General features: G+C 37.9%; 2 protein-coding genes across 4 annotated transcripts; one reads left to right on the top strand and one right to left on the bottom strand.

The window, feature by feature from the left end:
- Positions 1–16,222: 16,222 nt before the first annotated feature.
- atf6b (activating transcription factor 6 beta) lies at positions 16,223–39,571 on the bottom strand. 3 transcript variants are annotated; one of them, XM_049472941.1, is made up of 17 exons: positions 38,683–39,569; positions 32,624–32,703; positions 31,784–31,865; positions 30,126–30,185; positions 29,892–29,974; positions 28,983–29,124; positions 28,700–28,873; positions 28,432–28,604; positions 27,146–27,325; positions 26,036–26,118; positions 25,482–25,697; positions 25,288–25,395; positions 23,992–24,097; positions 22,497–22,567; positions 22,306–22,405; positions 21,252–21,336; positions 16,223–19,074 (listed from the first exon to the last, which is right to left on the bottom strand). In XM_049472941.1, the coding sequence occupies exons 1-17, from the start codon at positions 38,753–38,755 to the stop codon at positions 18,818–18,820; spliced, it is 2,073 nt and encodes a 690-aa protein (XP_049328898.1). In that variant the 5' UTR covers positions 38,756–39,569; the 3' UTR covers positions 16,223–18,817. The 3 variants fall into 3 exon arrangements, with proteins under 3 accessions (XP_049328898.1, XP_049328899.1, XP_049328900.1); XM_049472942.1 differs by having other exon boundaries at positions 22,497–22,564; positions 38,683–39,568; XM_049472943.1 differs by lacking the exon at positions 30,126–30,185 and having other exon boundaries at positions 38,683–39,571.
- Positions 39,572–40,472: 901 nt separating this feature from the next.
- On the top strand, positions 40,473–67,627 carry LOC125788977 (uncharacterized). The gene is made up of 9 exons (XM_049472954.1): positions 40,473–40,557; positions 42,671–42,690; positions 48,767–49,033; positions 49,373–49,420; positions 62,826–62,918; positions 64,230–64,301; positions 64,418–64,489; positions 64,594–64,656; positions 67,383–67,627. The coding sequence occupies exons 1-9, from the start codon at positions 40,490–40,492 to the stop codon at positions 67,466–67,468; spliced, it is 789 nt and encodes a 262-aa protein (XP_049328911.1). The 5' UTR covers positions 40,473–40,489; the 3' UTR covers positions 67,469–67,627.
- Positions 67,628–72,089: the final 4,462 nt, after the last annotated feature.

Below are 72,089 nucleotides of genomic sequence, written 5' to 3'. Positions count from 1 at the left end.
GTCAGGGTTGACCCAGGCAGAGAGACGAGGAGGCGGACGTATTCACAGGTAGGGCGAATTTATTAAATAAATATAAACAAATAAACAAAGAACAGCGAAACAAACCAAAACAAACTAGGGAGACTAGAGAACAAGAAACTAAACAAACGCTGGAAAATAAACTAGGAATAAACAAGAGAGAGAGACTAATGATAAATAAACAAATAAACAAGTAAACAAGAAACAAAGAAATAAACAAGAAACGGAGGCAAGATAAAACTAAAACAAATAGGGAGGCTACTAAACCAGAAACTAAACAGAGCAAGGATAATAACAAGGATTAAACTAAGATAGACACGGAGAGAAACACGGAGAGAAACACGGAGAGAAACACAGAGAGAAAATCTGGGAACACGGGAAGACAAACGACAGGAGACAGTGCAAAGACCGACCGAGGACAAGTGACAGGCAGACGGAGACTGGACGGGGAACTGGACAGGTGACAGAGACTGGACGGGAAACTGGACAGGTGACGGAGACTGGACATGAGACGGAGACTGGACATGAGACGGAGACTGGACGGGGAAATGGACAGGAGACTGAGACTGGACGGGACCGGACATGGGAACAGGGACGAGAACATTGACGGGGACGGACACAAACACGGTGACTGGGACAGGAACAGTAAAACCACAGGGGACAGGAACAGGAACGAACACAGATACAGGGACCAGGACAGGGAGAGACAGGGGGACCAAAAACATAGGTGGGTGCCCAGGACTGGCAAAAGTCTGTGGGGACAGCCTGGGCACATAACTGGGGGCAAAGTCAGGAGGCCTTGGAGCAGGCCTGGAAATACGGGGCCTGGGCCCAAACATAGTTCTGGGAGCTGCAGGTGCTTGGGCTGGGGCCGGAGCAGCTGGAACTGCTGGTGCTTGAGCTGGAGCCAGAGCAGCTGGAACTGCTGGTGCTTGAGCTGGAGCCGGAACAGCTGGAACTGCTGGTGCTTGAGCTGGAGCAGCTGGGACTGCTGGTGCTTGAGCTGGAGCTGGAGCAGCTGGGACTGCTGGTGCTTGGGCTGGAGCTGGAGCAGCTGGGACTGCTGGTGCTTGAGCTGGAGCTGGAGCAGCTGGGACTGCTGGTGCTTGAGCTGGAGCTGGAGCAGCTGGGACTGCTGGTGCTTGGGCTGGAGCTGGAGCAGCTGGGACTGCTGGTGCTTGAGCTGGAGCAGCTGGGACTGCTGGTGCTTGAGCTGGAGCAGCTGGGACTGCTGGTGCTTGGGTGAACGGCGCGGCCGCCGCTGAAATCTCGGAGAGCGGCGCTGCCGCCGCTGCAGTCTGGGAGAGCGGCGCGGCCGCCGCTGAAGTCTCGGAGAGCGGCGCTGCCGCCGCTGCAGTCGGTGAGCACGGCGTGGCCGGCGCTGTAGTCTGGGAGAGCGGCGCTGCCGCCGCTGAAGTTTGGTAGCCATTTTTATTTTATATACAACTATGGCATAATAATCAGAATATAGCAAAGAAACAAATCTGAAACTAAACTGTTTAAAAAAAACCTGCACTTTAGAGTGAGTTTTTTTTCATCAGGGTTACCAGCCTCAGAAACCACAAGTTAACAAACAGCTCCCCAGATAAGAGTATTTAGATTTGTTTAACACTGCTTTTAAGTTACTACATGATTCCTTATGTGTTCCTTCATAATCTGATAGATCACTTTACTATTCATTTACCTACAGCACTTAAAAATGATGAGTTTCTTTGATTTTACCAAATTGAAAACCTCTGGAATATAATCAAGAGGAAGCTGGATGATCACAAACCATCAAACCACCAAACTGAACTACTTGATTTTTTTGCACCAGGAGTAAAGCAGCATAAAGTTATCCAAAAGCAGTGTGTAAGACTGGTGGAGGAGGAGAACATGATGCCAAGATGCATGTGTCAGGGTTGACCCAGGCAGAGAGACGAGGAGGCGGACGTATTCACAGGTAGGGCGAATTTATTAAATAAATATAAACAAATAAACAAAGAACAGCGAAACAAACCAAAACAAACTAGGGAGACTAGAGAACAAGAAACTAAACAAACGCTGGAAAATAAACTAGGAATAAACAAGAGAGAGAGACTAATGATAAATAAACAAATAAACAAGTAAACAAGAAACAAAGAAATAAACAAGAAACGGAGGCAAGATAAAACTAAAACAAATAGGGAGGCTACTAAACCAGAAACTAAACAGAGCAAGGATAATAACAAGGATTAAACTAAGATAGACACGGAGAGAAACACGGAGAGAAACACGGAGAGAAACACAGAGAGAAAATCTGGGAACACGGGAAGACAAACGACAGGAGACAGTGCAAAGACCGACCGAGGACAAGTGACAGGCAGACGGAGACTGGACGGGGAACTGGACAGGTGACAGAGACTGGACGGGAAACTGGACAGGTGACGGAGACTGGACATGAGACGGAGACTGGACATGAGACGGAGACTGGACGGGGAACTGGACATGAGACGGAGACTGGACGGGGAAATGGACAGGAGACTGAGACTGGACGGGACCGGACATGGGAACAGGGACGAGAACATTGACGGGGACGGACACAAACACGGTGACTGGGACAGGAACAGTAAAACCACAGGGGACAGGAACAGGAACGAACACAGATACAGGGACCAGGACAGGGAGAGACAGGGGGACCAAAAACATAGGTGGGTGCCCAGGACTGGCAAAAGTCTGTGGGGACAGCCTGGGCACATAACTGGGGGCAAAGTCAGGAGGCCTTGGAGCAGGCCTGGAAATACGGGGCCTGGGCCCAAACATAGTTCTGGGAGCTGCAGGTGCTTGGGCTGGGGCCGGAGCAGCTGGAACTGCTGGTGCTTGAGCTGGAGCCAGAGCAGCTGGAACTGCTGGTGCTTGAGCTGGAGCCGGAACAGCTGGAACTGCTGGTGCTTGAGCTGGAGCAGCTGGGACTGCTGGTGCTTGAGCTGGAGCTGGAGCAGCTGGAACTGCTGGTGCTTGAGCTGGAGCAGCTGGGACTGCTGGTGCTTGAGCTGGAGCTGGAGCAGCTGGGACTGCTGGTGCTTGAGCTGGAGCTGGAGCAGCTGGGACTGCTGGTGCTTGGGCTGGAGCTGGAGCAGCTGGGACTGCTGGTGCTTGAGCTGGAGCTGGAGCAGCTGGGACTGCTGGTGCTTGAGCTGGAGCAGCTGGGACTGCTGGTGCTTGAGCTGGAGCTGGAGCAGCTGGGACTGCTGGTGCTTGGGCTGGAGCTGGAGCAGCTGGGACTGCTGGTGCTTGAGCTGGAGCAGCTGGGACTGCTGGTGCTTGAGCTGGAGCAGCTGGGACTGCTGGTGCTTGGGTGAACGGCGCGGCTGCCGCTGAAATCTCGGAGAGCGGCGCGGCCGCCGCTGAAGTCTCGGAGAGCGGCGCTGCCGCCGCTGCAGTCGGTGAGCACGGCGTGGCCGGCGCTGTAGTCTGGGAGAGCGGCGCTGCCGCCGCTGAAGTTTGGTAGCCATTTTTATTTTATATACAACTATGGCATAATAATCAGAATATAGCAAAGAAACAAATCTGAAACTAAACTGTTTAAAAAAAACCTGCACTTTAGAGTGAGTTTTTTTTCATCAGGGTTACCAGCCTCAGAAACCACAAGTTAACAAACAGCTCCCCAGATAAGAGTATTTAGATTTGTTTAACACTGCTTTTAAGTTACTACATGATTCCTTATGTGTTCCTTCATAATCTGATAGATCACTTTACTATTCATTTACCTACAGCACTTAAAAATGATGAGTTTCTTTGATTTTACCAAATTAAAAACCTCTGGAATATAATCAAGAGGAAGCTGGATGATCACAAACCATCAAACCACCAAACTGAACTACTTGATTTTTTTGCACCAGGAGTAAAGCAGCATAAAGTTATCCAAAAGCAGTGTGTAAGACTGGTGGAGGAGGAGAACATGATGCCAAGATGCATGTGTCAGGGTTGACCCAGGCAGAGAGACGAGGAGGCGGACGTATTCACAGGTAGGGCGAATTTATTAAATAAATATAAACAAATAAACAAAGAACAGCGAAACAAACCAAAACAAACTAGGGAGACTAGAGAACAAGAAACTAAACAAACGCTGGAAAATAAACTAGGAATAAACAAGAGAGAGAGACTAATGATAAATAAACAAATAAACAAGTAAACAAGAAACAAAGAAATAAACAAGAAACGGAGGCAAGATAAAACTAAAACAAATAGGGAGGCTACTAAACCAGAAACTAAACAGAGCAAGGATAATAACAAGGATTAAACTAAGATAGACACGGAGAGAAACACGGAGAGAAACACGGAGAGAAACACAGAGAGAAAATCTGGGAACACGGGAAGACAAACGACAGGAGACAGTGCAAAGACCGACCGAGGACAAGTGACAGGCAGACGGAGACTGGACGGGGAACTGGACAGGTGACAGAGACTGGACGGGAAACTGGACAGGTGACGGAGACTGGACATGAGACGGAGACTGGACATGAGACGGAGACTGGACGGGGAACTGGACATGAGACAGAGACTGGACGGGGAAATGGACAGGAGACTGAGACTGGACGGGACCGGACATGGGAACAGGGACGAGAACATTGACGGGGACGGACACAAACACGGTGACTGGGACAGGAACAGTAAAACCACAGGGGACAGGAACAGGAACGAACACAGATACAGGGACCAGGACAGGGAGAGACAGGGGGACCAAAAACATAGGTGGGTGCCCAGGACTGGCAAAAGTCTGTGGGGACAGCCTGGGCACATAACTGGGGGCAAAGTCAGGAGGCCTTGGAGCAGGCCTGGAAATACGGGGCCTGGGCCCAAACATAGTTCTGGGAGCTGCAGGTGCTTGGGCTGGGGCCGGAGCAGCTGGAACTGCTGGTGCTTGAGCTGGAGCTGGAGCAGCTGGGACTGCTGGTGCTTGAGCTGGAGCAGCTGGGACTGCTGGTGCTTGAGCTGGAGCTGGAGCAGCTGGAACTGCTGGTGCTTGGGCTGGAGCTGGAGCAGCTGGGACTGCTGGTGCTTGAGCTGGAGCAAAACACAGAGAACAGAGAAACGCAGAGGGACAGACAACGGGGGACAGTGCAAAGACCGACCGAGGACAAGTGACAGAGGAAGTCTATTTAACTAAACAGGAAACACACTGGGAGTGGAAACACCTGGGGAAGGGGTGGAGCTACAAATGAGACATGAGGTAATGGAAAATCACAGGCAGAACACAGGGGCACGGGTCACGTGGGACAACACAGGCACGAGGACAGACAGGAAACAGGGCCAGGCGTGACAGCATGAAAAAAAAACTGTGATTAAAAACCATCAGGGTTATTCCACCAAATATTGATTATTTCTGAACTCTTAAAACTTTATGAATATGAACTTGTTTTCTTTTTGCATTATTTGAGGTCTGAAAGCTCTGCATCTTTTTTGTTATTTCAGTCATTTCTCATTTTCTGTAAATAAATGCTCTAAATGAGAATATTTTTGAGAATGTACATTTTACTCAAATATAAACCTATAAATACCAAAATCAAAGAAACTGATTCAGAAACTGAAGTGCTCTCTTATTTTTTTCCAGAGCTGTGTACACACACACACACACACACACACAGTAATAAATGAGAGTCAGTCTCCCCTCAGGCAGAGCTGCTGTTAAACTGTAATTGGTGTTAGTAGTTGATAATTACACTCATAATTACCTTAATAACAACCGTTTATCACTGTCTACATACCTGCCTCACACACCCACCCACACACACACACACAATCAACAATCAGCCACTGTTACTGTTTTAACATGTGATGCTTCTTGTGGAGCACAGGAGCCGGAGATGTGTTTTCCTGTATGATGTGTTTATAAGTGTTTATAAGTGTTTATAAGTGTTTATAAGTGGGAAATGAGCTGAAATAATTGAGGCCATAAGACGACTTAAACTCACTTACACACACACACACACACACACACACACACACACACACACACACACACACGCACACAAAGTTCTCATATTCTACAATTTAGTTTTTTCCACTGACCTCCAATTATAAAGTTTATATGAGTTTAATGAACCAAATTTTATTTTTACGCAACTATTATCCATTTTTCAATTTACAGTGCCTTTAAGACAAATAAATTTAAATGACCTCTGTTCTGATTGGCTGCCCTGTTTTGGGCCTCATTCAAGATCCAGGGTGGGCTAAACTGCTGAAGGCTGAATGGTGGGAGTGTACATCTGCATAACAGAATAGCACAACAAGTACAACCAATCTGCATTACAAAAAAATGTTTTTAATGAAGAGAATCTTGTTAAACATATTCGAAACTTCAGAACACAAGTCCTTAATTCTAGAACTGGAACCCTTATTTTAGCTTATCTATAGGCGAGACATGAACCATGCACTGTGCAGCTTGATTTAGGGAGTGTCAGTGTGTCTTTGCTATTGTAACGTCAGGAAAAGTACACTTTGCGCAGCTCAAAACACAAAAAAGGCATGTACTAACTCTCTTAATTAATCATGGCTGTGTTTTGGGCGTGACGTGAAATAAATAGTGGTGTCAATCGATTAAATCACAACAATATTCTCTGATTAACTGCGATTAATCACACTTGTTATTTTTAAGACGCAAGATTTTAAAAAGGATATATGTACATGGAAGTATGAATGTAAGACATGTAAAATACAATTCTATTTATATTATGCTGAAAATATACAGTAGGCGACTGCAAGCAGTGAACACCGCACATACCGCTCTCTTAGAGTGTAAACAGCATGGAGCAGCAGGGACAGTGTATTTTTATAGCAGTATATTATTTGGCTAATATATCAGATTAAACTGAGTTTGTGTTGCCAAGATAGCGATGAACGTCTGACTGTTGGCGTCTGTCTAGGTTGTATTCAGTCAGTGGAGCTCCTGTGTTTTCTGTTACCAAGATAAACAAGATAAAACTCCAGAAATGTACCTGAACACACCTCATTTCCAGAACACCACGCCCATCAGTGTAGATATATTCAGAAGCTCTGCTGCTGTTTAAACCAGACAGGAGGAAAAGAGGAGTGAAAATAGACTGATGGTGGGGTGAAAGATAGTAATGAGCATCACACACCGGGGTGCGGGGTGTAAGATAGAGCCCCAGGATTGGTTGAGTATTCAAGATCCAGAGTTGAAGACTTTAGCGATAGAACCAGATATGTTACATTGAGTTCTCATGTTCTGCTGTAGTAGTTCCTGTTGTGTTATCTTCTGAGGATGCTCTTGACTGCTGTAAGCTGAGAATAGTGTCTGTTAATGTCTGTTATTGTCTCCTAGAGGACACTAAAAGGTTGTGGTAAAAACAAAGGATTGGAAAAGGGATCAGCCCTGATTCTCCTTTATTTAATTAGAAAGCCCTTAGTTTAAACAGTTTAACAGTAACAGTAATGCCAAGCTCAGACTACGTTACAAATTTGTTCACTATATCAGATTAAGCCAGGGGTGTCCAAACTTTTTTGTTGGGGGCCAGAAGGAGAAATATATTTGAAGTCACGGGCCACAGACTCTGTAATAAAACAAATAATGAAATATACCACTTTAAATAATACTTTTTTCCTGATTATTTAACTTACACACCATTTTACTTAACTTACTATCTTTATCTTTGACAGTGTTGTGTAAACAAATTGATATTTAATTTCATGATGTCTCCTAATATTAAACTCCTTAATTACGGCAACTTTTAGACTCTTTGACCCGTTTTTCTGCGCTAGAAATGCGCACTGTCTCTGCTTTTAGACTCTTTGGTCCGTTTTTCTGCGCTAGAACTGCTCACTCTCTCCGCTTTTAGACTCTTTGGCCCGTTTTTCTGCGCTACAACTGAACACTCTCTCCACTTTTAGACTCTTTGGTCCGTTTTTCTGCGCTAGAAATGCGCACTCTCTCCGCTTTTAGACTCTTTGGCCCGTTTTCTGCGCTAGAAATGCGCACCCTCTCCGCTTTTAGACTCTTTGGCCCGTTTTTCTGCACTAGAAATGCACACCCTCTCCGCTTTTAGACTCTTTTGCCGCGATTTTCTGCGCTAGAAATGCGCACTCTCTCCGCTTTTAGACTCTTTGGCCCGTTTTTCTGCGCTAGAAATGCGCACCCTCTCCGCTTTTAGACTCTTTGGCCCGTTTTTCTGCGCTAGAAATGCGCACTCTCTCCGCTTTTAGACTCTTTGGCCCGTTTTCTGCGCTAGAAATGCGCACCCTCTACGCTTTTAGACTCTTTGGCCCGTTTTTCTGCGCTAGAAATGCGCACCCTCTCCGCTTTTAGACTCTTTGGCCCGTTTTTCTGCGCTAGAAATGCGCACTCTCTCCGACTCTTTGGCCCGTTTCTGACACCTAGCGTTCAAACTTTGAATCTCACATTATAAAAACCTGCTTAACAGCGGGCCAACTTTCATTCTATTTCTAAAATACCTCGTAAACTCAAGAAACACCGCTCCTCTTGCGGGATCCAACCCGTGTCGTTAGCTTCCCTGTCCAATTCACTACCGCTAGTTTACCAGCTAGTAAATTGGGACATGGTCGGGAAAAAAACGCCTGTATAAGGACATAGGGAGCCCAAGAACGGGTGGAAAAACGAGAACGAGTGGAAACTAAAGTCACACCGAGCGCGAAAGAAAGAAAGAGACAGGGGAGGAACGTAAACAAAAGCTCACCAGAGAAACATTTTCTTTATTTATTTTTGTTCATTATCGTTCTTTATAGATAAACAACCTCATGGACCAGATGTTTCATGCTTGCTGGCTGCCTATTGCCGACCCCTGCTCTACACGCACCTTTGTCACGTGTGATGCTGAAATTCAGATTAAAAAAAAAATCGTGTCAAAATTGGGCTGAAGTCTGAATCAGGCGTGAGTAAGGAGTTGACGATGATTCAGAGGTTTCCATACTTTAATTATTCTCTCAGTTCAGGAACAGCCAAACGCTCTCAGACACCCTCACATTTATCTTTCATTATACCTGATGTAGGTTTTAGTGGACGTCTGCAGTTTCTCACTCCGCTCACTCTGCTCACTCCGCTCGAACAGGTCCGCTCGGCCCGCCGTCGTAAATCAGAGCGAGGTTTTATAATGGAGAATTTCCACAGCAGCCAGACGAAACAGTCCGCCTGCCCGGGATCCCAGCGCTGAGCCAGGGCCAGGGGAGCGTGGCACGGGTTTTACACAGCTAACGCTACAGAGAGACAGGCGGCGTTTAACATTATAAACCACTGTTCCGAGAATCAGAACAGACGGAGCGTTATACGCTAAAGCACGACCTGGAACAGCCCAGCACCTCAGACCAACTCACACCGACTCAGACCTACAGTCATATATACATACAGAGCCTGAGTGATGATACAACAGTACAGTGTACAGTGACGTGAAAAGTATACAAAAACCTGAGTAAATATAAAAAGCTCTTTTTAAATGGTAATTTCATTCATTAGGGGAAAATTAATATATTGTATTATTCTGCATGTTTATCTCCTAGTTTTATTGCTCTACATTTAGCCTGCTTGCATATCCTTTTATTTTGAATAATTTTATTTTTAATTAAATCTTACATTGTTTGCTTGTTTTTATAATTTAAACTTTATTTTTAATCCCTTTAATTTTATGTATGCTCGGCTACATTGAAAATGAGGGTTTCCCTTAATGTATTTACTGAGCGGAAATAAAGGTTGATTGATTGATTGAAAAAAGTAAAGCAAAACAGATGAGAAAACCAAGTCATTGACTCTTAATCTATCAGTCTGGAAAAGATTATAAATCATTTCTAAAGCGTTGGGACTCCAGAGAACCACAGTGATTCACTATTATTCACTAATGGAGAAAAAACATGGAACACTGGTGAACCTTCCCAGGAGTGACCGGCCCACTGAACAAAATTACTCCAAAAGGGCATGAAGAACTCATCCAGGAGATCCCAAAACAACCCAGAACAACATTTAAAGAACTGCAGGATCTCACTAAAGCCTCAGTTAAGATCAGTGTTAATGATTCAGTAATACAAAAGAGATAAAAAGATAAGATAAAAGAGAGTTATGCTGACCAAAAACAACACAACCACCCTTCTCACATTTACTAACCAACATCCTGATGATCTCCAGAACTTTGGGTAAAATTTCTTTACAGGACTGACGAGACAAAATTGGAGCTTTTTGGAAGGTGTGTGTCCATCGGTTACATCTGTCATAAAGTAACACATAATTTCAGTAAAAGATCATCATACTGAACGCAGTAAAACATGGGGGTGGTAGTGTGTGGGTTCTGCAGCAGGACAATGATAGGTGTGAAAGCACCCTACATTGTGAGGAGAGGTTGATTGAACACTTGTCAGTGTGCTCATACTAAGGCCAGTGAAATTATGGAAGTTGGAGTAAGGTGGTTCTTTTGGGATCTCCTGGATGAGTTCTTCATGCCCTTTTGGAGTAATTTTGTTTGATTGGCTGGTCACTCCTGGGAAGGTTCACCAGTGTTCCATGTTTTTTCTCCATTGGTAAATAATAGTGAATCACTGTGGTTCTCTGGAGTCCCAAAGCTTTAGATTGGGGGTTTGATAGTGGGTGCTTTGTGAACAGACAAGTTACTCTAGACTCTGGAAATCCAAGAAAAATATCAATTTTTAAAATCCCACAGGTAAGTGCATCCATGGGATATGGGCAAAAGTCACGGGACACAGTATTTTACAGTAAATCTGAGGCTTTAGCAGTGCAGAACTGCATGTGGAAGAAATGAATGTGTGTATGATGAAGGGTTTAAACGAGCAGAGCTGTTAAACAGAGAGTTGTGTGACGTGTATATGGTTTATATGGTTTATATGGGCTGCAGGTTCTGCCCGGTGCTGAATCAGACTAACAGAACCGACACCGCTCGGTTCCGCAGGTGCCAACCTCTTTACTTTCCTACATGGAAAACCAATCCACCACTTTCTGCTTCAATACAACCAAACACATCACCGTCAGAGCCAAGAGCCAGCCATTACGCAAGAGTACACACACACACACACACACACACACACATACACACACTTATACACACACACACACACACACACACACACTTATACACACACACACATCTGGAGGTAGAGTGTTAACGAGGCGGTGGTGTTGCGGGTGACTGCACTTTAGCAGAATCCTGATAATAAAGGTATTTGTGAGGAAGGCCACACATTTCAACCATATATATTCACACCTGCAAATATAAACACACACACACACACACACACACACACACTCTACACAACAACATACACACACACACACACTCTACACAACAACATACACACACACACAGCCTATACACAATAATACACACTGTATAGGAAACAGCATTGGGGCATCTGCTTATTATTTACTGTTTTCTCTTAAATTAAGGGTATTTTAAAAAAAGTTTTTTCCAGTTTTTGTTGGAGTGACTGTATCTCTACTGTTCAAAGAAGACTTTCTATTACATTTTTCTACTAGGATTTAATTGCATTCTGCCACAAAAGCAACAGTTAGTAAGCTATTGGGGTTTTAAAAACCTGTCTCCTTGCATTAGAAATGGTGGCACTAAAAAGTTCATGTTTAGTAATCTGTTTTTTACCCATTTTATAATAATTTATCTGGTCAATTGTCCCACCCATTCATTTGCTACTCAGATGTATATCCCCCATCACAGTGCTAACGCTGGGAGGAATGCGCAGCGACTCGGTTCTGATACATTAGCTCACAGACGCAGCCTTGTGCTGATCCACATCACCCTAGGAGTGATGAGGGGAAAGAGAGAGCGCCATCTACTGTACTGTACCCACCCAGAGAGAGAGCAAGACCAACTGTGCTCTCTCAGGACTCCGGCAGCTGATGGCAAGCTGCATGACCGGGATTCGAACTGGAATTTGAATCAGCTTCTAAATACTTCACCGAGTATTTTGGTTTGTTTAACACTGTTTTTAAGTTACTACATGATTCATTATGTGTTCCTTTATAATCTGATAGATCACTTTACTATTCATTTACTATGTAGGAAAAATATTCAAAAAAATTACAGGGGTTGTATATGAACATACAGACAGTTTCTGAATCAGTTTCTCTGATTTTGCTATTTATAGGTTTATGTTTGAGTAAAATGAACATTGTTGTTTTATTCTATAAACTACAGACAACATTTCTCCCAAATTCCAAATAAAAATATTCTCATTTAGAGCATTTATTTACAGAAAATGAGAAATGACTGAAATAACAAAAAAGATGCAGAGCTTTCAGACCTCAAATAATGCAAAGAAAACAAGTTCATATTCATAAAGTTTTAAGAGTTCAGAAATAATCAATATTTGGTGGAATAACCCTGGTTTTTAATCACAGTTTTATTTTCATGCATCTTGGCATCATGTTCTCCTCCACCAGTCTTACACACTGCTTTTGGATAACTTTATGCTGCTTTACTCCTGGTGCAAAAATTCAAGCAGTTCAGTTTGGTGGTTTGATGGCTTGTGATCATCCATCTTCCTCTTGATTATATTCCAGAGATTTTCAATTTGGTAAAATCAAAGAAACTCATCATTTTTAAGTGGTTTCTTAGTTTTTTACAGAGCTGTAAATATAATTTAAAGTATTTGGCGATGGAATGCACTCGGATAAAAAATTATTAGAAAGCATGTTTATAAACATTTGTATATATAGTAATAAAGTGTATATAGAGAAAACAATAAACATATAAAACAAAAAGAGAACAACTAAGTAGAATAAAAGAGATATACACACACACACATCTGTCATCAGTATTTGATTTAAAAGCTTTAAGCCAGTTTAGAAACAGCACATCAGTTCTGTACACACACACACACACACACTTTCTCACGCACACACTCTCTCACGCACGCACACACACACACACACACACACACAGTGACATCATCCCTCTCTCACACACAGCAGGAAAAGATCTCATGTTTTCTTCAGGGTCGTTAAAGAGAAACCTTAACGAGTTTTCATGAGTGCAGTAAAACCTCGTACAGCGCACTCTACAGGCTGATCATAACTCTACACCCCACTCTACAGGCTGATCATAACTCTACACCCCACTCTACAGGCTGAACATAACTCTACACCCCACTCTACAGGCTGATCATAACTCTACAGCACACTCTACAGGCTGAACATAACTCTACACCCCACTCTACAGGCTGATCATAACTCTACAGCGCACTCTACAGGCTGATCATAACTCTACACTGCACTCTACAGGCTGATCATAACTCTACACCCCACTCTACAGGCTGATCATAACTCTACACCCCACTCTACAGGCTGATCGTAACTCTAAACTGCACTCTACAGGCTGATCATAACTCTACAGCGCACTCTACAGGCTGATCATAACTCTACAGCGCACTCTACAGGCTGATCATAACTCTACAGCGCACTCTACAGGCTGATCATAACTCTACAGCGCACTCTACAGGCTGATCATAACTCTAAACTGCACTCTACAGGCTGATCATAACTCTACAGCGCACTCTACAGGCTGATCATAACTCTACAGCGCACTCTACAGGCTGATCATAACTCTACAGCGCACTCTACAGGCTGATCATAACTCTACACCGCACTCTACAGACTGATCATAACTCTACACTGCACTCTACAGGCTGATCATAACTCTACAGCGCACTCTACAGGCTGATCATAACTCTACACTGCACTCTACAGGCTGATCATAACTCTACAGCGCACTCTACAGACTGATCATAACTCTACACTGCACTCTACAGGCTGATCATAACTCTACAGCACACTCTACAGGCTGATCATAACTCTACACTGCACTCTACAGGCTGATCATAACTCTACAGCGCACTCTACAGGCTGATCATAACTCTACACTGCACTCTACAGGCTGATCATAACTCTACACTGCACTCTACAGGCTGATCATAACTCTACACCCCACTCTACAGGCTGATCATAACTCTACAGCACACTCTACAGGCTGATCATAACTCTACACTGCACTCTACAGGCTGATCATAACTCTACAGCGCACTCTACAGACTGATCATAACTCTACACCCCACTCTACAGGCTGATCACAACTCTACAGCGCACTCTACAGGCTGATCATAACTCTACAGTACACTCTACAGGCTGATCATAACTCTACAGGCTGATCATAACTCTACAGGCTGATCATAACTCTACAGCGCACTCTACAGACTGATCATAACTCTACAGCGCACTCTACAGGCTGATCATAACTCTACACCGCATTCTACAGGCTGATCATAACTCTACAGCACACTCTACAGGCTGATCATAACTCTACAGCGCAATCTACAGACTGATCATAACTCTACACCGCACTCTACAGGCTGATCATAACTCTACAGCACACTCTACAGGCTGATCATAACTCTACAACGCACTCTACAGGCTGATCATAACTACAGCGCACTCTACAGGCTGATCATAACTCTACAGGCTGATCATAACTCTACAGTTCTACAGTACACTCTACAGGCTGATCATAACTCTACAGTACACTCTACAGGCTGATCATAACTCTACAGGCTGATCATAACTCTACAGTTCTACAGTACACTCTACAGGCTGATCATAACTCTACAGCACACTCTACAGGCTGATCATAACTTTACAACACACTCTACAGGCTGATCATAACTCTACACTGCACTCTACATGCTGATCATAACTCTACAGCACACTCTACAGGCTGATCATAACTCTATAGCACACTTTACAGGCTGATCATAACTCTACAGCACACTCTACAGGCTGATCATAACTGTACAGTTCTACAGTACACTCTACAGGCTGATCATAACTCTACAGCGCACTCTACAGGCTGATCATAACTCTACAGCGCACTCTACAGGCTGATCATAACTCTACAGCACACTCTACAGGCTGATCATAACTCTACAGCGCACTCTACAGGCTGATCATAACTCTACAGCTCACTCTACAGGCTGATCATAACTCTACAACACACTCTACAGGCTGACCATAACTCTACAACGCACTCTACAGGCTGATCATAACTCTACAACGCACTCTACAGGCTGATCATAACTCTACAGCGCACTCTACAGGCTGATCATAACTCTACAGTACACTCTACAGGCTGATTATAACTCTACAGCTTTTAAATAATTGCATAACAAAGTAAGTCCTTTAAATAATTAGTCAGCCCATGTTAAAACCCCAGATTTATAGATTTATAAAACATCTGTAATATAACTTTAACTAAAATAACTGTGATATAGCTATTACTGTAATATATCTGTAATATAACTATAATATAACTATTACTGTGAAATATATGTAATAATAAATAAATATATAAAAATAAATAAATAAAATATCGAATATATTTGTAATATAATTGTAATATAACTATAATAACTGAAATATGGCTAATATATTTGTAAAAAAAATTGTAATATAACTGCAATTTAGCTGTGATATATCTGTAATATAACTACTACAACAGTGCTATATATGTAATACAACTAATATATCTGTAATATATCTGCAATATAACTAATATAATTGTAATATACCTGTAATATAACTATAATCTACTTGCAATATAACTAATGTGACTAATATAATTGCAATGTAACTATAATTTAGCTTTAATATATCTGACACACAACTAACATAACTTTAATAGAACTAATATATCTGTAATATATCTGTACTGTAACTGGGTGTAGTATGAGAGTTCTGTACTGGTGAGTAAAGCTGGTTCTGGTCTTGATGTTTTGGACTCCAGCGCCCCCTACCTGCTACCAGTGATAATCCCACAGTTACACACTTTACTAAAATATATTACTAAATATATAAACCTGGAGATCAGATTTACACTATCAGATCATTATTACAGATTTATAGATCATTTCTACTGCAGTGTGTGTAGTATTTCTGTTTGCAGTTTTCTTTCTCTAGTTTTGGTTAAATATATATGTAATTTTTGTGCGGTGTTTGTAGTTTTTGTGGTGTAGTTCTCTGTAATTTTTAAAGAAATCAGTTACTACTATAAATTATTTGGTGTCTTATTTGGTATCCACTATGTATTCTACTCTCAAATAAGTTCTTTGAATTAGTAACCACTTTAATTTGTATTTATCTTATGATTTATTTGGTATCCACTATGAATTCTACAGTGTCTAGTATAGAGTTTAACACACAGTGCAGACATTTCCTCAGATCATCTCTTTATTTATCAAATTCTCTTTTCTCCTCTACAAATAAAAAACAGACAGTGGTTCAGGAATCTCACGCAGCCGTGCGAGGAGACCAATCAGAACGAGTTCCTCAGTTAAATATAAAAAACAGCTTTTAAAAAGGCAAAAAGAATATTTAACATATTTACAGCATCAATCCCTCAACCAGCATTAACTCAACACATGCTTTCAGATTCATCACAACAAAACCAGGAGCTGCAGAAAAACATACAATATCAGAAGAATGAGCCCAGATTTAACTCAACTGAGTGATCAGGGTTTAATCTGTTATTAACTGTCTCAGACCATCTCCTGAAGTAGTTTAACAATCGGATTTAAATCTGGTTTAAATGTGTCTCAGACCACCTCCTGAAGTAGTTTGAGTGACTGTCTCAGACCACCTTCTAAAAAAGTAGTTTAAGCAACCAGATTTAAATCTGGTTTAAATGTGTCTCAGACCACCTCCTGAAGTAGTTTAAGCAATCGGATTTGAATCTGGTTTAAATGCGTCTCAGACCATCTGATGAAGTGGTTTGATATAATCCTGATACACAGGATATTTTAAGTGAGCAGGTGTAAACGGGGTCTTAGATCCCAAATATTAATAAAAAATATAACAAACAAAAAATAAAACAAAAGTATAAAAAAAATCAAATTTTCATTAATTATTTTAGTTTTATAATGACTGTATTATTATTATACATAAATGACATCCTTCTGATAAAGATATATTTACGGAATATATTAACTAGGACAGTAAACAAAACGTCTAAATCTAATCTGGACTGCAGGACTAGCGCGGATCAGACCGGTTCTGATCATTCGTCGATATTACAAATACAGCGACTCAAAACAGGCAATATTACAAATCAGTATTATATACAACACAAATTAACATATCGCAGTTATAGATTGTGCCCAGTTCATTCACACTCCTCTCTCTCACACACACACACACACACACACACTAATAATAAGAATGCTACCAGTATCTACTGAAGCAAAATGCTACAGAATATCTTCACTAGGTGGCGCTAGGTGTTTAGGTTTTAACTGATCAGTTTTTTTATAAATCATGATGCAGAGAAACGGCATGTTTAAGTTCATTTATAATTCTGTGGTAAACTGTACAGGACTGGGATAGTAGCATTAGCTTAGATTAATTTTTCATCGCATGTAAGTTTCACATGTGATTTAAGCAGCACTACTGAGGTAAATGCGAGATTAGAATAGCACTCCTGAAGTAAATGTACTGTGCTGTGTTGGCTTGTCGACTGGAAAGGCAACATGAAATGCCTTTAGACTATTTAATTAATTCAACTGTGAAGAAAGAGGCAAAATGTATGAAAATCTACCAAATGTTTCATTTTGTTCTGTTTTGAACAAATTTTTCTTTTTAGTGCATTTCTACAAAGAAACACTATTTTAAAGGAATGTAAACCTAAAGTCCAGCTCTAAAAGAAGAACATCTAAAGAACTTACTGGCTGAGAAACACCTGCCAAGTGAGAGCATTTTACGCAGTGTTTCTGTTATTCTGTCCATCCCTATAGTAATTCAGACTGTGTGTATGTATGTGTATATATACATATTACATATAAAAAAAACCAAACCTATATTTAACATTAGAATGATTAAAGTTTTCACACAGTAACTCTGATATTTACATCTAATTATCATCCTGACTTCATTAAATAACCGCAGTAGGACTCTGGATATAAAAAAACAAAAACAAACAAACAAACAAAATGCAAGAATGATGACTAGCATCAAACCTGTAACAAATTAAAACTAAAACAAGAAAAAAATCTGCGCTGTCTAAAACCAAAAAAACGTAACGAAAATAAACAAAAAAACATAAAAAACTAAACAAAAATAAAACACAAACCTGACAAAAACCAAGAAAATCCTAAACAAAAATAAACACAAAAGACAAACAGACAAAAAAACAAGAAAAGCTAAAAGAAAATAAACATAAAACAGATAAAAATGAGAAAAACTAAACATATTAAACAAAAATAAACAATAAAACCCACAAAAAACAAAAAAAACAAAAACATCAAAAACAAACAAAAGCAAAAATAGGGGATGATTAGCATCAACTAAAACCAACAAAAATGAAACCAACAGACAAAAACAAACAAAACTAAACAAAATATACAAAAAATAAAAGTTAAAGAAATAAAATTAAAGAAATAAAAAAAATATTATTACAAATATACAGAGAATACACACTCTCGCAGTGATCGTGTGTGTGTGTGGTGTGTGTCCAGCACTGCTCGTTAACACACACGCACACACGCGCGCGTGCAGTGTAAGAGCTCTGTCATGTGACTTTCCGATAAATTAAATATCGTTTAGATTTCTGAGCTTTTATGTTTAGGATATTTTTTGATGTTCTGAGAGTTTCTCTCTGTTCTTCCAATATTGGGTCCTAATCATTCCTCCACTCCTCCAGACCTCCATCCCATCATCCCTCACTTCCTCTCTTTCTGTCTCTTGTTCACTCTCTCTCTCTCTGTCGCCCTCTAGTGGTGTTTCTCTTTTCCCACTTCCTCTGCTTCTTGGACCTCAGTCTGACCCTGATTGGCTGATCAGAAACTCCGCCCCCCTCCTCCGCACAGGAAGCGGTTGGCGTGACGACGGCGTGGCGTGGTGTTGCCGTGTGTGGTTGGCATGGTGATGATGAGAGGGACGGGCCGGGGGCGGATCTCTGAGGGAGGGCGGGACCGCGGAGGATTTAATAGGGATGATTCTGGTGTCCATCACCTCACAATCCACCTGCATCATCAGCTCATACCCTCCCTGAGACGAGTTATACACCGACTCTATACACAGAGAGAGAGAGAGAGAGAGAGAGAGAGAGAGAGAGAGAGAGAGAGAGAGAGAGAGAGAGAGCGCAGGATATTAGCCATAACATTAAAGAACGTAAAAACGAGAACGGGTGGAAACTGAAGTTTCGTCGTGCGTGACAGAGAGAGAGGGGAGGCATATAAACAAAAGCTCTCCAGAGAAGCATTTTATTATTATTGTTCATTGTATTTCAAACAAGCTTAAAGGCCAGATATTTTATGCTTGTGGGCCGCCTATTGCCGACCCCTGTCATACTCTATTGATTTTCAAAAACACAGAATTGATTTTTAATTATTAGATTAGATGTAAAAGTTGGTGTCAGAAGTGGTTCATTTAGTGCTGTGTATAAACACTGCCCAGACGATAGCATTGTTGTACTATGCACTGCTGTTCTGACTGGATACAATAAAAGGTTTATTTTATATATTTAATTTATTAATATAATAGTGTGTTTTTTATACTTTTATACTGTGACATTCTGATTTATATATTACGATATACTTGTGTATGCCTGTATCATGATATCTATCATATTGATAAGTTCTATTCTATGCCCTATTGCCCTATTCCCCAGCCCTACTGTAAGGGGGCGGTATACGTTAGGCAGCGAGTGAACAGTCAGTCAGTTCTTGAAGTTGATGACTGGTGTTGAAGCAGGAAAAATGAAAAATGTTCTAAACAAAAACTGTGATGTTGGATTACAATCTGCATTAGTGTAATAGCTGTGGTAATTATTATCTGAGTAATAAATCAGGTTAAACTGCACCTGAACAGCCGAATAGCTTAAACATGAGAAGCATATTTAAGAGCCAGGTCGGGTCAGGACCGGATCAGGTTCTCAACACAAACAGAACCGCTTAAGAGTTCGTTTAGAACCAAGACCATTTCCTCTTGGGGGTCTCGGTCCGGTTGTTTAAATGAACCAAATATTGCTGGTGTGAACTGGAGGTTCTGTATTCTGTATTTTCTATGTTTAATGTTTTTCCTGAATCTCTGTCCTCAATCAAATTTCTGTAAAGCTGCTTTGTGAAACATCAGCTGTAAAAAGCGCTATAAAAATAAATATTTGATTTGATTTGAAAATGCCTTGGTACCAGAAAATCTGTATGTTTTTTTTCTTGTTTTACTTTGTTTTAATTTGTTACAGGTTTGATGCTAGTCATCATTCTTGCATTTCATTTTGTTTGTTTGTTTGTTTGTTTGTAAATATGCATCTGTTTTTGTTTTTGTATCAAAAGTCCTCTTGCGGTTATTTAATGACGTCAGGCTGAGAATAGATGTAAAAATATCAGAGTTGCATTAGTGTAATAGCTGTGGTAATTATTATCTGGGTAGTAAATCAGGTTAAACTGCACCTGAACAGCCGTTTAGCTCAAAAATGAGGAGTATATTTTAGAGCCGGGTTAGATCGAGACCGGATCACGTTCTCACCACAAAAAGAACTGCTTTAGGAGTTTTTTTTGGAACCGGATCGAGAATATTTCCTCTCGTGGGTCTTTGCTTGTACTCCAAGAGTACAGACAAACCAAATATTGCTTGTGTGAACTGATCACACCGCCTGTGATTATGTTTCTGTAAAGCTGCTTTGTGACAACATCAGTTGTAAAAAGTGCTATATAAATAAATATTAGATTTGATTTGAAAAAGTCTTGGTACCAGAAACCACAGAGCACCTTCAGAGATCTTGTAGAGTTCATACCTCACTGAGTCAGAACTGATTAAGGGGGTTTACGCCACATTTAACAAGTGGTTTTAATGTTATGTATCATTTGTTCAGCAGTAGCACTGATGTTCAGATAAATGGTTTTAAATTATATACTGGAAATTATTATTTTACTACTAGTTTATTAATGTTACTGTTTAAAACCTGATCTGCTGTTCATCTTTAATCATGTTAAAGGTCAAATATAATCAGAGAACAGAAACTAAAAGTGTTGAGTTAATCTTCAGTTACAGGACAGACTGGAACAGCCGGATCTGATCCGAACAAAGCAACAAGACTAAGTAAACTACAGCTTCACCACACTCTCACACTGATCTCTGTATAATACCGCATCCGCAGGATTGTCTAGTTACTGCTGTACTTTTGTGAATCAGGCAGTTTCTTTATAATAATAGGTCCTTAAATGCTCTTTCAGGTTGAATATCTTACCGTTGACGGCCATCGCTGGCATGACGAGGGACATCTTGGGCCGTGTGGTTTTATTGTGGCTTATAGCAGGAAGCAGCAGATGATCCTGTAAAAAAAAAAAAACATAAAACAAATAATTTATTAACCACAAAAATGTTTTTTTTATATCAGGGGTTTATGATCATAATTGAAACTTCTAGTCTGTTGTTCTTTTGAGAGTTGGTTGGTTGGATGTTGGGATTTTATTGCCACTTCAGCACATATTTGACTATTTGTGGCGTACACTTGTTTTTATACAGAGGGTTTAGACAATGAAACTGAAACACCTGGTTTTAGACCACAATAATTGATTGTGGTGACGGACAGTTCTGGTGGAAACAGGAGAGTTGAGGTGCACATTGAATTCTGCCGTGATTTGATCAGCCGTGGTTTTATGTTTTTTGGATACAATCCGGGTTAGCACCCGAACATCCCTTTCAGACAGCTTCCTCTTACAGCGTCCACAGTTAATCCTGTTGGATGTGGTTGGTTCTTCTTGGTGGTATGCTGGCTGACATTACCCTGGATACCGTGGCTCTTGATGCATCACAAAGACTTGCTGTCTTGGTCACAGATGCTCCAGCAAGACGTGCACCAACAATTTGTCCTCTTTTGAACTATGGTTTATCACCCATAATGTTGTGTGCATTGCAGTATTTAGAGCAGAACTGTGCTCTTACCCTGCTAATTGAACCTTCACACTCTGCTCTTACTGGTGCAATAATGTGCAATTAATGAAGATTGAACACCAGGCTGCTCCAATTTAGCCATGAAACCTAAAATCCCACTCTAAAATGATGACAGGTGTTTCAGTTTCATTGTCCAACCCCTGTATATACAGACAGATATCCATAGCATTTTTTATGGTCGATTCCAAAGCTTGAAGTCAGGATTTTGAGTCTGAGCAGATTAGGAAAACTTTTTGATGTATTCTAATGTCTCCATTGAGAGTAAATTCATTAAATGTGAAATATATTTTATTTATATAAAGTGCTCCTATGCTTACTGTAGTAAATATTACAGTGTAATATCGTACCCGTCTGAAGGACACCACGTAAAACGTGTCCTCTCTCCGGTCGATCGCGTCCAGGAAGTCGCTGTAGCTGACCTCCGGTCCGGGCAACAGCTGCAGCTGACTGATCACCAAAAAAAATAGAGATTAGAGATGTGTACGCTCTTATTAACCTATATTAGAGCAGAGGCTGATGGGAAATGTAGTGTTTCTACCTCTCGATGGAACGGTGAGCCTCGATGGGGAGATACCTGGAGAAGTTAGTCTTTTTGTGCTGTGCTTTCTGCTGGAGGAGAGAACCAGAACCATGTTTATACACCATATATATATATACAAAATATATATATATATTAAAGCCACCAATCAGTGCAACATCTCTAAGTTAGAATTGAACTAAGTAGAATCACAGTGCTTACGGAGGAAAGCAACAGATCCCTAGCACCTACTGTACTCTCTCTCTCTCTCTCTCAGACTCCGGCTGCTGATGGAGAAACAGCATAATCTACTGTACTCTCTCTCTCTCTCTCAGACTCCGGCTGCTGATGGAGAAACAGCATGATCTACTGTACTCTCTCTCTCTCTCTCTCTCTCTCTCTCTCAGACTCCGGCTGCTGATGCAGAAACAGCATGATCTACTGTACTCTCTCTCTCTCTCTCTCTCTCTCTCTCTCTCTCAGACTCTGGCTGCTGATGGAGAAACAGCATGACCTACTGTACTCTCTCTCTCTCTCAGACTCCAGCTGCTGATGCAGAAGCAGCATGATCTACTGTACTCTCTCTCTCTCTCTCTCTCTCTCTCTCAGACTCTGGCTGCTGATGGAGAAACAGCATGACCTACTGTACTCTCTCTCTCTCTCAGACTCCAGCTGCTGATGCAGAAGTAGCATGACCTACTGTACTCTCTCTCTCTCTCTCTCTCTCTCTCTCTCTCTCTCAGACTCCGGCTGCTGATAGAGAAACAGCATGATCTACTGTACTCTCTCTCTCTCTCTCTCTCTCTCTCTCTCAGACTCCGGCTGCTGATAGAGAAACAGCATAATCTACTGTACTCTCTCTCTCTCTCAGACTCTGGCTGCTGATGCAGAAACAGCATGACCTACTGTACTCTCTCTCTCTCTCTCTCTCAGACTCCGGCTGCTGATGCAGAAACAGCATGATCTACTGTACTCTCTCTCTCTCTCTCTCTCTCTCAGACTCCGGCTGCTGATGGAGAAGCAGCATGATCTACTGTACTCTCTCTCTCTCTGTCTCTCTCTCTCTCTCTCTCAGACTCCGGCTGCTGATGGAGAAACAGCATGATCTACTGTACTCTCTCTCTCTCTCTCTCTCTCTCTCTCTCTCAGACTCCGGCTGCTGATGCAGAAACAGCATGATCTACTGTACTCTCTCTCTCTCTCTCTCTCTCTCTCTCTCTCTCAGACTCCGGCTGCTGATGCAGAAACAGCATGATCTACTGTACTCTCTCTCGGATCATAGTATCAGTGTTTTAATCTTCTGTAGCTAGTCAGACTCTTTTAATAAAATAATTTTCCTTCTCAGTAATAGCCAGTACTCAGTTTTAAGTATGAATGTGATGCAGTTTAAATGCTGTAGTGTATATAGTAATATATTTAGTGGTGAAAAGGATCAGTGAGTGTGAACAGTCTGTAAGAGCTGAGTTTAGATCTGAAACTGTGTGTGTTTATGTGTGGTAGCTCTGCGGTTTCTCACCTGAGCTATTTTTGCTTTCTGAGCGATCTTCGCCTTCCCACCACCACCAGACTTCTTCCTGTCGATCTGATGACGATGCACCCAGCCACGTAGCTCATCAGCCAGCCTGAGAGAGAGAGACAGACAGAGACAGACAGAGCGAGAGAGAGAGAGAGAGAGAGAGAGAGAGATATTTAATCAAACTGATTTTTTTGGTAGTCGACTAATCTGATGATTATTTTTTCGATTAATCGATTAGTCAATGATTATTTCTGCCACGTTCACCATCTTTAAACTGTGTGAGTGCTCCATTAACCCTTTATTCTTTTACAAATTAACATTTAGTCGACAATTTAAATTTGTAGTCAACGTATTTAAATATTCGACATTGCCGATTATATCGACTAATCGTTGCATCCGTACTGTATTTTTATTATATATTTTTAATATTATTATTTTGCATGACTGGGCTTTGATATAGGGTTGTGACTTACTGTACTGTTAGGAGTACATAAAATATAAAACACACTAAGGCTTTAAATTAAAGCTTTGTTTAGTATTGGGTTTACTTTGATCCATATATATATACACAACATATGAAAAACTCAGACTTTATTATCAGAAAAACAGCTAAAAAACGAAAACAATAGACCTTAAAGAGAGATACGTCAACATATTGAACAAGGCTTCCTTTACAAACTACACATTTTAAACAGTTCCATGAACACTACGTATTTAAAAGATATATTTCTCTAAAGCTCTAACAAGATTAATATCAAATTACAATATGTTATTATTAAAGTCATTAGAGGCATTACAGTATTAAAATCAGCCACAGTTCCCTTCTTTCTCCGGTTAACAAATACATATCTAATAAGCTACAGTATTAATATATTTAAACAGAGCTATAGTATTTTCTATAAAAACACTCATACAGTAGAAGCAGAAGCATTTGACTCCACAGAGCTGCGTGTGCTTCTTTGGTGGTATTGTTCTACGTGGTGCTCTGCAGTGCCTCTAGTGTTATGGCATGGCAATGGTATGAGAGAAATACATACGGGTTCTAGTTTCCCTTCTGGTGTACTGTATGAACCAGTAACAACAAACTATATTGCCAAAAGTACATCCAGATCCTGAATCACTTCCACGGTTCCACAGGTGTTTAATAAAAGCAGCAGCTCAGCTCAGTGAACTGTCCAGTGGTGAAATTTCACTACTCACTACTAAATATTCCACAGCCAACTGTCAGTGATATTATAACACAGTGGAAGAGACTGGGAACAGTGCACAGAGTTCACCAACTTTCTCACTGCTCACCTGAGGGACTCTGAGCGGTTGAACTGTCTGCAGTCTGAGGAGGAGAAGAGCCGGTCGATGTCCTGCAGGACCAGATCTTTCACCTCACTGAACACACTGCTCACATTCCTGCAGAGAGACACCATGCTTAATCTACATACGTGTGGGTCATAAAACAGAACATTTTATGTCAGTGTTTACTGTTGTGAACTCACCTGAAGTGAAAGGTTTCTGCGCTCTCTCTCTCCATCTCTGCTCCCCTCCACCTCTCCTCTCCTCCCTCCTCCTCACTCTCTATCCTCTCCTCCATCACTCCCTCGCTCGCCCCGCCCCGCCCCGGCTCCGGACTCTTCTCATACACCAGCAGGTGTCTTCCTGTGTGAGGCCCCGCCCCTTCTTCCAGCACTGAGTCCAGCTTCCTGTCTGTGATGCTGGAGAGGGGAATTACAGCATCAGATTATTAATATGAATACACTAATATTAATGGTGTTAATGGGTTAATATTATTAATAAAGTTAAGCGTTAATGTTGGCATTAATATAGTTAATTACAGAGTATTATTAAAGTGCAGTAATACATTATAATCAATAATACAAATATTATTGAAGCTAATGTGTTTATTAGCATTAATACAATTAGAACATTATAATTAATCACATTATTTAATAATTAATAACATTAGTAATTTAAATTTGAATGTTCATGAGCAGTGGTGATGTCAGTGTAACGGTCCGCTGTGATTGGTTGAGAAGGGTGTAGGGGTGGGTACCTGACTGGAGCGAAGCTGAAGGTGATGAAGAGCAGGACCACCATCACACACACCGCTCTCTTATTATTACCAGATTCACCACCCTGTAACACACACACACACACACACACACACACACACACAGTTATTTATGCAACATTTATTACAGTTTAAATTCTAAATTTTAATCATTTCTATTGATCCATTCATCAGAAATTAAACAATTAACCCAACACTGACCATCCCACACCCAACACTATACCAGCAGTGAAGCATGGTGGCGGCGGCATCACTCTGTAGGGAGGCTGTTCTATAATGCTGTTTCTCAGTGGGGATGTATATAATGGAGCATGGAGCTTTTCTGACCCTTTTCTTTATTCAGTCTTTTTCTTTTAATTCTCTCTCTCTTTCATGTGTTCTCTCTCTTCTTTCACTCTTTTTTTTATTCTCCTGTCACTCTGTTATCTCCTTTTGGTAACTCTTCTCTCTTCTGTTTTTCTGTTTCAGGTCATCTGGTAATGTTTATGCTCCCTTTCTCTCTCTAAATACATCTCACACCTCTTTCCTTCATCTCTCGGTTTACCTTTTTCCTCCCTCTTTTCCATTTTTCTCCATCTCTCTACTCTTCTCTCTCTCTCTCTATCCATCCACCTCACACACCTCTTTCCTTCATCTCATCTTTCCCATTTTCTTCCATCTCGCTCTTCTTTCCCTGTTTTTTCTCTATCCTTTCCCTGTTTTCTTCATCTCAAACTCTTCCTCCTCTTTTCTCTTTCCTTTTTCCTTTATCTCTCTTTTCAACTTCTTTCTTTTCCTTTTTTTCCTCCATCTCTCTCTCAGTCTCTCTCCATCTCTTACTCCTTGCCTCCATCTCTTTTCTTTTTTTCCCACGTCTTCTATCTCGCTCTTCTTTCTCCCTGTATATTTCTCTCTTCCCCCTTTTTTTCGCCATCTCTCTCTCTCTTTCCCTGTTTTTCTCCATCACTCTTATCTCTCATTTTCTCTTTTTTCCCTTTTTTCTCTCCATCTCTCTTTCTCTCTTTCACATTTTCTTCACACACGGATTTTACCCTTTTTTCTCTCTGATAATAATTTATGTTGATCTCTCTTTTTCTCTCTCTCTCTCCGTACCTCTTTCCCGGCGAGTCGTAGGCGGAGCTGCTGGTTCTCTCGGCGGAGTCTCTCGTTCTCCTGCTGAGCTTCTCTGAGTTGGGTCTCCAGGTTCTGCAGGTACTCCTTCTTCTTCTTCCGGCTCTGACACGCCGACTCCCGGTTCTTTATCATCCGCTGCTGCCGCTTCAGAACCTTCATCTGAGGAGGAGGAGGAGGAACAGGGGGAGGTAGAACAGGAAGAGGAAAAGGAAGAGGAGAAATGTTAGCTGTGGTTCTCACTAACTGAAATATAAGGTGTTTTTCTGCACAATAATTAATATAAAAGCTGCTGTAAGGAGCTGCTTACTTTTATATTAGTTTTACACAGGTTTTTACTGTGCTGCATGGGTTTACATTAGCAGAGAAGATTAGAGTATAAAAATCAGCAGGAGGACAGCGTGATCTGCAGTAATGCTGAGTCAGACGGAGGAGGTTAACGGACAGGAAGAGCAGCGTAACTCTAATCTCACACAGGAACCTCCTCTAAAACTGCAGTTATCAGAAGTTCTGCAATTCAGACATTTCACTAAACCACCCCACAGATCTTACACCAGCCTGCAGACCATATTAATACAGAAATAGTTCTGTAATGATACTGAATGTTCACTCTTTACTTTTATTACAGCCCAAACTCCACCCAAACCAGCTCCTCTCTACTAAATCTACTCATAAAACTAGACTATTTTATTCTGAAAAAGGACACAACAAACCCTTTATATTTTTTTACATACTTAAACAGGGTTCATACACTTTTTAACTAATACATTTCCATGACTTTTCCAAAACTCATGGGTGTTTTTATTTTTCCAAAACTTATCCAGGCCTGGAAATTGCTGTTTTCAAATTCAATGACTTTTGGTCATGGTTTTTCATGACCGTACGAACCCTGTTAAACATCTGGGCTTTTGATGTTTGTGTGATCAATGTTGGGAGATGGAGGTAGTTTAACTGAAGAAATTACTTTTATAAATGTCCTTCAATTACTTCTAATTTCCTTTTATTCTCGAAGTGAGCTGTTTTTATTTTTTGAAGAGTGGCTCAAATAAAAACAATTTAGTCGTAAGTCGTAATATTAAAAGATTAAAGATGCAATATTCTGAAAAAATAAAAGGAAATTGGGCTGTAGTTTAAGAAGTTTGAAAGGAAAGGAGCATTTTCCGCTCAGGATCTGTTACAGGGCTGCTGTGATTATAATCAGTTATCTACATTTATAACCTTGATACAGTTAGATAACAGATGTATAAGTGATGAACGCTGTTACTCACGTCGATGTCGTTGCAGTTGCTGCCGGGCAGAGAGGATGCTGGGATGATGGGCTTGGTGTTGGTGGTGGTGGGCGGGGCCGTGGGGCTGCTGCAGTGGCTGATGCTGGGAGATACTGGTTCCATTTTAACGATAGCAGGAGCAGAACCCAAACACACCGACTGAGACAGAACCACTGCAGGAACACAGCCATGATTAGATCAACCAATCAAACAATCAACCAATAATCATTAAACATTAAATTAGAATGGGCGGGGCTAAACTGTTTACCGGGGGCGCGGCTCTGGTCGATACTGGGGACGGATACTGGGAGGCTCTGCAGGATCAGAGCTTTAGCCGGACTGGAGGACTGAGGAACGGTGGCTACACACACCGGCCGCGGCTGCAGCAACGGCTTAGTGCTGAGGATAGAGCTAGCCTTTAGCGTAGCCGCCGACGAGATCACTGTGTTAGAGATAGAGAGAGAGGGGGGTTATATATACTAATGTACTAATCACAATATTCCTTACTATTAAAATCTATATAACTATTATATATACACATATATATATACCTGTAGGTGCAGGTAGCACCGCTGTCTGAGGCTGAGGAGGGACTGTAGTGGCCACTGTAACCTCCATAGTGGCCAGAGGGGGCGACAGAACGTCTCCATACATATATGGAGGCGTGGGGGGATTCTCACCTTTCACCAGAACCTGAAACACAAATAAACATTATCCTTAAAATCATTTAATTTCCCCCAAAATCATCAGAGCTCCTTATAATCCGGTGCTCCTTATGTATGAATTCTATCAGTCAGGTATTAAGGAGCAGTAAAGACACTCCACTGAAGTACAGAGTTATACATGAGATTCAGTTTAGTTCTAAAGCACAGAGACTGGAGCAGTATTAGCATTAGCCGCTAACTGTGCTAAGTGCTAGCTCTTTCACTGCTGTTCAGAGGTGAGTATATCAGACTGTAGTCTGCATGTTTACTGTGTTAAAACATGCTACGTCAGACGACCCACTAGCTAATATCACCCTGGCTTACCAGAACACTCAGTGTAGTGCTGTGTAGTGTAGCCGCTACTGCTAATGCTGCTGCACCCAGCCTTAGTGTAAATCTGGAAATCTAAGCTTACTGTAAATAAACGAAGCGATTTACTCACCCAAATAAACAGTTTTCAGGAGAGAAATCTGTGTAGATTAACATCCAGCGCTCGTTTAACTTTAAAAGTAAAAATACTTTTTTTTTTTTTAAAGAATTACAGTTTTGTTTAGATAGCGGTAAGACCTGCTGAATTTGAACGGAAACATGGTGACACCCCTGTTCCTTACTAGTGTCGCATAATGCACCTTATAATACGGTGCGCCTTATAGTGCGAAAAATACTGTAATAAAGTCAGTGATCAGTAAGAATGTCTACCTGTAATTAAATCTATATAATATTATAATAAAAACTCAAATATATAAATGTAGGTACCTGGGGTTCAGGTAAGGAGGACATGGAGCTCTCTGAGGATGGAGAGGAGGACGGTGATGGAGGCTCCGCCTTCACCTGAAACACTGAAATACACACACTGTTAGCATCTAACACAGTAACATACTTTAAATCACACACTATACATACACACACACACACACACACACACACACACACAATATATACACACACACACACACTATACACGCATACACATGGGAAAAGTACACTCACACATGTCCACTGGGAGCGGCTGTGTTATCGTCATTTCATCTTTTATCATGGGCATGTTACCTGTACACACACACGCACACACACACACACACACACACACACCCACACACACACACACACACAGTTAGTTTATAACATTATAAAGCAGTAATGTAAAAATCATATATTATATAGATGTATTAAACACAGAGTGATCTGTTTTATAGCCAATGACAACCCAAAAAATCAGTGTATCAGAAAATTAGAATATTATATAAGACCAGTTGGTACTTTTGGCAGTGTGGGCAGTGTGCCAAATCCTGCTGGAAAATGAAATCCTCATCTCTATAAAAGTTGTCAGCAGCAGAGGGAAGCTGTAAGATATGAAGTGCTGTAAGATTTTGTGGGAAAACAAAACTGCACTGACTTTAGACTTGATAATAAAACACAGTGGATCAACACCAGCAGATGACATGCCTCTCCAAACCATCACTGATCATCAGTAAATTTTACATTTCATTTAAAAGAAATTAAGGGAGCAGAGTCTGGAGGAAGAGTGGAGAGACACACAGTCCAAACTGCTCGAGCTCTAGTGTGAAGTTTCCACCAATCAGTGATGGTTTGGAGATGCAGATTTCATTTTCCAGCAGGATTTGGCACACTGCCCACGCTGCCAAAAGTACCAATTGGTCTTATATAATATTCTAATTTTCTGAGACACTGATTTTTGGGTTTTCATTGGCTGTAAGCTTCATAATTATTAACAATAAAATAAATAAAGCTTAAAATAGATCACTCTGTGTTTAATACATCTATATAATATATATATATAGTTTCACATTTTAAACTGATTCAATGATATTCTCATTTATTTTTTGAGATGCTCTAGTATATACTGTGTTGGTGAGCACACTTTCAAAGCACATCCTTTTTTCCCAAATATTATACTGTAATAATACAACTTCTTAGAGTTTTAATAAGAAACCGGCCTCTTATCTCCAGTATAAACTGAAGAAGCTCCTCCTCCTCCACACAGGCTGGGTATAAACGGGTTCAGGAGGTAATGCTGGGAGTATTAGACCGTAACACCCACTAACAGGAAGTGTGTGTGTTGGTTTATTATTAGCTCAGAGACTAAAACACACACACACACACATATATATGCAAATCATAAACTTCACTGAGCTCCACTGAGTCTACGAGTGGGTCAACATCATAAACACATAAAACACACACCTGATCAGAACTGGGTAACTGAAGCTCTTAGATAACGGAGATAACTCTAAAACGGTCGAGCGAGCATCACCTTAAACACACACTCTCTCTCTCTCTCTCTCTCTCTCTCTCTCTCTCTCTCTCTCTCTCTATCTCTCTCTATCTTTTTACCAGATCAGAACAACTGAAGAGCAAATGTACTCAATACATCCTGAAAATAAACTGGTAATATTGGTAAATGTATTGGTAACACTCTTGTTAGCTTTCTGATATACTGAGAACTAACACTCGTAAAATTCAATTCTGTGTAACTAAAACTACCAAACAACCAAATAAAACATTGCATCATAACGATACAATAGGGATGTGTTTAAAATAAATAAATTATTAATAAAGAACAGTTTTACTGTGGAGTTAAACCGGTTTAACATTAACATAAGCTCTTCTCTGAAACTCTGATTTACCTGAGAGCAGGTTGTCTTCCAGGTGTTTCCATGGTGACGTGGGGTTGTCAGGGTCAAGGGTCAACACCAGGTCAGTATCCAGCTATAGAGAGAGAGAAAGAGAGAGAGAGAGAGAGAGAGAGAGAGAATTAGGTCAGTGTGTGGATTATTCAGTCAGAGTAGTTCAATAAAACATTATTACCCATCATATCAGACTGTACAGGGTATCATTACTGAACCTCACCTTTTACACACACACACACACACACACACACACACACACACACACACACACACACACACACACACAAGCTTTAGTAACATAGTAAAGGTGTGATATGAGTAAAGATAATCAGAGTATCTCCAGTTTGTATTAAATGATTTATAACATGATTTAATTTTCCTTAAAGAAGGACTGAAAGGAATTAGCATGTTTCTCCTTCTTGCTGCAGCTCATCCCAATTAAATCACCTCAAATCACCTTAATCTCAGTTCATCAGGTTTAGATCAGGAGATTAATGTGGAGCAATAACACTTTTATACTCTTTACTACAGAATTCAGTAGGTGTCCTTTAATCATTTTCATTTCTTTAATATTAATCTACACTGTAGAAAATACATTAAATAAAGAAACAAAGAGAAAAACACAGAATGAGAAGGTGTATCTAAACTTTTGACTGGTGCTGTATATTAGTAAGTGTGTTTGTAACAGTAGTGATCTGGTAGTGATCATGTCGTGCTCAGTCTTCACAGTATTATGTAATATTTCCCCACCCAGATCCAATTCAGCTCTGAGTAAATAACAAAACCTCGTAACTCGAGCGGAGCTGTGAGTGTGTGTGTATGAGTGTGTATACCTACCGATGTGTCGTATTTCAGCCCCCTGCTGAAGTCCCCCTCCTCACCCTCCTCCATACTCTCACACTGATACAGACAGGCATCTGAGAGACAGACAGACAGACAGACAGACAGAGAGAAAGAATCAGTTTATCTTATTTTATCAAATTAAGATTGTTTAGATGATCAGTTTTGCACATCTCTGCTGGATTTGATTTTCTCAGTCAGTTTTATGAGGTAGAATCGGGAATCTGGAATTCAGGCTTTCAGTTAACAGCTGTGCTGAACTTATCAAGAGTTAATTACTTGAATTTCTTGTCTCTTAATGTGTTTGAGAGCATCAGTTAAAGTAAAGTAGTGAAGAGGTAGAGTTGGAAGTTTTGTGATATTTTGTTTCCCAAAACTGTGTCGATTCTCAAAAATACAGTACGATACTTATCAATTATTAGCTTAGATGTAAAGATTGGTGTCAGAAGTGGTTCATAGCAGCGTTGTAGCTCCTGTCTTTAGCTCCATCCACTGTTCTGATGGGATGAAAAAAGTACATTTTACTTTATTTTTTGCGGCATTTAGCTGACGCTTTTATCCAGAGTGACTAACGGAGTTATTCTTATTACAGAGTTTGGTCAATGTAGTGTTAAATGTCTTGGACTCTTATTGGTGTAGAGCAGCATTCATTGACCCAGAACAGGAATTGCAACCCAGTCTCCCACATGATGTGGTAGTTAGCAGACTGGCAGGTAGTGGTGTTATCCACTGTGCCACACCAACCACCTGTTCTTTTATTCAGATTAAATAATTGTGCTTTTTTATAACTATTTGAAAATTGCAATATATTGCATTGTTAACAGTATTGCAATATATTGTGATATATTTAATCGAAGCCCATGCATTGTGATACAGATCGTATCTCTAAGTTTTTGCCAATACACAGTCCTAAGTGAATACAGTGAATAGTGAATATTTGAGTAATGTTCTAATCCAGATTATGAGAAGCAACAACTGCTCAACTAGGTAAAGAAAAATATGACTCCAAAAAACGAAGAAATTCAAGAACTTTAAAAGTATCCTCAATTGCAGCCACCACAAAGACCATCAAAATAATTATAATGATAGAACTGGCACTCATCTGGACCGCACCAGTAAAGGACATACAGGACAAGAAACTGCAGGTTAACAGCTCCCCAGATAAGAGCAGATAAAAGCCTTTTTACAGAGTATTTTGGTTTGTTTAACACTGTTTTAAGTTACTACAAGATTCATTATGTGTTCCTTCATAATCTGATAGATCACTTTACTATTCATTTACTATGTAGGAAAAAAAAAATCTATTTTGTAAATTTTTGTAGACTCAGATTTTGTTTGAAGAAAAAAAAAAACACTAGGGTGCAGAATATTTAATGCATGCATAAAAACTCCAAACAAACAATTATACTATTAAAGTTTCACAGTAAATAACAAAACACTCAATATATGATACTGGTATTTTTATCATATGCCCATTTATAAGACCAAAATTAATTATGATACGATATTTCAACCCCCTAATTATCAGATACAATTTGAAAAACATATATTTAAGAAAGATATTTTGGCTTCATATAATGGTTTAACAGTTAAACATATAAAGGCAGACAATTATACATATCTCTAATAAAATAATATCCGAAAAAATGAGAGCTATAACATGGCTAACAGCAAATACAAAGTACAAAAACTTATAAAATTGAACTATGAAATAAATAGTTCTGTATGTCCTATACCAAACTGTGCCCAATTAGAAACATTTATTTTTTTTTGTTTCAGTGTTATATATCAAAGTAAGTATGGGATAAATTAAAACAAATTAATGATAAAATAAATCACCTATGATCTAAAAGCGATAAAATATGGAATTTGTAAAGAAAGCCTCACTGAGTATCAAAACGAGTTGCATAGATACATACTAATAGAAAATTTTAATAGAAAATATTACAAAATATTACAAGTGGAAGTTTTTTAAACTGATCATGGTTAAACTTAAAAGAAAAAGAACTTTAAAGACAAATATTCAGACAAACTGACCTTTTAAAAAAATTAATTATATGGTTTGTATGTAATAATATTGTAAAGTTTATTATGCGTTTTTTATATGAGTTTGGATATTGTGTTGAAATTTACATTTTAATGTATATACATTAAAAAGTGAACTGTTCCACACACAGACAGGGTTAGGGGGTTATGGGTAGTGTGGACACGGACTTTGAGCTGCGACTGGCGACTATTTCCCATCAATGACAAAAAACAAACACAGAACACAGTCCTACACAGTACAACATAACTTTCTTTTAGAGCTTAAAAATAAAACATAATCGAATAACACAAACAAAATTGAAATAAATTGAGGGAGAATTAATAGATAGAACCTGTGAAATAGTTTGTATTTTTTGTAAGTAAAATCGGAATTAAAGATGAGAATAAATGATCAGAATAAAGCTCAGGTATCTGTAAGATCAGTGTAATCCCTCTGCTTTAATTTTGACGGGTTGCTGTGGAGAATAAAAGCTCAGCTCAGGGTCGTGATCTCCACCTTCTCTTCACTGAAACCTGAGAAAACAGCAGATCTACTGAAACACAAACACTGAATCAGACCCTTCAGTAACTCCTCAACACCTGCTGCTCACTGTTCACAACAGTGATGCTCTCACTATTATAATAATACACGCTATTATCTTTAAACTAAATTAAGCTACGGATTTTTAAGGCGTTTTCACATCTGTAGTTGTGAAAGTTTATATGATCCGGATCAGTTTCTCCCTCTGTTTGGTTTAGTTTCACACAGGTATAAAAACCTAAACGCAATAAAATGTGCATCAATAAACTATGTGAGCACATCGTCTACTCTAATTGGTCAGAGTTGTCAAGAAGATTCTGTTTTCCAGTGCGCATGTATCACAGATGTACACGTAGCAAAAGGAGTTAAGCAGCTGCAAGCAGTGAACGCAGCACATACTGTGCTCAGTATGTAAACAGCATGGAGCAGCAGACGGCATTTTTTCTTAATTTTTCCCGGCTAAGATCAGATTAAACTGTACCTTGTCAGCAGTTTAGCTCAAATAAGGTATGGGTACCTTCATCTACAGACAGAGAGGTACCTTTATCAACAGAAGGACAGGTATCTTTATCTACAGATGCATGGATAGATACCTTAATCTACAGACGGGCAGGTACTTTTATTTACAGACGGATGGGTACCTTCATCAACAGACAGACAAGTACCTTTATCTACAGACGGACAGGTACCTTTACCTACAGACAGACAGGTACCTTTATCTACAGACAGACAGGTACCTTTCTCTACAGAGAGACAGGTACCTTTCTCTACAGACAGACATGTACCTTTATCTACAGATGGCGAGGAACCTTAGTATATCAACAGACAGGAACTTTTATTTACAGACAGACAAGTACCTTCATCTACAGACAGGTGGACAGGTACTTTTATTTACAGACAGACAAGTACCTTCATCTACAGACAGACAAGTACCTTCATCTACAGACAGACAAGTAGCATTTGTGTATCGTATCAAATTTAAAGAACTGTATCGAAATTGAATTTCAGTATTTTAAGTAGTGCTACTAATTAACGATTAGTCGACGATTAATATTTGGAATCGATTTTATCGATTAATCGTTGCAGCCCTACACCAGAGACAGATGTCCAAACAAGAATGATCCCCACAGTAGCTAAAAAGAAAAGAAGCCTGGACCAATAGTGTTTAACCTGCATTAACATGTGAAGAGTTAATGTAACCCTGATTGTTTATAAGGATGTAGGACAGCATTTAACCCCCAACCCCACCCAACCCCACCCAGACCCCACCATTCACCCCCACCCAGACCCCACCATTCACCCCCAGGCCAGTCTGAGTGTGTTTTGGGGGCAGATGGGTGGAAACCGGGTCAAAAGGAACAATGCAGGCAGATGTGAGCTACAGTGACCAGTCACAATCTGTTACCATCTATACAGCTTTAAACGCTTAAGATCAGCAAATAAAACAGAGCAGAAATTTCCATTTAAATCATTATAAATACAAATCTGTTTAACTCGTAATCAATCATTCTACAGTTAATGTACAGTACGCTTTATAGTTTGACGATTAATTGCGAACAATCATCCTGTTTTGTTTGTCGATTTTACAGATTACCAATCTAACGATTAATGTGTATTAACTAATCATTCTGCAGTTTTTCAATAATTATTTTTTTTACTAATGTTCATCTTGTAACTGTCTTGTGGTTTGTTATCCTACAATTAATCGTGATTAATTGTTTTACAGTTTATTAGTGCTGTGACGATTAGTTGATGTATTCAATGTCGATTATAAAAAAAAAATTCGACTATAAGTGTCTCCAAAAGCGCCAAATCACAACAGAATTCACATTTATTCACTAAAGATCAGCACCGCATTTAAAGGACAACTTTCTATATATCTGAAGGGCATTTAAATCCCACGTTTAGCTGTTTCTCTCGTTTTAAACTAATAGTAAAAACATAATAATGAAAATAATTGCTGACTAATTGATTAATCAGAATTTGCAGATTAGTTGACTACCAAAATAATCAATACTTGCAGCCCTACAATTTATCCATCCTCCGGTACATTGTTCTGCTTTTAATCTGACGTTTAGCTAAGATACCCATCATTTTGTCATCCTATGATTAATTCCAATTAATCGTACCAATTTTTGCCCATCTGACAGTTTATGGTTATACAATTAATCATCAGTAAACATAATGTAGTTTATTCATTCAGTGTGTTATATGATTATGCAATTAATCGTGATTAACTTTGATGTCCTGCAGTTTGTCCAACCTATGGATTGTCTTTCAATTGTTTACCATTTTACAATTATAGTTTATTTGCTATGCAGTTTATTCGTCCAACATCACTTCTACTTTATTAGTGCAACCTCCATATTTGTGCTATGTGTTTGTTGTGATACGATTAATCATGATTATTCACCCTGCAGTGTATTCATCCTATGGCCAATTATTTTACAATATTCACCAATAAATGCCCTACAGTGTAGGATTGTGTGGTTGTTTAAAATTCTTTGATTAATCATTTTGTTGATTATCATTCTGCAATTAATTGTGACTAACATGCATCCTATTAAATAACGTGTTATGTTATTATTGTTATTGAACTAATCATTTGTAGTAAATGTCATGTAGTTTATTCATCTTTTGCTTTATTATTCTACAATTAAATCACACAATTATTGATCATATTACTATGCTTGACTTCTCTCATTCAGTTATTTATCCATAACTAATACCAGTTTAAGATTAAGGTGGACTGTAATACAATAATCATCCGTAATCGTCGTATAGTTTACCCATCTTTTGCTTGATTATTCTACGATTTATCGTTCAATTAATCGTCATATCGTTCAATTAATAGTCATTTTTAGCAATCCAGTTTATTTATACTGCAGTGTGTCCATCCTATGGTCAATTGTTTATTAGCAATTGTCTGTAATTAGCTAATTGCCCAACAGTGTAGGATTGTTTATTAGCATTTGTTTATTAGTCTACGATTAACCGTACAATTATTCGTTATTTATCGCTCTGCAGTTTATTTGTCCTTCATCCATTATTTGCCATCATCCGTCCTATGGGTAATACTTCTTATTCAGTTATTTATCCATAACTGTTACCAGTTTATGATTAAGGTGGACTGTAATACATCTAATCATAAATACATAAGTAGTTTACCCATCTTTTGCATTATTATTCTACAATTAATCGTACAATTAATGTTAATTTATCGCTCTGCAGTTCATTCATCCTGCAGTGTATCCACCCTATGGTGATTTCTTTGACAATTGTTCGTAATTAGCTAACTGCCCTACAGTGTATGACCGTGCGGTTGGTTTTAATTCTGCGATTAATCGCCTGTCTTGTAGTTTATCTATTATAATCGACCTAAATAACTCAAAGCACCGAAATTATCATCATGTTCCCACAGTATATATCAGGACCAGGCCTGCAGTGGGGGTGCAGGATGCAGTATAGAGACTCCAGGACTCGGACTCACCCCAGTCTTCGCTCGTGAGCAGATTATCGGCGAAGAATCGACTGTCCAGATCAGACAGCAGGTCGGCGGTCATGTCCACTGATGAGACCAGGTGTTTCAGGTGATTAATATCCAGGTGATGAGCTGCTATCTGCTCTAATACACACACATCAGACACAACACACACTCATACACACACTTACACACACACTAGCTACTATCTACAGCCCTGAGAGTCCCGGTCCGACCTCTAAACATCAGATTAATCCATATAGGGTCCAGAATGAATCCGAATTATTATGATTAATCGAATAATCCGCTATTTATAATGCTCCATAATGTCCGTAACGTTCACACCGCAGCTCACTCTTTCACACAAGGAAATCGATTTCCCTAAAACACAAAAAAAAAAACAGAAAGAAAAATGACGCCCCGCCCACTCCAGCATGCAGCGTCCAATCACCGCGTAAGAAAAGCTGACCGACAACACGGTAGACCAATCAAATCATGAGGCGGAGCATAATTTGACGAATCACCAGCAAATGAGTGCAAACAACGCCCAGAGGGCGGTCCCATCCGATTCTGTCTTCCAATCAAGCATCAGCATTTTCTTTACGCCGCAATTTCAGCCAATAGCGTTCCAGCATCCCCCACTCTCCTCTGATTGACACGAACGCGAGCCAATCAGGAGCTGAGGCTAGTCACGTTAATGCTAGTCAAGCAAAAACACTGCCAGAACGGCGTTAGTGCGCTTTATTATGCATAGCTTGTGTTTTAAACCGGATTAAAACTGAGATTTATGATAATTGTGAACACAGGGATTCGGAGTGAAAGGGAAATTTGGTTCTAAAAGCGATTTCTGAACGGGTTTCTAGAATCATCCGCCGCAGCTTTTACATAACAACCGTCTCTCAGCGGCGCTTCCGGTGCTGCGCCGAAAACATCCCCCCCGGAAAATCCTGCTCCCCAAGGACCCCGGGATAGGTGTCAGAGATCAGCGCCTGATATAAAAATCAATCGCTCTTGTTTCAATAAAAAACAAACAAAAAAGAAATACAATAAAACAACGTAATAACTGTTGTTGTTCAAGACTCAGACTGAAAAAAGAACATTTATTTTAAAAAGGTTAAAATTATGGTTGCAATTAATGTCAATGATACAAAAAAATAATAATAATATTTAAAAATGCATTGCAAGAACACAGTTCAAGCTATAAGAAACAAAATGTCACCAATCCAAATCATTTTTTTTTCATCATCTTTATTTTTAATTAGCTAATTTTACCTAATTTTAATTATTTTTAAATTATTATATGTTGGTTATTACCTTTTTAAATGTTCCTTTGGTTTTAATTGTGTGTGTTTTTAATTGCAACTTTATTACAAAAAGCCTTGATTTTATTTCTTTACATTTTAATCATAATAAGCCAATTTATCCATATTTTAATGATTTGATTTTGTATTACTACATATTTTCTTTTAGTAATTACTTTTAATTATTACAAAATCGTTTTATTTCGTTTTATTTATTTGTTTGTTTTTTTTGCAAATATAGTTACAATTCCAAGAGCATATATTTATTTAGAGGTGCTGGAGCTCAGGAGTGTTTTAATGCTTTTATTTTTTATAATGTAAAGTTGGTTGAATTTCCACTGTGTATGAAAGGTGCAATATAAAAAACATCTACATTTGTTTAAATGTATATCTCAACACACTCATAAACTAACAGCCACTTCATACTTATTTATTTATTTATTTATTTATTTATTTATTTATTTATTTATTTATTTATTTTACTGTATGTAGGCAGTATGTGTTGCACGAGGAGGATGGGGTGCAGGATGTGGACGGGTACGGATCCGGATGGTGCACCTGCCGGTTTTCACGTTTACAGCACGTGAGTTGTGGGCTGGGGGCGGGATTAAGCAGGGTGGGCTTGGACTCAGCTCTGTGTGGATGGATCAGTATTTGAGTGATGGTAAAAACTGGGTTGGGTCAATAAAGGGAAACTCCACCGACTTTATAAAATTTGTGTAGAACTCAGTTAAGAGTTGAGTTAAGAGTAGGGATGCATGTGTACGAATTCTGATATTCTGATACAGAATTAGGAGAATATAGTTAAGAGTATCTAAACCCCCTGATTAAAGCTAACTCTATGCTCAGCTCAAAAAAAAAATGATGTATAGGTTTAGGGGTGTGGCAGGAGGGAGAGCCGATTGGCTGAGCCTCAGTAGTGTGTCTCTGATAGAGGTGAGACGCAGATGATTGGACATCGTCAGCAGGGGGACGGGACTATTGTTTGACTGATTTGCATATTGCAAGTGTCTGCGTACCAAAGTACACGAAAATATCACCCTCACCTATAGCACAGCTGAACCTGAGACGAGCTCCAGAGGCAGAAATTACCATAATAAAAGTGTTTCTAAAAGATAAGAAAAGATTTATACATTTAAAACCAAAACCAATCCAAATTAAATCTCTATACTCTGCTGTTTTTAATGCAGCTCATCATCGTGGTAGCATACACAGTTTATATTAGATGGAAACTCTCTTTCTTTTCAGGTGAATTTTTATAATTTCACAATTACAAATAGTTTAAATGTAAAATTGATTGATTATCGACAGGAGAGACCAGTAAGTACTTTATAAATCTATTTCTATATGTACTGTATTTACACCATCATAATAAAGCTGTACACAGAAGCAAGTGTGGGATTGTAATACTATTCAGAAATATATATATATATATATATATATATATATATATATATATATATATATATATATATATATATATATATATAATATAAAAGGTACCAGGATAAAGATAAATTATAGATCACAGGTATGGGTAATATACGGTGGCCGAGAAAGCCCAGCGCAGTGCAAATAGAAAAGCGCTGCAAAAGCACAAAACACATCCATCAAAATCACAACACAGGCGCAGCAAATAGAAAAACGCGCTGCAAATAGAACCACAACACAACGGAAGTGAGTCACAACACAACGGAATTTTCCCGGAGGACCTTAAAAGATGCTGTACCAGCTGTATACAAAGGACAATAAGTGGCAAACAAGCTTCTGAAAAGTAAGTTATGTTTATTACCTGTGATTACCACGGTTGTGTGCATATTATTAAAAGTTCTGCTTCACAAAACGCCTTGTTTGCCACTTATTGTCCTTTGTACACATAGTGAAGTCCGAGACGTTACTGAAGACGCAGCTTAGCTGGTACAGTATCTTTTAAGGTCCCCCGGGAAAATTCCGTTGTGTTGTGACTCACTTCCGTTGTGTTGTGGTTGTATTTGCAGCGCGTTTTTCTATTTGCAGCGCCTGTGTTGTAATTTTGATGGATGTGTTTTGTGCTTTTGCCGCGCTTTTCAATTTGCACTGCGTTGGGCTTTCTCGGACACCGTAGTAATATTATCTGAGATATAATATTGATAAGCTTACGATAACAGATCCTGTACAAATTCTCCACCAAAGTGGGCTAGAGGACACTGTTGAAAATCAGAAGCTGAAGTGGAGTTGGGTCATGCAACATGACAATAACTCAAAACATTCCAGTTAATCCATCAAATACTGCCCAAAATAAATAAAAAAATAAAGTAATCTTAAAATATTGAGATTCTGTTGGGTGATTGAGTCCCCTCACGTTTTACCAACCTGAGAGAATTCTGCATGGAGGAGTAGGAAACACTTTCGATGTCAGAGACTGATGGTTGCAGGAAACAAATTGTGGTTATGAGGTCATTTTGTGAGTGTGTATGTGTGTGTGTGTGTGTGTGTGTGTGTCACTGCAGTGTGTAGAATGACCCCCCACCCATATCTCTCTGTGAATAAAAGCGCTAAAAGCATTTCCTCTGAAACCACAGAATCTTTTAGGTGTCAGAGAGAAAGAGAGTGGAGGAGCAGAAGCTCTGAAATAGAGTGATAGAGCAGCAGAAAGAAAGAATAAATGTAAAGATGAAGATTAACTTCTTTCTTATTTTTCTTCTGTTCTTTTCTAGCATATCTGCTGCTAGAGGCCGTAAGTACCATTATAGTGTTTTATCTTAATGTCATGCCTCAGTTCAGTACTGTAATGTTTTACCTCAGTTCGGTACTGTAATGTTTTACCTCAGTTCAGTACTGTAATGTTTTACCTCAGTTCAGTACTGTAATGTTTTACCTCAGTTCGGTACTGTAATGTTTTACCTCAGTTCAGTACTGTAATGTTTTACCTCAGTTCAGTACTTTAATATTTTACCTCAGTTCAGTACTGTAATGTTTTACCTCAGTTCAGTGCTTTAATGTTTTACCTCAGTTCAGTGTTTTAGAGTTTTACCTCAGTTCAGTGCTTTAGAGTTTTACCTCAGTTCAGTGCTTTAATATTTTACCTCAGTTCAGTACTGTAATATTTTACCTCAGTTCAGTGCTTTAATGTTTTACCTCAGTTCAGTGTTTTAGAGTTTTACCTCAGTTCAGTACTGTAATATTTTACCTCAGTTCAGTACTGTAATGTTTTACCTCAGTTCAGTACTTTAATGTTTTACCTCAGTTCAGTACTTTAATGTTTTACCTCAGTTCAGTACTTTAGTGTTTTACCTCAGTTCAGAGCTTTAGAGTTTTACCTCAGTTCAGTACTGTAATGTTTTACCTCAGTTCAGTACTTTAGTGTTTTACCTCAGTTCAGTGTTTTAGAGTTTTACCTCAGTTCAGTACTGTAATGTTTTACCTCAGTTCAGTACTTTAATATTTTACCTCAGTTCAGTACTTTAGAGTTTTACCTCAGTTCAGTACTGTAATGTTTTACCTCAGTCCAGTACTGTAATGTTTTACCTCAGTTCAGTACTTTAATATTTTACCTCAGTTCAGTACTGTAATGTTTTACCTCAGTTCAGTACTTTAATATTTTATCTAAGTTCAGTACTTTAATATTTTACCTCAGTTCAGTACTTTAATGTTTTATCTAAGTTCAGTACTTTAATATTTTACCTCAGTTCAGTACTGTAATGTTTTACCTCAGTTCAGTACTTTAATGTTTTATCTAAGTTCAGTACTTTAATATTTTACCTCAGTTCAGTACTTTAGAGTTTTACCTCAGTTCAGTACTGTAATATTTTACCTCAGTTCAGTACTGTAATGTTTTACCTCAGTTCAGTACTTTAATATTTTACCTCAGTTCAGTACTTTAGAGTTTTACCTCAGTTCAGTACTGTAATGTTTTACCTCAGTTTAGTACTGTAATGTTTTACCTCAGTTCAGTACTGTAATGTTTTACCTCAGTTCAGTACTTTAATATTTTACCTCAGTTCAGTACTGTAATGTTTTACCTCAGTTCAGTACTTTAATATTTTATCTAAGTTCAGTACTTTAATATTTTACCTCAGTTCAGTACTTTAATGTTTTATCTAAGTTCAGTACTTTAATATTTTACCTCAGTTCAGTACTGTAATGTTTTACCTCAGTTCAGTGCTTTAGAGTTTTACCTCAGTTCAGTACTTTAATCTTTTACCTCAGTTCAGTACTGTAATGTTTTACCTCAGTTCAGTACTTTAATATTTTACCTCAGTTCAGTACTGTAATGTTTTACCTCAGTTCAGTACTTTAATATTTTACCTCAGTTCAGTACTGTAATGTTTTACCTCAGTTCAGTACTTTAATATTTTATCTAAGTTCAGTACTTTAATATTTTACCTCAGTTCAGTACTTTAATGTTTTATCTAAGTTCAGTACTTTAATGTTTTATCTAAGTTCAGTACTGTAATATTTTACCTCAGTTCAGTACTTTAATATTTTACCTCAGTTCAGTACTGTAATGTTTTACCTCAGTTCAGTACTTTAATATTTTACCTCAGTTCAGTACTTTAATGTTTTATCTAAGTTCAGTACTTTAATGTTTTATCTAAGTTCAGTACTGTAATATTTTACCTCAGTTCAGTACTTTAATATTTTACCTCAGTTCAGTACTGTAATGTTTTACCTCAGTTCAGTACTTTAATATTTTACCTCAGTTCAGTACTGTAATGTTTTACCTCAGTTCAGTTCTTTAATATTTTACCTCAGTTCAGTGCTTTAGAGTTTTACCTCAGTTCAGTACTTTAATGTTTTACCTCAGTTCAGTGTTTTAGAGTTTTACCTCAGTTCAGTACTGTAATGTTTTACCTCAGTTCAGTACTTTAATGTTTTACCTCAGTTCAGTACTTTAATGTTTTACCTCAGTTCAGTACTTTAGTGTTTTACCTCAGTTCAGAGCTTTAGAGTTTTACCTCAGTTCAGTACTTTAATATTTTACCTCAGTTCAGTACTTTAATGTTTTATCTAAGTTCAGTACTTTAATGTTTTATCTAAGTTCAGTACTGTAATATTTTACCTCAGTTCAGTACTTTAATATTTTACCTCAGTTCAGTACTGTAATGTTTTACCTCAGTTCAGTACTTTAATATTTTACCTCAGTTCAGTACTTTAGAGTTTTACCTCAGTTCAGTACTGTAATGTTTTACCTCAGTTCAGTGCTTTAGAGTTTTACCTCAGTTCAGTACTTTAATCTTTTACCTCAGTTCAGTACTGTAATGTTTTACCTCAGTTCAGTACTGTAATGTTTTACCTCAGTTCAGTACTGTAATGTTTTACCTCAGTTCAGTACTTTAATATTTTACCTCAGTTCAGTACTGTAATGTCTTACCTCAGTTCAGTACTTTAATATTTTACCTCAGTTCAGTACTTTAATGTTTTATCTAAGTTCAGTACTTTAATGTTTTATCTAAGTTCAGTACTGTAATATTTTACCTCAGTTCAGTACTTTAATATTTTGCCTCAGTTCAGTACTGTAATGTTTTACCTCAGTTCAGTACTTTAATATTTTACCTCAGTTCAGTACTTTAATGTTTTATCTAAGTTCAGTACTTTAATATTTTACCTCAGTTCAGTACTGTAATGTTTTACCTCAGTTCAGTACTTTAATGTTTTATCTAAGTTCAGTACTTTAATATTTTACCTCAGTTCAGTACTTTAGAGTTTTACCTCAGTTCAGTACTGTAATATTTTACCTCAGTTCAGTACTGTAATGTTTTACCTCAGTTCAGTACTTTAATATTTTACCTCAGTTCAGTACTTTAGAGTTTTACCTCAGTTCAGTACTGTAATGTTTTACCTCAGTTTAGTACTGTAATGTTTTACCTCAGTTCAGTACTGTAATGTTTTACCTCAGTTCAGTACTTTAATATTTTACCTCAGTTCAGTACTGTAATGTTTTACCTCAGTTCAGTACTTTAATATTTTATCTAAGTTCAGTACTTTAATATTTTACCTCAGTTCAGTACTTTAATGTTTTATCTAAGTTCAGTACTTTAATATTTTACCTCAGTTCAGTACTGTAATGTTTTACCTCAGTTCAGTGCTTTAGAGTTTTACCTCAGTTCAGTACTTTAATCTTTTACCTCAGTTCAGTACTGTAATGTTTTACCTCAGTTCAGTACTTTAATATTTTACCTCAGTTCAGTACTGTAATGTTTTACCTCAGTTCAGTACTTTAATATTTTACCTCAGTTCAGTACTGTAATGTTTTACCTCAGTTCAGTACTTTAATATTTTATCTAAGTTCAGTACTTTAATATTTTACCTCAGTTCAGTACTTTAATGTTTTATCTAAGTTCAGTACTTTAATGTTTTATCTAAGTTCAGTACTGTAATATTTTACCTCAGTTCAGTACTTTAATATTTTACCTCAGTTCAGTACTGTAATGTTTTACCTCAGTTCAGTACTTTAATATTTTACCTCAGTTCAGTACTTTAATGTTTTATCTAAGTTCAGTACTTTAATGTTTTATCTAAGTTCAGTACTGTAATATTTTACCTCAGTTCAGTACTTTAATATTTTACCTCAGTTCAGTACTGTAATGTTTTACCTCAGTTCAGTACTTTAATATTTTACCTCAGTTCAGTACTTTAATATTTTACCTCAGTTCAGTGCTTTAGAGTTTTACCTCAGTTCAGTACTTTAATGTTTTACCTCAGTTCAGTGTTTTAGAGTTTTACCTCAGTTCAGTACTGTAATGTTTTACCTCAGTTCAGTACTTTAATGTTTTACCTCAGTTCAGTACTTTAATGTTTTACCTCAGTTCAGTACTTTAGTGTTTTACCTCAGTTCAGAGCTTTAGAGTTTTACCTCAGTTCAGTACTTTAATATTTTACCTCAGTTCAGTACTTTAATGTTTTATCTAAGTTCAGTACTTTAATGTTTTATCTAAGTTCAGTACTGTAATATTTTACCTCAGTTCAGTACTTTAATATTTTACCTCAGTTCAGTACTGTAATGTTTTACCTCAGTTCAGTACTTTAATATTTTACCTCAGTTCAGTACTTTAGAGTTTTACCTCAGTTCAGTACTGTAATGTTTTACCTCAGTTCAGTGCTTTAGAGTTTTACCTCAGTTCAGTACTTTAATCTTTTACCTCAGTTCAGTACTGTAATGTTTTACCTCAGTTCAGTACTGTAATGTTTTACCTCAGTTCAGTACTGTAATATTTTACCTCAGTTCAGTACTTTAATATTTTGCCTCAGTTCAGTACTGTAATGTTTTACCTCAGTTCAGTACTTTAATATTTTACCTCAGTTCAGTACTGTAATGTTTTACCTCAGTTCAGTTCTTTAATATTTTACCTCAGTTCAGTACTTTAATGTTTTATCTAAGTTCAGTACTTTAATGTTTTATCTAAGTTCAGTACTGTAATATTTTACCTCAGTTCAGTACTTTAATATTTTGCCTCAGTTCAGTACTGTAATGTTTTACCTCAGTTCAGTACTGTAATGTTTTACCTCAGTTCAGTACTGTAATGTTTTACCTCAGTTCAGTACTTTAATATTTTACCTCAGTTCAGTACTTTAATATTTTACCTCAGTTCAGTACTGTAATGTTTTACCTCAGTTCAGTACTGTAATGTTTTACCTCAGTTCAGTTCTTTAATATTTTACCTCAGTTCAGTGCTTTAGAGTTTTACCTCAGTTCAGTACTTTAGTGTTTTACCTCAGTTCATTACTTTAATCTTTTACCTCAGTTCAGTACTTTAATCTTTTACCTCAGTTCAGTACCTTAGCGTTTTACCTCAGTGTTCCACCTCAGTGTGGTACCTCAGTTCATTACCTCAGTTCAGTACCTTTGTGTTTTAGTTTAGTGTTTTACCTCAGTGTTTTTCCACAGTGTGGTACCTCAGTTCATTACCTCAGTTCAGTAACTTAGTGTTCTACCTCAGTGTTGCACTTTGTTTCAGTACCTTATTGTGGTATCTTGGTTCAGTACTTTAGTGTTTTATTTCAGGAGTACCCCAGTATCATGCCTCAGTGCAGTGCTGTAGTGATTTACCTCAGCGGTTTCCTCTGTGCGCTACCTCAGTATGAGATATATCAGAAATTAATGAGAAGTTAAAGAGCTGTAAGTTACCGGAACTCTTACTTCTTCTTTTGTTAAAAAAAGCTGACACTGTAATCTATTTTTATTGTGTGATTCACACTCTGCTATTTAAACATACAGGCAGCTTTTTGGTTTTAACATGTCATGATATTAAAAATATATCTGTGTATTAAAAGTGGCAGTGAGTTAAATCGCATTGGGCAGATGTCTATGTCTATATTATGGTAGATATGTCATGGCAAATGAAAACACTGTGAATGTTCATGTTGTTTAATTTTAGGTAAATTGTAGCATCATTTATCGGTACCACTTTAAAATAAGACTACCTTTATAAAGGTAAGAAGAAAGGGCAACAGTATAGACGGCTGTGTAATGTAGTTCACTATTTGGCAAACAACAGGTCATTGTTGCCCTTTCTACGTATGTGTTATAACTGATTGTTAATGCTTTATAAGGCATTTACAACCTACTTAGTAACCATTAATAAACTTATTGTAAACAATTTATAAACCCTTTATAAAGATAGTCTTATTCTAAAGTGGTACCGATTTATTTAATAAAATGTTCCTCATTTATCTATTGCACATGTGAATACTGCGATGTCGATGCTGAAACGATATATCGTGCAGATCTACTGTGTGGTTTATAATGTAATTCTGATGTAATTTGATGTTACTGTTATATAAACTGCTTTATTTCTTGTTTCTTTTGTCAGATATTCAGTATAAGATCCAGAAGGATCATTCAGTCACCTTTACCTGTGGAAATTTAACCGAGGGCTCAGTGATGTGGAGCAGAGACCGAGACGGAGAAAGGGAAGATATTGGCTTAATAAAGAATGGATTTATCAATCGTTCCAATGATCCTATCAAAAATTACAATAACAAAGGTTTGTCTCTCATGATCTCACTCGTCTCACCCTTCTACGCTGGATTATACTACTGTAACAGCACTGCAGTCGCCTGTCTCACTGTCATATCAGGTACAAAACCAATCCTACCTGTTCACCTCAGCTTTAACTCAAAACACAAAAAAGTTTTATCCAATAAATTTAAAGGTGTCCTCCTGCTAAAATCCTCTTCTTCTTTTTCTTTGTGGAATACAGTAGATCTCTCTGAATTGTTAATGATGATCCCAATTAAATCACCATCTCAGTTCATCAGGTTTAGATCAGGGGATTAATGTGGAGGAATAACTAAAATAATCTTTTTTTACTCTTAACTACGTAATTCAATATGTGTCCCTCAAACATTTTAATGCCTTTAATATTAATCTGCAAGTAAATACATTAAAATAACATTTATTCATTCATCAATCACAGGTCCTAATGTGACGGATACGTGTGAGAACGCTGATCTGAAAACAAGAAGTGAGTAAAAACAGAAACAGTCTCTTTTTCATTTCATCATTCTGATTCAGAGCTTCTGAATATATCTATTCAGAATATATGGTGTTCTGGAAATGAGGTGTGTTCAGGTACATTTCTGGAGTTTTGCTTGTTTATCTTGGTAACAGAAAACACAGGAGCTCCACTGACTGAATACTACCCTGACAACAGTCAGACGTTCATCGCTATCTAGGCAGTGGATTTATAACACACTCACATCAGCACTCAACAATAAACAGAATAGTAAATAAAATAACATTGCTGTTCCCGTAAATGAGCTGCTGGAGCTCCTTCACAGCGTCAACCAGCAGCTCAGTTTCCTCTGCTGAGAAGAGTTTGTTGAACACGTCCAGGTTGCTGCACCGTTACAATAGCAATCCACCAAAGACAGAGCTCACCTGGTTCTACTCTTAAAGAGAATGATGAGCAAGAGATACTCTGATTGGTTTATTTCACGTTATGACCAAAATTAATTAACCACACCCATGATTAATTAAGAGAATTAGTACATGACTTTTGCTTTGCGCTTTGAGACGAGCAAGGTGTACTTTTCCTGTCGTTACGATAGCAAAGACACACTATCACCTCATGCACCACCACCATGCCCAAGTAATAATAATAATAGCTGCTCTGTGGTGGTTTCTAAGTGTCTCCTATGGTTTTCTGAGTATTGAAGGACAGGATGAAAGTAAGGAGAATAATAATAATAAATATAGCCGCAAGCGGCAATCATCGGGTTCAAGCACCAACTTGCACAATGGTGCCTACTGGAGCATTGAATGGTGATGTGTAAGAAGGTCTAATATGATTGGAGATGCCCTGTCACATTTAGAAATTATCAAGTTTTTCACCTGTTATTAATGTTGAGCAGAGGCCTTTCAACCTGATCAGTGCTTAAATTCACATGTAAATCTAGTGAACTTTGTAGGATATTCATTAAGTGAGTTAGAACTAGTCAAAAGGTGTCTACATGTTATTGGTATTGATCAGGTGGCTTCAACCAGAATGTTCACAAAGTGGTATTCAGATTGACCTTTGAACCTTTGCAGAACAAGCTGAAATGTTTGACCAAACAAGTTTAAATTAACACAAAGGAGTGAATGTTCTGATATGACATGTAACTACGAAGTTATTATAAATCTAGTTCTGAATTAAATGGCGCTTCATCAAGCACCAACTAGCACAATGGTGCCTACTAGAGCATAGGATGGTGATGTGTAAGAAGGTCTAACACAATTGGAGACATTCTGTCACATTTAAAATGATCAAAAGTCTTTCACCTGTTATTAATGTTGAGAAGAGGCACAAAGGAGTGAATGTTCTGATATGACATGTAATGTCAAGTTATTCTTAATCTAGTTCTGTATTAAATGGCGCTTCATCAGAGTGATATTGTACAGAGGTCTTTAACATTGTGAGATTACAGCAAATACTGCAGAGTTACAGCAATTTAGGTTAGAAATTCCAAGGACGCACAGATTGCTTGATGCCTGGAGAGTATTGTATGTGAAATTTTCACAAATGTTTTTAATGAACATTTACCTAGAGACTCTACAGTGTGCAGCAAGACTGAAATGGAGGTGATAGGCCAAATATCCAGAGAGTAGTTTCAATATAGCTATTTTCAAACAATTAGCAATTATGAATGAACAAAGCACTTTTTAAACATAGTTGTATTGAGAAATTTGTAAGAGCCACTGTACTAAATATGGCAAAAACAATTAGATGTCAAAATAGTACAGCATGATTGACATATACTCGTTTTTTTGGAACAGCGCCCCCCAGTGGGCGGATTGTTTCAGCACTTTGCAGGTCACTACAGTGTCTCCACCTGAACATAACTGCCAAATATCATCCCGATTGGGCAACATTCAGCCTGCCAAAATGTCTGCTGAATGCTGATTGGCTGATGGTGTTCAGCCATGTTGATTGATTAAGTTGCCCTTTGAACATCCTTTAGAGGCTGTATGATAGATTCTGCATGCAAAGTTTCAACTTGCTAGGTTGCACGGTTGCTGAGAAACAGTGCTCCAAATTTACCTCTTGAAGTGAATGGGGCATATATCCGGAAGGACTAATTTGCATATGGCGGCCATATTGTTTACATATTTCAACTTTTTCTTAATGAATATTGAAGCGCATGCTCTCACGAGTGTTTTGATACCAAACATGCCAGGATTGGTCACAATTCCTAGGACTAGTTTGCAAAAGTAGGTTTTGCATATTATGCAAATTAGCACAAAATCTATATAGACGGAAGTGCATGGTCCAAATTGGAAAGTTGTTGGTATTGACCCAAGGAATCCATCAAAAAAAGAATTTTGAATGTAGGTCTTATGGTTTTTGAGTTATTGAGAAAATTGTGAAAAATGAATTTCCTTGTTTATAGCGCCACCACTTGACCAATCGGTGCCATTTTTGTTGTCCACCGAGATGCACTGATCCTACATCTACCTACCAAGTTTCATTTCTCTATGACTTACGGTTTAGGCTGCACAACTGTTTTTACAGGAGAAAAAGAATAATAATAATAATAATAATAATAATAATAATAATAATAATAATAATAAATATAGCCGCAAGCGGCAATCATCGGGTTCAAGCACCAACTTGCACAATGGTGCCTACTGGAGCATTGAATGGTGATGTGTAAGAAGGTCTAATATGATTGGAGATGCCCTGTCACATTTAGAAATTATCAAGTTTTTCACCTGTTATTAATGTTGAGCAGAGGCCTTTCAACCTGATCAGTGCTTAAATTCACATGTAAATCTAGTGAACTTTGTAGGATATTCATTAAGTGAGTTAGAACTAGTCAAAAGGTGTCTACATGTTATTGGTATTGATCAGGTGGCTTCAACCAGAATGTTCACAAAGTGGTATTCAGATTGACCTTTGAACCTTTGCAGAACAAGCTGAAATGTTTGACCAAACAAGTTTAAATTAACACAAAGGAGTGAATGTTCTGATATGACATGTAATTACGAAGTTATTATAAATCTAGTTCTGAATTAAATGGCGCTTCATCAAGCACCAACTAGCACAATGGTGCCTACTAGAGCATAGGATGGTGATGTGTAAGAAGGTCTAACACAATTGGAGACATTCTGTCACATTTAAAATGATCAAAAGTCTTTCACCTGTTATTAATGTTGAGAAGAGGCACAAAGGAGTGAATGTTCTGATATGACATGTAATGTCAAGTTATTCTTAATCTAGTTCTGTATTAAATGGTGCTTCATCAGAGTGATATTGTACAGAGGTCTTTAACATTGTGAGATTACAGCAAATACTGCAGAGTTACAGCAATTTAGGTTAGAAATTCCAAGGACGCACAGATTGCTTGATGCCTGGAGAGTATTGTATGTGAAATTTTCACAAATGTTTTTAATGAACATTTACCTAGAGACTCTACAGTGTGCAGCAAGACTGAAATGGAGGTGATAGGCCAAATATCCAGAGAGTAGTTTCAATATAGCTATTTTCAAACAATTAGCAATTATGAATGAACAAAGCACTTTTTAAACATAGTTGTATTGAGAAATTTGTCAGAGCCACTGTACTAAATATGGCAAAAACAATTAGATGTCAAAATAGTACAGCATGATTGACATATACTCGTTTTTTTGGAACAGCGCCCCCCAGTGGGCGGATTGTTTCAGCACTTTGCAGGTCACTACAGTGTCTCCACCTGAACATAACTGCCAAATATCATCCAGATTGGGCAACGTTCAGCCTGCCAAAATGTCTGCTGAATGCTGATTGGCTGATGGTGTTCAGCCATGTTGATTGATTAAGTTGCCCTTTGAACATCCTTTAGAGGCTGTATGTTAGATTCTGCATGCAAAGTTTCAACTTGCTAGGTTGCACGGTTGCTGAGAAACAGTGCTCCAAATTTACCTCTTGAAGTGAATGGGGCATATATCCGGAAGGACTAATTTGCATATGGCGGCCATATTGTTTACATATTTCAACTTTTTCTTAATGAATATTGAAGCGCATGCTCTCACGAGTGTTTTGATACCAAACATGCCAGGATTGGTCAAAAATCCTAGGACTAGTTTGCAAAAGTAGGTTTTGCATATTATGCAAATTAGCACAAAATCTATATAGACGGAAGTGCATGGTCCAAATTGGAAAGTTGTTGGTATTGACCCAAGGAATCCAGCAAAAAAAGAATTTTGAATGTAGGTCTTATGGTTTTTGAGTTATTGAGAAAATTGTGAAAAATGAATTTCCTTGTTTATAGCGCCACCACTTGACCAATCGGTGCCATTTTTGTTGTCCACCGAGATGCACTGATCCTACATCTACCTACCAAGTTTCATTTCTCTATGACTTACGGTTTAGGCTGCACAACTGTTTTTACAGGAGAAAAAGAATAATAATAATAATAATAATAATAATAAATATAGCCGCAAGCGGCAATCATCGGGTTCAAGCACCAACTTGCACAATGGTGCCTACTGGAGCATTGAATGGTGATGTGTAAGAAGGTCTAATATGATTGGAGATGCCCTGTCACATTTAGAAATTATCAAGTTTTTCACCTGTTATTAATGTTGAGCAGAGGCCTTTCAACCTGATCAGTGCTTAAATTCACATGTAAATCTAGTGAACTTTGTAGGATATTCATTAAGTGAGTTAGAACTAGTCAAAAGGTGTCTACATGTTATTGGTATTGATCAGGTGGCTTCAACCAGAATGTTCACAAAGTGGTATTCAGATTGACCTTTGAACCTTTGCAGAACAAGCTGAAATGTTTGACCAAACAAGTTTAAATTAACACAAAGGAGTGAATGTTCTGATATGACATGTAATTACGAAGTTATTATAAATCTAGTTCTGAATTAAATGGCGCTTCATCAAGCACCAACTAGCACAATGGTGCCTACTAGAGCATAGGATGGTGATGTGTAAGAAGGTCTAACACAATTGGAGACATTCTGTCACATTTAAAATGATCAAAAGTCTTTCACCTGTTATTAATGTTGAGAAGAGGCACAAAGGAGTGAATGTTCTGATATGACATGTAATGTCAAGTTATTCTTAATCTAGTTCTGTATTAAATGGTGCTTCATCAGAGTGATATTGTACAGAGGTCTTTAACATTGTGAGATTACAGCAAATACTGCAGAGTTACAGCAATTTAGGTTAGAAATTCCAAGGACGCACAGATTGCTTGATGCCTGGAGAGTATTGTATGTGAAATTTTCACAAATGTTTTTAATGAACATTTACCTAGAGACTCTACAGTGTGCAGCAAGACTGAAATGGAGGTGATAGGCCAAATATCCAGAGAGTAGTTTCAATATAGCTATTTTCAAACAATTAGCAATTATGAATGAACAAAGCACTTTTTAAACATAGTTGTATTGAGAAATTTGTCAGAGCCACTGTACTAAATATGGCAAAAACAATTAGATGTCAAAATAGTACAGCATGATTGACATATACTCGTTTTTTTGGAACAGCGCCCCCCAGTGGGCGGATTGTTTCAGCACTTTGCAGGTCACTACAGTGTCTCCACCTGAACATAACTGCCAAATATCATCCAGATTGGGCAACGTTCAGCCTGCCAAAATGTCTGCTGAATGCTGATTGGCTGATGGTGTTCAGCCATGTTGATTGATTAAGTTGCCCTTTGAACATCCTTTAGAGGCTGTATGTTAGATTCTGCATGCAAAGTTTCAACTTGCTAGGTTGCACGGTTGCTGAGAAACAGTGCTCCAAATTTACCTCTTGAAGTGAATGGGGCATATATCCGGAAGGACTAATTTGCATATGGCGGCCATATTGTTTACATATTTCAACTTTTTCTTAATGAATATTGAAGCGCATGCTCTCACGAGTGTTTTGATACCAAACATGCCAGGATTGGTCAAAAATCCTAGGACTAGTTTGCAAAAGTAGGTTTTGCATATTATGCAAATTAGCACAAAATCTATATAGACGGAAGTGCATGGTCCAAATTGGAAAGTTGTTGGTATTGACCCAAGGAATCCAGCAAAAAAAGAATTTTGAATGTAGGTCTTATGGTTTTTGAGTTATTGAGAAAATTGTGAAAAATGAATTTCCTTGTTTATAGCGCCACCACTTGACCAATCGGTGCCATTTTTGTTGTCCACCGAGATGCACTGATCCTACATCTACCTACCAAGTTTCATTTCTCTATGACTTACGGTTTAGGCTGCACAACTGTTTTTACAGGAGAAAAAGAATAATAATAATAATAATAATAAATATAGCCGCAAGCGGCAATCATCGGGTTCAAGCACCAACTGGCACAATGGTGCATACTAGAGAACTGAATGGTGATGTGTAAAAAGGGCTAATATGATTGGAGATGCCCTGTCACATTTAGAGATTATTAAAAAATTTTCACCTGTTATTAATGTTGAGCAGAAGCCTTTCAATGTGATCAGTGCTTAAATTGTAAATTGTAATTGTAATGTCAATCTAGTGAACTTTGTAGGATATTCATCAAGTGAGTTAGATCTAGTCAAAATGTGTCTACATGTTATTGGTATTGATCAGGTGGTTTCAACCAGAATGTTTACAAAGTGGTGTTCAGATTGACCTTTTGACCTTTGCAAAACAAGCTGAAATGTTTTACCAAACAAGTTTACATTAACACAAATGAGTTCATTGTCTGACATGACATGTAATTACAAAGTTATTCTAAATCTAGTTCTGAATTAAATGGCGCTTCATCAAACAGCAACTGGCACAATGGTGCCTACTAGAGCATAGGATGGTGATGTGTAAGAAGGTGTAACACAATTGGAGACACTCTGTCACATTGAGAAATTATCAAAAGTCTTTCACCTGTTATTAATGTTGAGAAGAGGCACAAAGGAGTGCATGTTCTGATATGACATGTAATTACAAATATATTCTAAATCTAGTTCTGTATTAAATGGCGCTTCATCAGAGTGATATTGTACAGAGGTCTTTGACATTGTGAGATTACAGCAAATACTGCAGAGTTACAGCAATTTAGGTTGAAAATTTCAAGGACGCTCAGACTGCTTGATGCCTGGACACTATTGTATGTGAAATTTTCACAAATGTTTTTATTGAATCTTAACCTAGAGACTCTACAGTGTGCAACAAGTCTGAAATGGCGGTGATAGGCCAAATATCCAGAGACTAGTATCAATATTGCTATTTTCAAACAATTAGCAGTTCTGAATAAACAAAGCACTTTTTAAACATAGTTGTATTGACAAATTTGTCAGAGCCACTGTACTAAATATGGCACAAACATTTAGATGTCAAAATAGTATAGTATGATTGACATGTATTCGATTTGTTGGAACAGCGCCCCCCAGTGGTCGGATTGTTTCAGCAATTTGCAGGTCACTACAGCGTCTCCACCTGAACATAACTGCCAAGTGTCATCCAGATTGGGCAACATTCAGCCTGCCAAAATGTCTGCTGAATGCTGATTGGCTGATGGTGTTCAGCCATGTTGATTGATTAAGTTGCCCTTTGAACATCCTTTAGAGGCTGTATGACAGATTCTGCATGCAAAGTTTCAGCTTGCTAGGTTGCACGGTTGCTGAGAAACAGTGTTCCAAATTTAACAATTGAAGTGAATGGGGCATATATCCGGAAGGACTAATTTGCATATGGTGGCCATATTGTTTACAAATTTCAACTTTTTCTTAATGAATATTGAAGGCCATGCTCTCACTAGTGTTTTGATACCAAACATGCCAGGATTGATCAAAATTCCTAGGACTAGTTCGCAAAAGTATGTTTTGCATATTATGCAAATTAGCAAAAAATCTATATAGACGGAAGTGCATGGTCCAAATTGGAAAGTTGTAGGTATTGACCCAAGGAATCCATCAAACAAAGAATTTTGAATGTAGGTCTTATGGTTTTTGAGTTATTGAGAAAATTGTGAAAAATGAATTTCCTTGTTTATAGCGCCACCACTTGACCAATCGGTGCCATTTTTGTTGTCCACCGAGATGCACTGATCCTACATCTACCTACCAAGTTTCATTTCTCTATGACTTACGGTTTAGGCTGCACAACTGTTTTTACAGGAGAAAAAGAATAATAATAATAAATATAGCCGCAAGCGGCAATCATCGGGTTCAAGCACCAACTGGCACAATGGTGCATACTAGAGAATTGAATGGTGATGTGTAAGAAGGTCTAATATGATTGGAGACGCCCTGTCACATTTAGAGATTATTAAAAAATTTTCACCTGTTATTAATGTTGAGCAGAAGCCATTCAACGTGATCAGTGCTTAAATTGTAAATTGTAATTGTAATGTTAATCTAGTGAAGTTTGTAGGATATTCATCAAGTGAGTTAGATCTAGTCAAAATGTGTCTACATGTTATTGGTATTGATCAGGTGGCTTCAACCAGAATGTTTACAAAGTGGTGTTCAGATTGACCTTTTGAACTTTGCAAAACAAGCTGAAATGTTTTACCAAACAAGTTTAAATTAACACAAATGAGTTCATTGTCTGACATGACATGTAATTACAAAGTTATTATAAATCTAGTTCTGAATTAAATGGCGCTTCATCAAACAGCAACTGGCACAATGGTGCCTACTAGAGCATAGGATGGTGATGTGTAAGAAGGTGTAACACAATTGGAGACACTCTGTCACATTGAGAAATTATCAAAAGTCTTTCACCTGTTATTAATGTTGAGAAGAGGCACAAAGGAGTGCATGTTCTGATATGACATGTAATTACAAATATATTCTAAATCTAGTTCTGTATTAAATGGCGCTTCATCAGAGTGATATTGTACAGAGGTCTTTGACATTGTGAGATTACAGCAAATACTGCAGAGTTACAGCAATTTAGGTTGAAAATTTCAAGGACGCTCAGACTGCTTGATGCCTGGACACTATTGTATGTGAAATTTTCACAAATGTTTTTATTGAATCTTAACCTAGAGACTCTACAGTGTGCAACAAGTCCGAAATGGCGGTGATAGGCCAAATATCCAGAGACTAGTATCAATATTGCTATTTTCAAACAATTAGCAGTTCTGAATAAACAAAGCACTTTTTAAACATAGTTGTATTGACAAATTTGTCAGAGCCACTGTACTAAATATGGCACAAACATTTAGATGTCAAAATAGTATAGTATGATTGACATGTATTCGATTTGTTGGAACAGCGCCCCCCAGTGGTCGGATTGTTTCAGCAATTTGCAGGTCACTACAGCGTCTCCACCTGAACATAACTACCAAGTGTCATCCAGATTGGGCAACATTCAGCCTGCCAAAATGTCTGCTGAATGCTGATTGGCTGATGGTGTTCAGCCATGTTGATTGATTAAGTTGCCCTTTGAACATCCTTTAGAGGCTGTATGACAGATTCTGCATGCAAAGTTTCAGCTTGCTAGGTTGCACGGTTGCTGAGAAACAGTGTTCCAAATTTAACAATTGAAGTGAATGGGGCATATATCCGGAAGGACTAATTTGCATATGGTGGCCATATTGTTTACAAATTTCAACTTTTTCTTAATGAATATTGAAGGGCATGCTCTCACGAGTGTTTTGATACCAAACATGCCAGGATTGATCAAAATTCCTAGGACTAGTTCGCAAAAGTATGTTTTGCATATTATGCAAATTAGCAAAAAATCTATATAGACGGAAGTGCATGGTCCAAATTGGAAAGTTGTAGGTATTGACCCAAGGAATCCATCAAACAAAGAATTTTGAATGTAGGTCTTATGGTTTTTGAGTTATTGAGAAAATTGTGAAAAATGAATTTCCTTGTTTATAGCGCCACCACTTGACCAATCGGTGCCATTTTTGTTGTCCACCGAGATGCACTGATCCTACATCTACCTACCAAGTTTCATTTCTCTATGACTTACGGTTTAGGCTGCACAACTGTTTTTACAGGAGAAAAAGAATAATAATAATAAATATAGCCGCAAGCGGCGATTTACGGGGTTCGAGCGTTACAGGCAAAGAGACCCCTGGAGGCCAGTTAGGCTTAAAACATGTTGCCGGTTGACCGGCATCGCCAAACTGGATGACCAGCATGGCAAAGGTGGTTGGCCAGTATGACCAAGCTGGAAGACCACCATTACTATGAGGACAAAGCTGAATGACCAGCAGGACCATAATGACCAATGTGAATGGCCAGCATGACCAAGCTGGATGGCCAGCATAACCAAGCTGGGTGACCAGCGTGACCATAAAGACCATAATGGCAATGCTAGATGAGTGGTGTGAGTAAACTAGTTGAAAAGCATTGATAAATTGAGCTGTAGTGTTCATCAGGTTTTATGTGGTCTCTTGCTGCACTCTAGTGGGCATTCGGAGAGCCTAGCAGTGAGGCATGACAAGGGCACATATTAATAACCAATAATATCAATAATAGTACATAAGTTTTGACCTGATTGACATTCAGCCTGTCAAAAGCTTGCTGGAATGTGATTGGCTAATAGTGACCACAAAAGTGTCCATATCAAATTTTCATTTGGTGTACCATTAGTGCATGGGCCATAGATGATAATTGGCAAGGACGACCTTGATAGCTTGTATGGTTCTAGAGAAACAGCTATCGAGCATTGGCCCCGCCCCCTTGGGGCGTATGTCTACTTAAACTGACAGGGTATCTGAGAATCATGTAATGATCAAAGGACTGAAGTGGTATTAGTGTCAGGTTAAGCATTCAAAAGTTATAAGTGTTAAAGACATTTTACTGCACCATGGTAGATCTCATTTGCATATGGCGGCCATATTGTTTATAAATGTAAAGATTTTTTTTAATAATTATTGAGGAGTAAGCTCTGCTGAACTGTTTGACACCAAACATGTCATGATTGGTCAAGGATCGAAGGACAAGATCTCAAAAGTAGGTTTTGCATATTATGCAAATTTAAAAAAAAATTAAGTGTGTGGAGCATAAACAAGAATGACCCAGGCGGCTGAGCAGCATGACCAAGAAGGATAAAGATGTTCAATTAAGCAAGACAAGCAAGATTGAATAAGTTCAGCAGAGCTTTAATTTAGAATAATTCACCTGTAGCTGTTTCACCAAATGACCACCAGAGCGCAGCAAGAGACCACATATAACCTGCTGGAAATCTATCACTCTATCAGAAAGACAGAACATTCCCTATCAGTGTGTTTCTATTTATTAAAAAGAGAAGAAAAGTCCGATTGGGCTCCAAATTGGTACTCATGATCAAGTGGTCTGTATATACATGTATGTAAATTTGTGTGTTGATAGGGTCAAAGGTTCCTGACTTCTGACCATTTAGGTTTGAAAAAAGTGATAATACAGGCTTATGGCCTACAAAATGGCTGTTGCTCTTTGGCCATATTAGAGGCAAAAAATATCTGATTTGGCTCAAAATTTGCAATCAAGATCACAATATCAGTCTATATATGTATGTCAATTTCTGTGTCAATAGGGTCAAAGGTTCCTGACTTCTGTCCATTTAGATTTGAAAAAAGCGATAATACAGGCTTGAGGCCTACAAAATCGCTGTAGTTTTCCAGCAGTTGTAGAGGCAAAACATGTCCGATTTGGCTGAAAATTTGCAATCAAGATCAGATTATCAGTGTATATATGTGTATAAATTTGTGTGTTGATAGGGTGAAAGGTTCCTGTCGTCTGTCCATTTAGGTTGGAAAATAGCGATAAATAGAATAAATTGAAAATAGTTTTTTTTTCACTGTAGAGCCTACTGAAGACTTATTTGGCTCATACTTGGCAAATGTGCTTCAAATGTCATTGTTAATTAGTAGCTTCAACAGTTTTGGCATGTTTTAAACTTTGACAGAGTTTTGGCCAAATAACTCTGAAAAGGCTTTCACGTACATGTTTGATCAAGGTTTATGGGCCTCAAGTAGTTAAATTTTCAAGATTTTTTTGATAATTATTTACCTACAGGGTCTCAAGATTGCATCAAGACCAAATTTATTTTGATTGATTAAGGACTTAAAGACAAGTTCGAAAAGAGCAATTTTTACTCTTTTGGCCACTGATGAAAATCTTTGCATTTTTGGTAAATACATGTAATTACAAAGTTGTAAATGCTATAGCAAAGTATAAAACTAAAAAATAATAACAAGCCTAGGCCACTTGTACCTTTAGAAATAACTGATTTTCTGCTATAGCGCCCCCTTGAGGTCAATCGACGCCATATTTTAATGGATGATAGAAGGCCCTGAGATACATGTAGTGTATAAGTATCGTCCTGATTGGTCATTGTTTAGCATGTCAAAAGCTTGCTGGAATCTGATTGGCTAATAACGATTGCAAAAATTTGCATATCAAATTTTCCTTCTGTAAAACATTAGGACATAGGCCATAGATGATACATGCCAAAGGAGAGCTTCATAGCTTGTACGGTTCCTGAGAAACAGATTTTTAGCTTTGGCTCCGCCCCCTGGGGGCGTATGTCTACACAGATTGACGGGCTACCTCAGAATCATGTTGGCATCAAAGTTGTAAAGTGGCATTAGTGTAGGTTTAAGCATTCAAAAGTTACAGCTGTTAGAGTAAATTTGGGTGTGCCACGGTAAGATTAATTTGCATATGGCGGCCAAATTGTTTACAAATTTCACAATTTTTTCGATAATTATTGAGGGTGGGACTCTGCTGAATTGTTTGACACCAAATATGACAGGATTGGTCAATGACCCTAGGACAAGTTCTCAAAAGTAGGTTTTGCATATTATGCTAAATAGCAAAAAATCTAAGTGGGCGGAGCTTAGTGGTTCTATTGACCTTTTTGATTTGCCATTAACCAAGGAATCATATAATGCAAGAATTTTTGCTCTAGCTATCAGGGCGTAGGAGTTACGGGGCCAAACGCGTTGACCTTCGCCATAGCGCCCCCTTGAGGCCGATCGGGCTCATCTTTTGAATCTGAGTAGCGGTGAGAAGTACTACCATATGACCAAGTCTCAGCCCTGTAGGCCTTACGGTTTCTTCTGCCCAATCACTTCTATGGCAGAAAAAGAATAAGAATAATAATAATAATAATAATAATAATCAGAACAATTACAATAGGGTTTCTAGCACTACGTGCTCGAACCCCTAATAAGAAAAATCTTAGCAAAAACAATAGGGTTCTACGCACCTTCGGTGCTTGAACCCTAATAATAATAATAATAATAATAAGAAAAATCTTAGCAAAAACAATAGGGTTCTACGCACCTTCGGTGCTTGAACCCTAATAATAACAGTCTGTAATTATTAAACAACCGCAGAGTGAAATATGTGATCAGTGGAGCTGATAACATGCTGCATAATGGGAGTAGAAACAAGTGTGCATGTTTTTTAAGTGTGTGGTATCCTGTTAATAACAGGATGTTTAATTTTAACTACACTAAACTGTGAAGATGAAGACATGTGTTTGTTTGCAGAGAGCTGGGCAGGCCTGGCAGTGGTGGGGAGTGTGCTGATAGCAGTGGTTTCCGTTTTCACCTGGAGGTGGTTTTCACGGAAGAATATAAAGGGTGATCTGTTCTTTTGCTCTATATTTATACACTAGTGCATCTAAAAATAATAGAACATCATTGAAAAGTTACTTTATTTCAGTAATTCAGTTGAGAATGTGAAACTAGATGTATTAAACACAGAGTGATCTATTTTACGTGTTTATTCCTTTTATTGTCGATGATTATGAAGCTTACAGCCAATGAAAACCCCTCAAAAAATTTGTGTCTCAGAATATTAGAATATTATTTCAATACCAGTTGGTACTTTTGGCAGTGTGGGCAGTGTGCCAAGTCCTGCTGGAAAATGAAGTCAGCAGAGGGAAGCTGTAAGATATGAAGTGCTGTAAGATTTTGTGGGAAAACAAAACTGCACTGACTTTAGACTTGATAATAAAACACAGTGGATCAACACCAGCAGATGACAGACATGACTCTCCAAACCATCACTGATCATCAGTAAATTTCTCCCAAATTCCAAATAAAAATATTCTCATTTAGAGCATTTATTTACAGAAAATGGAAAATGGCTGAAATAATAAAAAAGATGCAGAGATTTCAGAACTCAAATAATACAAAGAAAACAAGTTCATATTCATAAAGTTTTAAGAGTTCAGAAATAATCAATATTTGGTGGAATAACCCTGGTGGTTTTTAATCACAGTTTTTTTTTCATGCATCTTGGCATCATGTTCTCCTCCACCAGTCTTACACACTGCTTTTGGATAACTTTATGCTGCTTTACTCCTGGTGCAAAAATTCAGGCAGTTCAGTTTGGTGGTTTGATGGCTTGTGACCATCCATCATATTTTTTCCCAGAACTATATATATATATGTGTGTGTGTATAAATCTGCTTATTAACGACAAAAGAGACTGATAACAGAAATAAACATTAAATCATATTCATAATTATAAATCATTAAATTATATCAAAATCAGTGTGTAAGACTGATGGAGGAGAGCATTCCAAAACGCATGAAATCAGGGTTATTCCACCGAAAATTGTTTTCTGAACACTTCCTGAGTTTAACATTAGTAAAACATTAGTATTATCTTTTCTAATGTAAATATGAACTTGTTTTCTATGTGACCTGAAATAACCTTCTCATTTTCTGTAAATAAATGCTCTAAATGATCATATTTTTATGTGGAATTTAGGAGAAATGTTTTCAGTAGTTAATAGAATAAAACAAAATTTTTAATTTAACTCATTGTTATTTTTTTAGGGCCATATCGCCCAGCACTACTATACAGAGCATGTATATTTTATGTATATTTGTTTTTTTTTATGTTCTGTGAGCTGATGCTGTTTCTGTTTATATATTTTTTAGTAGAGGATGAAGAAGTGCCGGAGCATGTCTACGCCTCCATTGATTATAAGATTTCTGATAAAGCAGAAACAGGTAAAGGAACAGAACCAATCAGATCACAGTTCAGTTATCAGCAGGTTAAATACTAGATATGAGTAACTGGTACATTTAAATGCTTTTAGTCTGAACTCTGATCTTTCTTTTTAAAGGTGGATGTCGGAGGCAGAAGGAGCAGGAAGATATATATTACCTCGCCACTCATCCAGACCCAGGTCCCACAGGTTAGAAGTAGAAGAGGAAGCTGGTTGTTGTGGTGGTTTTTGTGGTTGCAGTGTGTAATAGTGTGTGATAGCTTATCTATTAACCTCTTCTTTTGTTTTGTTAGGTCTTCTAAATGATCCCACCTATTCATTGATCCAGAATCCGGTCAACACACAGCAGAAAGCTGGTAATTATTATTAAATAAATAAGTGAAGCATTAAATTACACTCATTAACAAACAATATAAAGCAACACAAACATGTCCACCAACTCCTCTGACATTAAGCTCATCATCACTTTCATTTGCAGTGGTGTTGTTTCTGAGAAACTATAATCAAGCATAGTTTTTTTTTACTAGCATGGAGGCTGTCATCCAAGAAAGGAGGCTCAGGCCAATTCCCATATTATAATCAGAAACTGGGATCTTGGGAATTAAGGCTCAGGCCAATTCCTATATTATACTCAGCAACCAGGATGTTAAAACATGCGTCTTGGGTCAATTTCTATATTATACTCAACAAACAGGATGTTGAGAATTGAGACTTAGGCCAATTCCCATATTATACTCAAAAACCGGGGTGTTGGAACATGCAGTTTGGGTCGATTCCTATATTATACTCAGCAACCAGAGTATTGGCACACGCAGTTTGATTTGATACCCATATTATACTCAGCAACTGGGGTGTTGGAACATGTAGTTTAGGTTGTTTTCTATATTATATTCAGCAACCGGGGTGTTGGAACACGCAGTTTGATTTGATACCCATATTATACTCAGCAACTGGGGTGTTGGGAAATTAGGTTCAGGCCAATTCCCATATTATACTTAGCAACCGGGGTGTTGGAACATGTAGTTTAGGTTGTTTTCTGTATTATACTCAGCAACCGGGGTGTTGGAACATGTAGTTTAGGTTGTTTTCTATATTATATTCAGCAACCGGGGTGTTGGAACATGTAGTTTGGGTTGTTTTCTATATTATATTCAGCAACCGGGGTGTTGGAACATGTAGTTTAGGTTGTTTTCTGTATTATACTCAGCAACCGGGGTGTTGGAACATGTAGTTTAGGTTGTTTTCTATATTATACTCAGCAACCGGGGTGTTGGAACACGTAGTTTGGGTTGTTTTCTGTATTATACTCAGCAACCGGGGTGTTGGAACATGTAGTTTAGGTTGTTTTCTGTATTATACTCAGCAACCGGGGTGTTGGAACATGTAGTTTAGGTTGTTTTCTATATTATACTCAGCAACCGGGGTGTTGGAACATGTAGTTTAGGTTGTTTTCTATATTATACTCAGCAACCGGGGTGTTGGAACACGTAGTTTGGGTTGTTTTCTGTATTATACTCAGCAACCGGGGTGTTGGAACATGTAGTTTAGGTTGTTTTCTGTATTATACTCAGCAACCGGGGTGTTGGAACATGTAGTTTAGGTTGTTTTCTGTATTATACTCAGCAACCGGGGTGTTGGAACATGTAGTTTGGGTTGTTTTCTGTATTATACTCAGCAACCGGGGTGTTGGAACACGCAGTTTGGGTTGTTTTCTGTATTATACTCAGCAACCGGGGTGTTGGAACATGTAGTTTGGGTTGTTTTCTGTATTATACTCAGCAACCGGGGTGTTGGAACATGTAGTTTGGGTTGTTTTCTGTATTATACTCAGCAACCGGGGTGTTGGAACATGTAGTTTAGGTTGTTTTCTATATTATATTCAGCAACCGGGGTGTTGGAACACGCAGTTTGGGTTGTTTTCTGTATTATACTCAGCAACCGGGGTGTTGGAACATGCAATTTGGGTTGTTTTCTGTATTATACTCAGCAACCGGGGTGTTGGAACATGCAATTTGGCTTGATTCTCATATTATACTCAGCAACCGGGGTGTTGGAACATGTAGTTTGGGTTGTTTTCAGTATTATACTCAGCAACTGGGGTGTTGGGAAATGAGGCTCAGGCTAATTCCCGTATTATACTCAACAACCGGGATGTTAGAACATGCAGCTTGGGTCAATTCCTATATTATACTCAGCCACTGGGATTTTAGGAAATGAGGCTCAGGCTAATTCCCATATTAGACTTAGCAATCAGGATGTTAAAACATGTGGCTTGGGCTGACTCAACAACAGGTTGTTGGAACTAGTGATTGGTCTAATTTGCTTCAACTGTTAAATGAACATATTTAAGTTGTCAACTATTATTGTGGCATTTCTTTATTTATTTAACTACATTTAACTACTTATTTACTGGCAATTTCAATGTGGATCTCCCAGTATTATAAAACAGGAAGTGTGTGTAGGCTATTTGGAGAGACTACATGCAGAGTTGAATCTAAAAAGGATTAAGCATTTAATTTTAAAATGAAATAAATTAAAATAAGTTAATAAATGATTTGGATATCTTGTATTTTTTTTTTATTAAGCTATGATTTGAAATACACTAAATTTTAAAGTTTATCAGAGAAATTAGCTGCATTTGCAGAAAAGTATCAGTATCGGATCAGTATCGCCGATACCAGCCTGAATTTTACTCGGTATGTGATCGGAAAGGTAATCGGTGGTATGGAACATCACTAGCTGTAACATTCAGCTTTGGTTGATTTCTATATTATTCTTAGCAACCAGGATGTTGGGAAATGAGGCTAAAGCTACTGGGATGTTGGAACGTGCAGTTTAGGCTGATTCCCATATTATGCTCAGCAAGATTCGGCCTAGATTAATAATTTTTACAATCTGGATAGGCAACTATATCTTAAAACAGTGTACTAACTTTAAAAAATGGTTCGATAAAGTACTAAAACAGGTTTAAAATGCTACAAAAATGCTCCTTATCTACAGCTACAGTATGTACAGGTAAGGGTTTATGGGTTGTAACTCATTGTGTCTCTAAAGTAAGTGTTTCTAATATTCTGTCCATCAGATCCTGATGGAGAAGGGCTGTACAGTCTGGCTCAGAGACCGACCTCAACAGCAGAAGATCCACAAACATCTAAAACTGATTCTTAATCTGAAAAATCTCCTCCACAGCTGGACTCTTCCGATTACCACTCTGTGGATTACTGTGCTGCAGCTAGCTGTTGTTAAATATTATGTATTTGTATTTAATATATTATTGCTTAAGAAAATATGCACTCTGGAAAATTATTTTACAATAAAATGAGGAACCGTGTCTCCCCCTGGTGGCCTGGATCACTTTATTAAGCACACTCTATCTTTTTCACATTCTTGATTATTGTCTCAAATTTTGCAAATAGGAAAATGCTATTTGATTTGGATTTTTATTTTTATTTAGCAAATAGCAATAAAATACAGTGCAGGTACACTGTAAGCCCGGATAAGTTGAATTTACTTAAAAAATTGAGGAAACCGGTTGCCTTAAAAAAAGTTAAGTAATGGGAAATGAAAACTTAAGTTAGCATAAGTTAAAACATCAAGTTATTACAACTAAAGGGGAAGTTGATTTATTTGTAAGGTAGCTCAGGGGGAATGACTACACACTGATGGTGAGTGTTAGTCAGAAACTGTTGGACACGCCCAGTATGCAAATCGATTGTGACAGAAGCCAATAGAAAAGAAGCTGTTAATGACAAAACAGACTAAACTCAGTTATTATAATACGTTGGTTCAACTCAAAAGACATCAGTTTGAATAGTACAGTATATGTGCCCACAAAAAGAAATCTCCAATTTTATGTAAAACAGACTTAAATCATTTGAGTTTACAGTGTAGAGGCAAAAACCTAAGATGGGCTTAAATAAAGCCTTTACCTTAATAATATAAAAACAAATCTATTAAAATGAACATAACTTTAACAAAATAATATCACATTCCAACTATAAAACACAAAAAAACAAAAAGAGTGAATGTTTATACAAAAAAAAAAAAAGATCACAGTACATTCATCAAAACATCTTTTTAAACATCTTTTATAATGTTTTACAGATGAACATTTTATATTCTGCCAAATGGTTAAAATCATTCCACAGTAGTTTTATCTCCATGTACGGTATCTTATCGAAACTCTATAAGAGAAAGATCTAGGACGAAGAGGATCTAAAGACTGATGAGTTGAATATTTATGAATCTCTACATTTGTAATATAGTATTTTATGAATTGCTCTGGGATGATTTGAATAAATTATATTAATAAAAATACATATTAGAAATATATTAATATTATAAGTTGAGAGAATTTGAAGTTTCTAAACTAGAGGAGCAGATAGCGTGGATATAAATGTATAAATTTGATCGTGTTTTTGAAGAAACAGAATTTTATTAGACTAGGAGAAAATGTACTACACTACTACCAAAACTATGTTACAATATGAAAAATATGGATAAGTAAGATTATAATAAAGAGTAAGAAGATATTTTGTGTTAACCAGATAACTACCAATAACGCACCATGTGGCCTCAGTTGCTCGATCCTGCCGCTTTGTGCTCTATAACATCCGAAAAATTAGACCGTTCTTGACGCAACAGGCCACCCAACTCCTGGTACAAGCAGTCGTCATCTCACGCCTCGACTACTGCAATGCCCTGCTAACTGGCCTCCCGGCCTGTGTAGTAAAACCACTCCAGATGATCCAGAACGCTGCAGCACGTCTGGTCTTCAACCAGCCAAAACGGGCACATGTCACCCCGCTGCTCATTGAGCTCCATTGGCTACCAGTTGATGCTCGCATCAAATTCAAAACTCTTACAATCGCCTACAAGGTGATACAGAACAGCTCCTTCCTACCTGCACTCACTCCTGAAGGCTTACGCTACCTCCCTCCGCGCTCCTCCAATGAACGTCGCTTCGCTTTACCAAAGAAACATTCAAAGCTCTTCAAAGAGCACTTACTCTCTAAACACCTCTAACTAACTACCTTCTACTACCAGATCAGGAGAATCTCTCACTATCTTTAATAAACTCCTGAAGACAGAGCTCTTCAAAGAGCACTTACTCTCCTAACACCTCTAACTAACTACCTTCTACTACCAGATCAGGAGAATCTCTCACTATCTTTAATAAACTCCTGAAGACAGAGCTCTTCAAAGAGCACTTACTCTCCTAACACCTCTAACACACTAACTACTTCTAACCCCATTTCCTTCTTCCCCTCCTTCACTCCTCTATCCTATTATTCCCCTTTGTCCTCCTTTTATCCCTATCCAAAGATGTTTTACCTTTAAACTTATTTTACATTGTACTTGACTATTGTAAGTCGCTTTGGACAAAAGCGTCTGCCAAATGTAATGTAATGTAATGTAATGTAATGTAATGTAATGTAATAACTAACCCTCCTTATTATACCTATATATTTATTTATTCAACTAACCCAGTCTATTTGCTCTTTTAACCTTAAATTTTCATCAATAATGATTCCCAAAAACTTTGAATTTGGCACTTTAGGCAACACCACAGATTCAACCGTAATTTTTGATATGGTTTTAGAGAATCCTATCGTATCCCTTTATCGTATCTTTATTTTATCTAAATAGCTTTAAAACTCATAACATTCTTCTTTAACTTAATTATTCTACTAACTAAAATGCAGACTAAAAACTCATTAAAACTCAATAGTAAAACTAAACAACAAGACTATTATTTATAGCCAATAGCCTTTATTAATAGGCTTAATATTAACTTAATATTAGTAGAATAGTAAAATGTAAATTTAAAAAAACGATTTTTAAATGGTGGAGATTAGTTTAGTGAAGGAGCTTTTAGAATTTTTAGAAGTCACATTTTTTTTTGATTAGGAATAATCAATTAGGTATGTTGCAGATTTTACCACAGGGGGATTCAGGCAAAAAAGAATTGCCCAAAAAGGTGATTATTTTAGCTATATGATGATTTTATAGTTAATTGTCAGTATTTTTTATGATTTTCTTTTAGAGTACATTTTTCTACCACTAAAAATAATGTAATTTTCCACAGAATTTTTTATATTTAAGACAATTTTTTTTTGCATAAGCAGCTAGACCAGTATTTGCATCCTTAATCAATGAATTAAAATTTGAATGGAGTTACATTATCTGCAAACATTATTGGGAGAAAATCTTGAAATATTAGACTAGGGTTATTTCATTAATATAAATAAGAAATAATAATGGTCCTAGAATAGAACCCTGTGGGACACCACAAAGCAACTCAGTTTTACTAGAGTAAGAACCATCTACACAATCAAACCACCTTCTGTCTGAGATATAGCTTTTGTATTTATTTATTTCTGATTATACGTAGTAAACTAAAAAAACATATTTATGTAACTTTTCTAATAATATATGATGTTTAACTCTATCAAATGTCTAAAATACTACAAACAATTTAATTTTTTTTCAAGTGCAGAGGTAATTTTGTGCAGATTAAAAGTGAATATGTAGCCCAGGGACACAGCGGCGCTACTATTATTAAACTATTACTAAACTATGATGCACTTGAGATCACTTCTCCTTTCCAAACATTTCCAGAGTATTGTGTAATACATGATCTCTCTACCACAGCATCCTGTACAGCCTCGATACAACCTGCCTACTTATATATGTACATAACCCAACTGTACATTTAATCACAGTACCTATAATTGATGATTGTAAAAAAAACAGTAATTATCTGACTCGCTCTAGTGATTGGTCAGTTTTAGCTATTTTTTACAAATTTTTATTGTATTAGTCTTACTTTTTTATCTTATTTTTTTTTGTCAATTAAACCATACTTAATTATAATCATTAAATTTTTTATTTTATTTTATTCTAATTCTTTTTTTTAATCTTTTTTATATTTTATTTACTGCTATTTTACAATAATTAAATTTAGCTTTTATTTTCTCTGTCATGTCAATCCCTGTTTCTGTAAATGCTCAGCTACATTGAAAATGAGGGCTTCCCTCAATGTACATCCGAGTTAAAATAAAGATTGATTGATTGATTGATTGATTGATTGAAGACATACTATATAATATACCAATAACAGTACTCATTAATTATTATCACAGTAACATTACATACATATACAAAGTACCAGTTAAAAGTCTGAAAAATCTTCTCCTAATGTGTTTTATTCATTTTTCCCACATAGTAAATTAATAGTGAAGTGAGAGCTGGTAACCTGCAGTTTCTGAGGCTGGTAACTCTGATGAGCTAATCCTGTACAACAGAGGGAACTCTCGCTCCTTCTTTTCCTGAAGCAGTCCTGATGAGTGCCAGTTTCATCATTATAATGTTTTTAATGGTTTCCACGGTGAGTGCACTTGAGGATACTTGCAAAGTTCTTGAAATTCTTCTTTGTGAATTGACTGAGCTTCATTTATTCTTAAAGTTTTTACTTTCTTTTCACAAAAAAAATCCAGATATATTGACTTTTGACTGGTACTGTATATATACAAGTGATATATTGTTAGTATATTTTCTGACACTACTGTTCTGTCCTCTGTGCTGCTGTACTGCGAATCTTATCTTATCTTATCTTGTTCTTGTCTTTTCTTATCTTTTCTTGTTTTGTTGAATCAAACCTTCTCTTCTCTTTACTTATTGTTTTTTATCTTATCTTATCTTGCCTTATATCATCTTATTCTGTCGTGTCTTGTCACATCTTGTCTTGTTGTATTGTATCTTATCGTATTGTATCATATTCTATTGT

Source organism: Astyanax mexicanus, unplaced genomic scaffold (genome assembly GCF_023375975.1).
Source record: "Astyanax mexicanus isolate ESR-SI-001 unplaced genomic scaffold, AstMex3_surface scaffold_31, whole genome shotgun sequence".
Taxonomy (NCBI): Eukaryota; Metazoa; Chordata; class Actinopteri; order Characiformes; family Acestrorhamphidae; genus Astyanax; species Astyanax mexicanus.
This window is presented reverse-complemented; position numbering and strand designations above follow the sequence as displayed.

Excerpts from the sequence above, each read along its gene's own strand:
- atf6b (XM_049472941.1), bottom strand. The coding sequence starts at position 38,755 with ATGACCGCCGACCTGCTGTCTGATCTGGACAGTCGATTCTTCGCCGAT. Across the intron at positions 27,326-28,431 it reads GCAACTGCAACGACATCGAC|ATGAAGGTTCTGAAGCGGCA; the intron begins GTGAGTAACAGC and ends CCTCCTCCTCAG. Across the intron at positions 19,075-21,251 it reads GCCAGCGATGGCCGTCAACG|AGTCGGTGTATAACTCGTCT; the intron begins GTAAGATATTCA and ends CTCTGTGTATAG.
- LOC125788977 (XM_049472954.1), top strand. The coding sequence starts at position 40,490 with ATGGGGTGCAGGATGTGGACGGGTACGGATCCGGATGGTGCACCTGCC. Across the intron at positions 40,558-42,670 it reads GGTTTTCACGTTTACAGCAC|CATATCTGCTGCTAGAGGCC; the intron begins GTGAGTTGTGGG and ends GTTCTTTTCTAG. Across the intron at positions 49,034-49,372 it reads CTGTCTCACTGTCATATCAG|GTCCTAATGTGACGGATACG; the intron begins GTACAAAACCAA and ends CATCAATCACAG.